The 72,089-nt window shown below is 45.9% G+C and overlaps 1 protein-coding gene across 1 annotated transcript; it reads right to left on the bottom strand.

Annotated features, from left to right (window-relative positions):
- Positions 1-40,310: 40,310 nt before the first annotated feature.
- Positions 40,311-52,154, bottom strand: LOC119396227 (elongation of very long chain fatty acids protein 4). Its single transcript, XM_037663349.2, has 2 exons — positions 51,949-52,154; positions 40,311-43,602 (listed from the first exon to the last, which is right to left on the bottom strand). The coding sequence occupies exon 2, from the start codon at positions 43,573-43,575 to the stop codon at positions 42,727-42,729; it is 849 nt and encodes a 282-aa protein (XP_037519277.1). The 5' UTR covers positions 43,576-43,602; positions 51,949-52,154; the 3' UTR covers positions 40,311-42,726.
- Positions 52,155-72,089: the final 19,935 nt, after the last annotated feature.

The raw sequence follows: 72,089 nt of genomic DNA, 5'->3' as shown, positions 1-72,089 counted from the left end.
AAATGCTGTCTTCAAATGTGCTTTTCAAACCTTTCAGGATAAGCGCTGTCAGATGACGTGCGCAGCTTTCGCCTGAATAACGCGAGCTGTGCCCGCGCATTACACGCGTACATTGTTCATTAATGTATGCGTGTTCATCAATGTGGCGTGAGCATTGAGATGCGCTGCTTCGAATGTGCTTCAAAACGCTCACGACGCGTATAGAGCTCGCGGCGGAATGGAACAAATTGTACGTCAGTGAGCTTGCAAAAAAAAATACATACGCTTTATTGTAGGCACGCTGAAATGCCTCTGTAACGCTGGCAGATTGGGTGGTCTTTGAACCGCACAGAACGCACGGCGTGTAGCGCGCGGTAGGAGTAAAGAGTGTTTCTCACCCCGTGCATTCACTACATACACATTAATGTATGCACGATGCTTGGTATCCGCGCTGAAGGTCATGTTATTTTCCTGCGGCAACTACGAGCGGAAGAATTCAGTCACAACCGAAATGTAGCAGCTTTCATGACGCTCTGCCGGCTCCGGAACTTATATATTCACCGAATGAAAATGGTAACACAACACGAATGCACAACAGCAGCGCCAAAAGGCAAAGCAAGGACCTCAGAGCGATTGGTAGATATATACCCCCGTGAAATTTCCACTCTAACGTGGTGGCGCTGTGGTGTAGTGGTTACCGTGTCCGCTTTCAATGCGTGCGTACCAGGTTCGAATCCGCTTGTGTGTATTCAAAGTGTGTTTGTGTCATGTATGTGTGTTAATGAATTATCAATTGTCTTCTAATACGTCACATTGATCCCTGGTTAAATTGCAGATCACGAAGCGTTAATATGGCCGAGTAATTTCATTTTTCTTCCGCGACCGCTTTTGGGCCGCATAACCACAGGCCGCCCATAGACAGGAAATACCGACTCCCGACGCCGCAACGTTGTCGTCACGCGTAAGTGTAGGCCGTACGTAGCCAGGAAAAATTTGACTTAAATTCCTGCCTATCTTGCGTCACGCCTATTCAGGGGGCCCCGTAGAAATGGGCCGCTTGCTCTTGGCGCCGCATATGGAGCCGCCTAACGAACGGTCTATCGGCGGCCAAAATTTGACTGGATTTCCTGCTTGCATGCGTGGAGTCTAGCCAGGATTTGATTTAGAGTGTATAACGAGTACTATCGACCTGAAGCGTACGGAAGTTGCAACCCTCGCTCGCGAGACCCAGAGATGGTGAGTTCGGCTCGCGCCGGTAGCGTATACGTTTCTTAAACTTTCTTTTCCCTTCATCAGACGTCTGAACGAAAACGCGTAACGTTATGACCAATCAACTCCAAAAGCGCGGCGAAGACGTCATTACCTGCACAGCAGCTGTGGTCGAACTGGACCACTCCCTCAAAGAACGCCCTCCCCTTGCTCAGGTGACGTCTCATGAGGAGCTTATTTCTTACACCCAAAACATGATGATGACGATGCTGATGATCGTTACCGGTATCCCCTTTGAAACGGGACGGCAACAAATATCCACCTCGCTTGTCTGCTACAAAATTATCTTGCTATCTCTCCCGTTAAACAATCTGCCCGCCGCGGTGGTATAGCGGTTACGGTGCTCGGCTGCTGACCCGAAAGCCTCGGGTTCGATCACGACCGCGGCGGTAGCATTTCGAGGGAGGTGAAATGCTAGAGTCCCGTGTACTGTGCGACGTCAGAGCACGGTAAAGAACACGAGATGGTCTAAATGTCCGGAGCCCTCCACTGCGGCGTGCCTCATAATCATATCGTGGATAACGCCACAAATGTATTATATCCCAGCACCTTTGAGAGATGGTCTCCTTCTACGGGTCTGCACTGTGAACATTCTGATGTTATATAGCAATTTTCTGAGAAAAGAACAGAAATCGAAAGCACCACCCGACGCCGTTTGCAAACGCGTTGACAGCTCAGACAAGTAGCTGCTTGTAACTAAATCTTATCTTTCACTGCGTACCCTCTTCTTGTATACTTTCCTCCAAATAAGTCAAGTCAGTTGCACTGGCCGTCTTTTACGCTCGTCTGGCTAGAGCACGCGGTGCGACTTTCCGGGTTCACTTACGTCCTCCGTGACAGACAAGCTCCTCGAGATGTACACGCGCTGCGCAGCGTTCCTCAACGTTTCAGGGATAAGCGTCGTTAGCACGACCAACTCAATGCCGTCAGCTCATCCCCTGAATCGGCACGTGGCTCAGGGTTCTAAAGGCCACTTATAAGGTCATATCGCGCATAATCAAGGACTGCATAACAAAGAGAAGTAAAGAGGAAGGCCGTCTTCTCCGTCACCGCAACCCAAGGCACTCTGCCGTAACTAAACCAACACCGCGGTGTCGCCTTCCGAAAGCCATAGCGATAACGTAAAGGAACTGCTGACCTAAAAGCGCGACTGCCGCTACGTATGCGCGTAAAGAAAGTTAACAAACGCTGAGGCATCCACACCAATCTTCAGCGTCAGGCGCTGCGCGGGTTTCGTGGTGTCAGCTTCGCTGGAACCGTTGTGCAAGAGGATAGTAACGCACAAGCATTGGCGCGACGAAAAAAAAAAATGAAAAACGTGAAAGAACTGGTAACCACTGTGCAGACGATGTCGTATACCTTCTTGGATCTTACTGTTTCTTTCGGCTACGGCGGGCGTGCCAAGTTCCTTGCGCCTTCCACTTTCTTATGCTTCTATAGTATTTACTTATCATAAACAAAAGTAGCAGCAGTTCGAAGCCGCGTCAGCGAGTGAGCGTCACGCTGTCCACAAAACACACTTTTCTAGTCAGGTTTTCCGTAGGCACTATCCGTGACGCAGCGAATAGAAAAGGCATATTTTTTTTCTTTTTTTGCCAGGCGTCCTTGCGTCTATACCCTTTGCCGCTCAGTTTAAGAATAACAATCTGCTTACGCAGCTCGGTTTTAAAGCTAGCAAAAGACTCATTTATAAAGCGAATACTGAAAAAAATAATTAAGAGGGTTTGTGTAGTGTGCACCATTAAAGGACCTCTGGCACCAAAATGGAATCTTTAAGATCCGGCCCGTAGCCAGGAATTTTCTTCGGGAGGGGCCCACTTGCTGAAAGCCTTGACTATTTGAGAAAAACGCCTATTTTTATCATTTATTTTCGATAAAACACCACGTGTCGTAAAAATTTCGGGGCCGGGCCTGTTCAAGGTATGTGTGCTGTTTGATTGTCCTGTATACGTGGACACTTCTGGCCGATTATCAGTGGCGAACGTTGCCTTTGAGTTATTTTAATTTAATTTTAAAGTAAGCGTGAGTCCTCATCTGAATTGGTCGCACCTCGCGACATCGCCACTGGTATGACGTAGCTCGGGGCCCCGCGCGACGTTCCACGAGTAAAGAAAGTATTGTCGACGTCAGAGAAGATTTACGGGGTGCACACAATACCACGACTGGCGCCCGACGAGGGCTCTTGTGGGAAAAAAAATAAGGACATTCTGCCGTAAAGGGCACAGAACGGAGCTGAAAACTTAAGGTTTTTTTTTTCTTCTGCAGTAAAATAGTTTTAATTGAAGTAAAGACACTAGGCCAACGCTAAAAAAAAAAGTAAAGGTTTTTTTTTTTTTTTTTTCGAGCCTGGTAGCACAATTGTCACCGCCCCGTTATAAAGGGGACGCTCATAGCATCCATCCATCCATGTTCCTCGCCCCTCTAACTCTGTTGTCGGGCTGCTCTCAAAGGTGGTTCTGGCTGCTCACTCAAGCAATGCTTCTTTTTTTTTTTCCTGAGGGGACACGCTCTCGACACTCTAGTGAAGGCTCAACAGGCTTAACTCATACCGAAGCACCCACAGCGTTTGATTCTCTACCGCACGAGGGGCCCCGATTTGAAAACTGCGCTTTCAACGTTACGAAACCTTGAGCGCACGTATTCTGACGCGTTCCCCCGCGGTGGGCCGCTAGTCTCTTATGATTTTAGGCGGACGTTTCGAAGTGACGCTAAAATTGGTCACAATTAACTGCGCTAGCATTAAATATACGACACGTTAGAACATTTATGATTCAATTTCGGTATTACCAGACGCAAAGTTACAAACTACAGTAAAAAAGTCACAAACAAAAAAAAATTGCTCTCTGGGGTACTTTAAAGTTATCCTAATTTCCTTGAGGCTTCCTTGAGAGCGGCTACAATACAAGTAAAAAAAAAATGGAGACGGCCCTTGTTCTTGACTTAGACATCTAGTAGGGGCACTCACACCTCGGCGTTCGTGTGCTCTGGTGTATTCCTTGGGTTAAATTTTTGTTTCGTTGCACTGCCGAAGCTGATCTCAGAGGCCACGTAGAGAGAAGCGCTTGGTTGAGATCCGTTTCGCCAGGTACCGGAACGATCACAGCCGCTCACAAGAAAACCGTCTTCTCTTTCATTGACTCATTCAATTAATTTTATTAGTTATCCTGAGAGTTATTTGGTCCCTATCTTAAGTAAACGTATGCTCCGATGTCATATGCATCCAATATAGCTCTTAACTTGAACTACAATCATCAATTTCGTACCAGTTTTTATTTTTTTAAACAGAATTTCTAGATATTTGAAAAACCGGAAGTAGGTGCTCGACCGGAAGTGCCTGGAAGAGAACAAGAGTGTCACTCGTTGTTCATGCCACTAAAATATAAAATATCGTTCGAATACGCAGTGATTGTGAAAAGGTCGTTAAAGGTGGAACGAAATTTTCGCCTGCATTACAAGCATACGAATTTTAGCGGCACCTAATAATGCATCCAAGGAGGTGAAAAATTGCTGTAATGTACACCCCCGCTCGTAAATATATCATCAGATAGCGAATATGAATTTAGCCAAGTGCTCGTCAACACGGCAAGACTACTACGTAGGTCGTAAGCCTGTACGCCAAGTTTCTCCGCTTTATGTTACAACACGTATACAGATTACTGAACTGCAACATCTGTTATTCGCGCAACGTTACGGATTTGGGAAGTTTCTTTAGCAGGATAGAAAGTGGAGCTGTTTTGTAAGGAAAATTTTTCATGAAAAAACAAAAAACAAAACAAAAACGAGAACAGTTCGGCTTAGAGACACGCAGCATGCGCAAGAAAGCGGAGAACTTAGACGCCATTTTTTTTTTCACTTGCGTCCTTTTCGGCACGCCGAATTTCCATTTTCTACGGTACAGTTCGTGAGTCAACTTCATTTTTTTTTTCGTTTATATTCACGATTAGCACGAAAGGAGGTTCTGTAGTTACAAAAGTGTCAGGTTGGCCTGCTATGAGTAATTAACAATGCACTAGTTAACAGACTATTGGCAACATAGAAGTGACGTCATAGAAGTGATTTGCATCAACGAACAAGATTGTAATATAGCAAATCATCGTAAACAAGAAGTTCTTACTAGGTACGAAGCACCAGTGGAATGCGAACAGGTGAAATGTAGGCTAATTAATAAAAATTAACATAGGGGGATAGAAAAAATGAAAGATAATGCAAATTAAGTGGTTGTAGAATAAGAAAGCGGGACATTAACAAATACTAAAACCATGAAAACTCTGTAATAAGTTGGACTATGTTACAAATGCGCTTCGAAACTCAACGTTTTGTATGGACTTTTGTATAGACTTTTCAGGCCCCTGATCGAAATCTTTGTTCTTGAAATCACCAGAACTTATACTGGCCTTTTATGTGCAACACATTCCTTTCACGTCGGTCCAACTACCGTCTCATTAAAGCATTCCTGCGTTTTACGTGGTTTCGAATAGGCCACGCCTATAGGAGTGGCCCAAGTCTGCTACTGCTTGTTTGTGGTAAAGAGAACAGTTACAGAACGGAATGCGCGAGAAATGGTAAAAGTAACGTAATTCTGGTAAAAGGGGAATTCCACCGAAATTGCCGGTAAACAGGTTACACCACTTGTGGTTACGTGCTGAGAATTTTTTTTTCTTTTGATAATTAAAGCGCCGTTTTTTTAAGCGCACCCAGCTGTCGATAAGCAGGACATTTGCGTAATTCCTACAGAGTAGTTAGATATTTTCGTCGCGACCTTGCGGCTGGCGCCATGCTCAACAATTTGATAGTTGCTATTGAGCAGACCTTGCAGTTTATGTTCTGTTATTTTTCGTGCGCAATCACTGAACGCAGTCGGTTTCGTTATACCAACTGAGGTTTTCCCAGTACATCCCGCAAAAACCCATTTGAACGCGTCGCTGCCGCACACCTCAAATGTTTTAAATGCATACATTTGACTGTCTCGGGGCTACTTTGTACTCTGAGTCTTCATTTACATCTTACTCTTTGCGATCAATCCAGTTGTCGCCTTGTTCAATATGTGCATGATCCATGTGTTGCATTAAGTTTATATTGCTTTAAGATGCGACAAAAAATATGCTTTTACAGCGAATCTGCATGTGGTTACATGCAAAAGCTAAATTCATCCGTCATATGCGCGCGAAAACTCTGTAGCGCTTATGTGCCACAAAAATGTGGGAAAAGCTGACCACTCACCACTGGTCCACTAGAAATGAAGTGGGAAACACACGGGCGGCAATCGCAAATTATTAGTATTATTGCGCTAGCAATTATATGGACACTGTCGGCGGGTTTTTGCCGTCGCCGCTGCCGTCATGTCCCGTATATGTATAGGTATGTATATATAAATAAAAGCCAAAAAGAAGACAAACCAGAAGAAAAAATTGCGACGCGCGCCAACGGGATTCGTACCTGAGACCCCTAGCTCCCCAGCGCGCTGCTTTAAAGAGCTTGGCCACGCGCCACCGGTTGTTTAAAATACTAACGGCGAGCTATTTATATGCATTATTTAACGCTGGCGGTACGCAGAGCTCGGAGGAGCTTCAGCGTATGTAGTATCAGGCGCGCGATTGCACGAAGGGCACGCTTTAAAGCACCGCTCCTAGATTTTGGTTCAATTTGAAAACTGCCATTGAGACGCGCACTAAAAAGTGGTCCATTTCTGTACCCACTCGCGATGTGGAACACCGGGTAAACAATGCGTCGAACGCCACCGCACGGCAGGAGACGCGGAGGGGTCATTCCACGCGCCGCAGTTTTCAAGAAATGAAAATACCTAAGAGCGTTGGGTTGTAGCGCGCTGGTCAAACACGAAGTAACAACTGCGGCAGTTGCTAGTTCGCGCTCGTCCTGTGTATACCTGTGCGTTCTTTTCGAGCGTCCTCGCTTGTGTTTGACCAGCGCGCTGCACGTGCCGAGCGGAGGCCTTTGTTAGTTCGCGGTTGTCCTGCGTGCATCCTTTTCATGAGTCCTTTGCGCTTGAGCGGCGCGCTGCAAGTATCGAGCTGCTTGCCGTTCTTCGTGTGACATTCTAATTTGTTGCTATCGCATTCATTGCTTCGCCCTTGCGGCGAAACTGTGACTTTTTCTGGACAGGCCTAAGCAATAATTGAGAAAGGCACTAATGAACCATCGGGATTAAACCAGTGATTAACACCGGGGCCGCGCGTTTCAGCTTTCCCGGTTAACCGCGTGTACGCAGTACTTGGACGGTTATATTTGTGTTTCTGTGCAATCTCACCCGCTTCGTATATAACAACGAGGTTTTTACCTAGAACAATATCACCGGGGTGACGCGCGCTGCTTACGATTACGGCCTTGTGGACTGAGGAAGCCGGCGATAACATATCGAATGATCGTTTAATAAGCATTCAAGAACGCCTTTATTATCGAGTTGGTCGAGAAATTCTGTGTCAAACTAGAGAACCCAATCGGACCCAAATTGTACCCAACACCCACACAGATAAAATGCAGTGAAGACTCAACACATGGTTACGCTTGCAAAAAAGGAAAATAAAGGGCGATTCATGCACGGAATGTTGACGAGACGATAACACGTAGATGTATAGACTTGTATATCGTCTTTAATCAAACTCTAATAACAACTCAAACTCCGCGCCGATCACCGCACATCACCACGCATATCTTGGAGAGTTCCCGTTTACTGAAGTTCCCCTTAATTTTCCATCGATCGATCATTCGGGACCGCTGACAAACGACTCACTATACTGCTCACGTCAAGCCGCGTTACGATACCGGGACTATTCACAAGCAACGACCGCAGCTGCATGCGAGCGATTGAACCACGACTCCTCTTGCCGTGAATGACAAGGGTTGCATCATTCGTGTCAATGCTGCTCCCGTCTCCTTACGCGCCGCTCATTCTGTGTCGGCGGCTATATTGTTACGAATGGGGTCCACACACCCTTCGTACGTTTCTTTCGTTCCTTTTTCTTTCTTGGCACGACGCCTGCGGAACATGGATACGACTCCGCGCCGTCTTACGCCACGCCGCTTACATTCGCAATTAGCTTTCGTCCGTCGTCTCGTTCCTTTCATCTCTTCGTGTCTCTTAAGAATCTACCAACCTTTTTGTCTTTTCTTGAGTTTCTATAGGCTCGCGATGAGCCGATCTCGTGCCGCCGCAGCAGCCGCGGGGTGTGACCGGCCTTAAAGATGTTCGCGCAAGAGTCATTCTGCTTTGACCCATTTTGTGAAAGCGGCGCAGTATATATCTGCCGCAGAAATAAGAGTTTGAAAAAAAAAAAAAAAGCATTCTCCGGCTCCCGTGAGAGATACATGTTCACAGTCATCCGAACGTCTCCGTTTCTTGATGTAGGTGTTTGATATACGGTGTCATGATCATCATCAATAAGATGATTTTTTCATCATACTCTAGATTTCATCCCTGAAAGGGGAAAAAATTGAAAAATTGAGTAAGTGAGATGAACGTACGGAAGAAACACGAGATGAGAAAAACAACGGAATCGAATTACAAGTGCATTTCACTCTCACAATACGCTCTTAACCAGGTCCCGCATAAAGCGCTAGATATAGCCAGGAAACCGGACATTTTTCGTCTGGTTTCCTGGATGTAGCCAGCATTTAACCAGCACCTGATTATAGAGTGTAGGTTGAAGTAGAGGAGCGATCGAGTGCCATATTTAGCGCTAAAATCTTGCATTGATACGAAGAGGTGGCACGTCTGAGTAAACATATGCGCGTCAGTGGACGATGAAATGTTTCACACAGATAACCACATCGGTAGGCTGTGACGAGACTGCAGGAGAAGATGGTGAATGTTAGGCTTAAAATACCCTAAACCAGTTTACGCGCCACTATAGAGGCGCCGTGTAGTCTTGGTCTGCGAATTAAATGCGACCACCTGCGGTACTCTTAGCGTCCATCCAATGGGTGGTGCAACATGATTGCTATTATCATTGCTATTTGTGTGCGCGTGTTTCTTTTCTTTTTTTTTTTCACTCTGCTAAACGACGGTCAGGAGCTGCGGTCAGGACTCCAGCCTGCGTTGTACACTGAGGAGCAGAGGTGAATGTCAAAAATAACGACAAAAAATGCAAGGGGTAAGAATGTAAGTTGGTTATTCCCAGCGAAGTTAACGTAAGGTAATTATTCTCACCGCAAAAGTCGGTATTTATGAGACTTGATACACCCCAAGATTAAAAAGCTGTGCCGCCATGGAGTCGTAGCTGTTCTCTTGGCATAGCTCCTTACCATGAATAAGTAGGCCGAGTCGGGCTATATGAGGCTGCGACAAAAAACAAGCCTACAGCCGCGATGATCAAACGGTGATAACGCGGCGATTAATTGAAACCAACACTTCGTACCGTCGCGTTCGTTTATCGACCATCTCGACAGCCACTACTCAGCGCTGACCTGTAACGCCTAAATTATACGCTTTGCAGTGCTGCGTTCACTTCTGCCGCAATTTCTTCACGCGTGAACTCATTACTTAGAAAGAATAGTAACGGCTAATGCGATACGCCAACAGGTGCGGAAAAGTCTGATGATTATCAGAAAATTGAAACGATGTATGGAACGTCAGTGACACAGTTGCTCGCGAAAGCCTTCGGTCGCTCTACCAGTGACCGTTCCGGAAAAGTGTTGGTCTTGGGTTAGAAACCCGAATCAGGACCTTCAACTATAGGACTATTTTCTTTCTGAGAAATCCGTGCGGATTTCCTCGTAGCTTTGTGGTACAAAGCGTGCGTTGATGACAATTTTTTTTCCTTTCGTGCTTTCTGCTATATACAGGAAATACAGATGTAAACTTTTCCTCGTAATGTCCCCGCCGATACATTGTGTCTCCAGCACGCAAATAGACCGGTAGTGCGAACATATTACAAGCACTCGTTCGCTCGCAGCTGTTCAATAAAAAAAAAGTAGGCAAATGAGAAAGGCTTTTACTTTGATCGAGTCTTCTCCGCGGCGGGGGGCCAAGGCGATAGCGAAGAGAACAGCGCGCCTTCTTACGCGTAACTTGTTTCACCGTACTCGGCGACATTCTCGTCGTGTATACCGCACTTGTACGAATGTAGCTTATCGCACTGTAAAAGTGAACCTTTTTTCAGGCCGTTCTTCACGTCGCTTGACTTTATCTTCTTGAGGGCGCAGTTGGAAGGGTGTTACCTTTAGGCGCATGCATGGTGAAAAATTAGAAACAGGCATTCGCCGTGAAATACGAGTGACAACAGCTTCGGCAAAGACATGTGGACGTTTGATAGTCGCTGTGGCACGTGGAAAGCCGTTTGTAGCTTGCTGTTCTATAATAGTGAATGATGCTGGCAACTTGCGCGCTAAAACTGTCTCTGTTAGTCACACCCCGACGTAGTTAAATGCATTAGGTAGCGCGCTTACCAAAGAGCTTTGTTGCATTGCTGTGGCTTTATTCTTAGCTGAGCGCTGCGAATTTTTTAAACACGCGTCGGAGCAGAGGACTGCATCTGAAAGGAACCATGTACATTTGTGGCGATAAAAAAAAAGAAAAAAAAAAGTAAGCTGTGCTTAAGGGCAATCGTCGAACAAAAAGCTGGCTATATTTGTGTCTCTCTTTACGGTCTCTACGGTCTTTATTAGTTGTCGTTCATGTCGTCTTAACGGCCCAACAAACAAAATGCCCGAAGAAAATGTCATATTCAATATACGTGAGGCATGGTATAACATGAGTACAGGGCTAATATGCGCTATTTCAACTTAATAATCCTGTAAGAATAGGTCTGTCATGATGATATATTTTAGATGTTATCTTTCCGTCCACGTTCATGTCTTTCTGTCTCATTGTTTCTAAGCTTGAAATAAACGCATCCATTAATTGTCCGTATGCTTCGTCTATGGCTTTGCTGTCTGTGTCTTATTCTTACGTGGTTGTAATTAAGATTGTCGGGCTATGCATAATTGTAAATACATAGTCACTAACGATTGACGAGAAGCCTTTCAAGACTGTATTTATCAAAGTAAACTATATTAACGGGAGACCCTGCTCATGAAACTGAAATTCAGCGAACAATAAAAATGGGCTAGAGCGCGTACGGCAGGCATTGCCAAGTCATGACCGGAAATGTACCGCTGTCCTTAAACCTAAAAGTGTACAATCATTGAATCCTGCCGGGGCTAATACATGGGGCAGAACCACGGAGGATAGGAAGGAAACATGAGATGTTGAGGGCTACGCGATGTGTGACAGAACGGAAAATGATAGGTGCAACATTCAAGAGACAGGAAAGCAGCATATCGGATTAGAGAGCAAGCAGGCATAGGCGATGTTCTAGTTGATATTAAGAGGGGGAAAATAGAGCTGGGCAGGCTACGTAGTGCGCAGGACTGATAATATAATATTAATGTAATTGTCGGCGTTTTACGTCCCTAAACAACGATATCATTATGAGAGACGCCGTTGTGGAGGGCTCCCGAACTTCCGACCACCCAGGGTTCTTTAACGGGCACCTCAATCTGAGCACACGAGCCTCTAGAATTTTGGCTCCATGGAAATGCGGCCGCCGCGGCCGGGATTCGATCTCGCGACCTTCGGATCAGCAGTAGGACAGATAGCCGGTGGCCTATTAAGGTGTCAATATGGGTACGAATGGAATGGAAGCGTACTCTGGTATTTATTTATTTATTTATTTATTTATTTATTTATTTATTTATTTTATTCATTTATTTGAATTACCCTCAGGGCCGGAGGCATTATGAAGACATTTACGTGGTATTATCAAATTAGGAAGTTTGCGGCCGTAAAATGACCTCACCACGCACGGGACAAAGGCGTACGCAGGTGATCGGGAGAGACCATCGTCCTGTAGTGAGTTCAAAATAGACTAATCATTATAATGATTACGATGATGATGATGTCATTACGTTTAATGGCTTAGTGTTATTACTGGCTCAGTGCAACATCCGCCGGGGCGGGTATGTAGGCGGCGAGTGACAACAACAACAAAAAAAGAGACGGCACTTTTCTCGCGTGGGTGGTAAAAGTCGACATGGCATACGTAAACGGCAGAAGAGGCGGCCTTGCCCGGAAACGCGTCGGAAATAAACGTTCCTCGACGCGGTTTTGCCGCCCTATACGGATGTAGATGCGGTAGCACATGCGCGGAATTTCCTCCTGAGACAGATTCACTTTGCGAGTGCACACGGACGCGTTCTGCCCCAGGGAAGACACCTTCCCCTCTCGGAGGAAGCATCCGTGGACGTTTTCTTTCTTTTTTTTGTGTGTGTATTTTTTTCCTTTTATTTCTTGCTCCTTTCTGCGAACCGCTATCACCTCCCTCCCAATTCGTTCCGAAGCCTCGGCATCTTCCAAGGATGCCCGTGGGTGCACAGCGTTAAACTGGAGCACATGGCAGGATCTGCGCGTTGGATCTGCGCATGCTTGCTTTTCGACATTGAAAAAACATTTATTTGGCGAGAGAGACGATTACAATACAAAAACACATCCATACGTGTGTTTTTTTGGGGGTATACGTTTTTCGATGTTTTTGGTAGGAGCATGCGCAGATCCAACGCGCGCGCTGGAATCTTAGTGAAGCGAACCGCTTCTAAAGTGGTTAATGAAATGCTATGCGCACAACTCTGTTCACTTTGGCCCTTTGCAGTTCCTATTATGCTTGCACGACATCGATTAGGAGCTATGAACAAACGTGAACAGAAAACCGAGTGTATGTGCGGTCTGAGACGTCCCCGTAGCGACTTCGCGCGGGCGAAGTTGTCGAGTGAACAGCGGCGTGAGAGAAGCGGTGTGTTAAGATAATTACAACACATACATAAGTAGTACATTTAGTGCTTCTGCACTCCTTATGTGAAAGTGACGCGTACGGTCATCAGCAATATGAGAGAGAACACCGTATTCGTGTTTAGGCAGGCAAAAAAAAAAGAAAAAGAAAGATTTTAATTAAAACCATTTCTGTCTTTATTCAAAAGTGTAGAGTATTTTCATTTATTGATTTATTTATTTAAATATCAGCCTGAAAAAAGACGATGATCCTAATTTTAGGCCCGGCGGCCCCACGCCGCCAATTTTCCACAGTGTGGGTGCCCTCCCAAGCGACTATGAACTTCGCTCTGCCGAGCACCAGGCCGGAAGTGCACTTGTCCCTATTTTACCGGTAGGTACCCAGCGGCAGCAATTCTCTGCCTCCCACAGCAGCGGCGGATGCTCGATTATTTCACCAGGGCTGTGGTGGGTTAAGGGGTCTTTGCAGAACCCTATGGGGCCACCTTTCGAGATGAGTACCCTTTAACAACCGAGCGCCAAGTAGGTGTACTTCTCTACCCCTTTGGAAAAAACCGGTGGGTTCCCGGTCGGCACTGGGAATCGAACCCGGTACCTCCCCCGCATTGGAAGCGGACGCTCAACCATGTAGCCATCGCTGCGGTGCACTGTGCGGTACACTGTGAGTAAACACCTTGAGAGCCAGAAACGGATATATAACTCGCTCCTTAGTTTTTACAGCACACTTTTCGTAGTTCGTTTTGCCTGTTTTTTTAAAACGTATATACATTACGTGTTTCTTTACTTTTTTTTAAAGAGGTAACGTCTTGCGACGTTGATGGTTACAAGAATGCGCGCGCACTTTGCTTTCACCCGAATACATAACGACAGCGGATTTTACAAAAACATCCTTTTTTTTTGTTCTTTCACTCACGCGTTCTTATCAAAACGAATTCGACTCGTACACAACTTGCATCACAGTCTCGCCGCCGCTTGCATACGCGGCGACGACTAATAATAATAATAATATCTGGGGTTTAACGTCCCAAAACCACGATATGATTATGAGAGACGCCGTAGTGGAGGGCTCCGGAAATTTCGACCACCTGGGGTTCTTTAACGTGCACCTAAATCTAAGTACACGGGCCTCAAACATTTTCGCCTCCATCGAAAATGCAGCCGCCGCGGCCGGGATTCGATCCCGCGACCTTCGGGTCAGCAGTCGAGCGCCATAACCACTAGACCACCGTGGCGGGGCTACGCGGCGACGACTGTATACACGTTTGCGGTGGTGACCTATAACAAACTATATCCTTAGCGTCCTTGCGTTGCCTTCAAGGCCGTATGTACAATTCCCATGGCTAGTTGCAGCGTGTTTACTTCACTGTACTAACTTTCTTTTTCTTTTTCAAAATGGCGGGATGCTGGGAGAGAAAAAAAGAAAGCTGCGACGTCGTTGTATGTGCGAGTACTCCGGCGTGTTGAAGGACAGAAACGAGTTATAAATCCAGTAGCCTTACCCCTAATACCCGTCGACTCGGTGGCCTTTGCATTGCTTGCTTTTTATCCTATCTTTCTTTTTTAAAGCTGCAGGCAGAACACTCTGACCTAGCGACTTTATTGAGGACAACCTAATTGTACGTCGCTGCGCGATTTTATCTAAGTTCATTGTTTTCCTCGAATGACCTCGTGCAGTGCACCGTGCACGTTTGTGTGGATTTCGATCATTGAGGCCAGTGGCAAAGGGACACTTCGTCGTGAACGTTGCAGTTGTAATATCACTGCAGGCAGCTGTGTGTACGCACGCGCGCGCGCGCGCGCGCGCGCGCGCGCGCGTGTGTGTGTGTGTGTGTGTGTGTGTGTGTGTGTGTGTGTGTGTGTGTGTGTGTGTGTGTGTGAGTATGCGTGTGAGTATGTGTGCGCGCGCGCGTGTGTGTGTGTGTGTGCGTTTGTGTGTGCGTGTGTGTGCGTGTGTGTCGCGTGCAACGACTGTAGTTTTTAACGAAAACGGCGAAAGCGATGTTCGACACGGCCTCTTGAATCAATGCTTCGTCGACTTAATGATGCTCGCAGCGACCTTAAAGCAACACTGCCGTAAACGACGCGTCATAAAAATGGAGGCGCGCGCTCATGTCGAATGATTCACTGCGATTGTTTGGGAAAAACAACAACAACAACAACAACAACAACAACAACGACAACAACAACAACAACAACAACAACAACAACAACGACGACGACGACGACGACGACGACGATGACACTATATGTAAAAGAAAGAGATAAGCAACATCTTTAACTATGAGAATGGCATGTTGTTGACTTCCAGTTGAGCGCACTTGCTAAAAATATATACGTAATGCTGTCAAGCGGCAGCTATCGAGGGCGGACATCGGTGATTTAGCGCATGCGCCGTCTGTTCGTTTAATTGGAAACAAGTTATGTTGTTGTTCACGAAGTTTTCCCTGGCTGGCTTTCAGAAACTAGCACTTAAGCACTCGTCTGCATTCTGTTGTGTAGCTTCTCTCGCGCTGTCGTATTTCATTGTGTCCACTAACGCCTTTAGCTAGCAAAACCAGTCTTAGCGAAGTGAGGGAACTTAACAAAGTGCGTCGTACGGAGGTCTCGGGTTTGGCTACCACTTAGCAGCGAATTCTCGTTTCCTCCGTCCTCATTTTCTTCAAGCGTTAGTTAACTACGTGAGTTTTACTGCACACTTTGACCGTTGTTCCCAATTGATCAGTTCAAAATAAAACACGAGGAAAAGAGAATGGAGTAAGAGTACACATCGACTCACGAACTGTTTATTGCGTTACGTCATATAATACTATATGTATATTTATATGCTTATGTATGTGTGTAGAGAACGAAACTGTTTCGTTGAATACACACACAGCTGCATAAGTAAGTTAGGCACAGCTAGATCATTTTCATGTATTTGCACTACACACTCTCCGTCAGTAGTAGCGTTAATTGGAATCGTGTTCGTCGTGGAGGAATAGGTGAAGAAAGAAATAAGTGAACTGCAGTTTTGCCCAAAGTGAGTGTGTCGTCTTAGTGGCAATGTATAGTATTACACGCAGTAAGACTGTAATAGTTTGATGTGATACTCTTTTGAATCCTTGTACACGACACTTTCTGCCTGCTAACGCTTATGGCTTATTGCACATCCACTCCACGGTTCTGCACCACCACGTGCTCTGAGAGATATTCTTCAGAGTATGCATTGTTGCCGAGCGCTGCGGAGGCCCATCTGTCTTGAGCATTACGCGTTCTTCGACTACCACCCATTTCGTTCTCAACATGGGCTTACTATCGAATACAACGTCAAAAAGACGATCTTGTCAGCTGTGATTGGGCAACAAAACTGCGACTCCGTCTGTAATGCGCTCACAACATAAAAAATTACTACTTGAAGGCAAAAACCTTCTAAGAACGGCGCTGTTTTTTTTTTTTACACGCGAGCGGCCTCGAGCTCACGCTTGTGTGTGTGTGTGTGTGTGTGTGTGTGTGTGTGTGTGTGTGTGTGTGTGTGTGTGTGTGTGTGTGTGTGTGTGTGTGTGTGTGTGTGTGTGTGTGTGTGTGTGTGAAAAGCAGTGTCTTGTGGAATCTCTTATCATGCATCCAGTGGTCATAGCCGGTCGTGTCGCTGTAGCGGAGACCGGTAGACGGAAGCGATCCGATTGTTACACCTGACATGTCCATAAAAGATGGTGTGCATGGAGTCGCCCACTGCGCGATAGGGTGCGTCCCGCAGTACCTCATTAAAGTTATTTCAATCAATCAATCAATCAATCAATCAATCAATCAATCAATCAATCAATCAATCAATCAATCAATCAATCAATCAATCAATCAATCAATCAATCAATCAATCAATCAATCAATCTGTTTGCATCAGTTCTTGGTTTGTGCTATTTGTTGTACCGTTTCGTGATCACGCCGAATTTTTCACCTTATTAGGCATATAAGGCCGACGCCTTAGTAATGCCTGATTTCGACAACATGGGACTGGTTTACCCAAAAGGGTTTGTCGTCGACTCTTCCTTTAGCCGTTGTCCTGTTTGCGCAGTTTAACACTTTTGGATCATGAACCAACATGCCTAAGTGTCGGCCATTCAGACAGGATCACCCCTTGAGCCGAGGCGATTCGCACCGATCCTACCTTGTCCTGGCAGGCCACATCATCGATATTTCGACCCCCATGCGCAACTACGCGTCCTCGACTTTGTCGGGTGCGTGTGTAATATATATATATATATATATATATATATATATATATATATATAGACGAAGCTAGTGTCCGCACGATAGACACATTCACGGGTCACTCGAATGACGCAAGCGATCCGCCAGCTACTAGGTCGATCCTTCCTGCCTATTACGGCTGTGCGCGACGAACGCTTACTAAATGCACAAACCCGGAGGTGGCACTTTTCCCGAGACCAGCTGGGGGGCGCTCCTCGCTCCGAACGCCCATAAGTGCAGGAAATGGCGTATACACACTGGGCGTCAACGTTTTCGCGGCGCAGCAAATCTTTCGCGATATGCGGAAGCTGGCAGATCAAGAGAGGACGCAGCTTTCCTCGCAGGAAAAACTAAAGCCCAGAGACATTTGAGCGAGTGATCATTAAACCGAACGCCCTGCCCGTTTAAAGAACAAACAAAAAAAGGAAAGTGTTTTTCTACGCACGAAACAACGATCGCTGACGTTTTTCTGGCATACGCTGAGCCGCTTCGGAGTTCGAATAATTTACTCGCGCGCAAACATTCCGAGGCTGAGGCGTGGGCCCTACGTCTACAGCTCCCGAAAAGATTATTCTTAGCCTATATTTATAAGAAAAAAAATGTCGAGGAAAAAGTGGACTGACGTGTGCCTTATGGGCATGCCTCTGGGTTATCCGGGGATTTTCGTCGATTCGCGGAAGACGCATGGAGGAAGGGATGGTATGCTCGTGACGCCTACAAAGTATACACGCGCGCGGTAATTATCCGGGCCGAATACGCCAACAGGAAGAGTTGATGTCATGATGACTTATATTGTTGTCGCGTTTTTATTGACATACCGATCTCGGCAAAACAGAAGTTGCGTACAGTTTTACTCGCTGACATAATGATATCGCAGCTGTCTTCATGACTTTGAATAATATCACCGCCATCGCCGTAATAACCTTGCCGTAATGATTATCGTCGACACACTGTTACGACCACAGGTCGGCAGAAAGTGTGGAGCTCACTCAGACTCACTCATGAAATGTATTTTACCCTTAGGGGTCACTGGGACCCAGACTCACCAAAACTCTCCTCAACCGGACTCACTCGGACTCAAATTCACCAAAATATTGCTCACTCGGACTCACTCTGACTCACTCTGACTCACTCTGACTCACACTCACGGCTCGATCTGAGTCTGAGTGAGCCTGAGGGAAGCCTATGGTTACGACGCAGACAAAATAAAATTAGACCAGACGGGAAATCGGAACGCACAAAAAAAGTAAAGCGACCTCAGTGCAAGTCTTAGGGATCTGAGAGTAACACTCGCACTGACTGTGTTGCTAAACTTGTGATTAGCTGTGAGCTGCCTTCCTTTTCTTCTCAGTCGACCTATTTATCCTTGCCCCCCTCCCCCCGAAAGCTTGCTGCACCTAAAGTAGTTTTGCATTGCCTCCGGGATCGGAAACACGGCAAGCTTTTGGCACCTCACCTCGTGTTGCATTGCTCCTGGGATCGGTACACTTTTGACCACGCGTTGATTTCGTGTGATGACGTCATTATTACGTCACTATGACGCCTCAATAACGTCACAGATTCTTGCTATATGTGACGTCATGGTGACATCACATGGCGACGTCATCAAGCAGTAATCTCTGAGCACGTGACTTTTTACAGCGTTCGTGTCGACGCCTACGTAGACGGACACTTTTCTCGTTGGATGAGGCACGCAAGGCTTTTGCCTTAGAATGTAGGAAGCCAAAGAGCCGTAAAAAGCCAAAAGCCTTGCCTTAGTAAGGCTTTTGGCTTCACTTGCAGCACAACCATCAATTTCGTACCAGTTTGCCGAAGTGTTTATACTTATTGCTGTTTATACTAATTTTTCACTAAATATATTTTATATTTTATTTTTATAATTTCATTTTTATGACGTACCTTAATTGTCACTTTTTCATATACAAGCCTTTGCTTAAACTATTCCATCTCTTTTATATTCCCACTAGTAATATTTTTTTTTTCATTCTTATTTTTACAGTTTTAATTTTATGACATACCTTAATGTCCACTCTATCATGCACAACCCTTAGCTCAATGCATTGCACTCCTTTTATGCATATATTTATTTTTCTCAAGGTTTTCGGACAACTCGCACCGGCGCTTGACAGGGTGGTCTGGAAACATAGCAAAGAATATCATTCGGTACTCACGTCACCGATAAGAAAGTACGCCCGATCCTACTCGCTTGTTCAAAACCTGCAACAATGGCTGAAGCGTTCTAATTAAATGGTACATATGCAGCACACATGTGAAGCATGTAGTTTTATCCATTTTTTTAGGTTCTTGTCTCCTCGTGAAAGTTTTGCTTGAGTCGGCTTCGCCGTAACGCACACGTAAGTGCTAGTTTTTTTATATAATTCTTGGGGTTTAACGTTTCAAAACCGCGACATGATTATGAGGGACGCCGTAGTGGAGGGCTCCGGAAATTTCGACCACCTGGAGTGCACCGATATCTAAGAACACGGGTCTCAAGCTTTTCCGCCTCCATCGAAAATGTGGCCGCCGCTGCCGGGATTCGATCCCGAAACCTTCGAGTGCTAGTTTTATTGCATGGCGAATACGTCGCCGCGCGATAGCCGTATACCACAAGACGCAAGTTACACACACAAGCACTGGCCACACTGTATCTTGGTTCCTGGACGCAGCGCACGCTGTTTGGCGAGAAACTGGCCGATCAATTGCACCAATCCCATGAGCGTCGGAGAAAGAAAGCTACACTTTAAGAAAGCGCTTGAAGACATATGTTTGTTGCAGTAAATATATTGGGGGGGGGGGGGGGTTCATACGCCTCCATCTTTTTCAATTTTTCCTGTGTATGTATACACGCTAGTGATGCAGAACTATCGGTAAATTGACTATCGATAGCATCGATAGTTTCTTTGAAACTATCGATAGTGTAAACAAACTATCGATAGTACTACTATCGACAAACTATCGATAGTCGAATCGGTACCATCGATAATATTACTAGCGATATTACTGCCACGCGTGTTTATTGCTTTGTTTTGATGTATTCGGGTTTCACCCACAGACTGTTAGCAGCGTTTGACGCAGACCGCGCCGCAATGTTTGAGAAGCTTTGCGATTGTTCGCGATCATTTTGTTAAGATTACGCGCCGGAAGCGAATATTCAGGTTTATTCGAGAGCTTACTCGAGCACCAGCGATAACCCTGGAAGGTTTGATGGCTGATGTATAAAAGACGAAGTGTTCCACCGATTATCAGATTACTCGACGGCCGGCTACTGTTCTCGCCGCTATCAATGCGCAGCGTGCATCGCTTGTATTTTGAGTTTTGATTTTCTGGGCGCAAGTTCGACCAAATAAAGAGCTTCGTATTTCCCAGTCTTGCTGCGGCATTCTTCACTGTCACAACCACGTGACAAACTTTCCATAGTGGTGCTAATAACGATGCTGTTGCTGGCAGGCCAAATTGCCAAAATATTCGCGATAGCCTACTATCAGCTTCGCTTAATTTATGAGCAAATTTTTGGCCAGAGAAACTATTTGCGCAGTGAAAATGGCGGCATATGCCCATCAATAAATTCATATTTAAAAGCAACCAGTTACATCTTACAATTAACAAACTTAGTTCTTGGTAATATTTTTATTTTGAAATCATAAAATGCAATATAAATCTGAAGCCGCACAGTTCCACCCCATGTAAGGGCTTCCTTTCTGCTACAGCTGAATAGTTTGACTTTATGATCATGTGTCAGCGAACCACTCTGGTGAAGAACACAAGCGTGTCAACTTTCTTGCCCTATGTACCACGCGCGCGGGGAACCAAGTTTATTCTGCAATGAGTTCGCGCTGTTGATTTTATACTATCGATAGTACTTACTATCGATAGCGCTATCGATAGCATATTTCACCATCGATAGTTCGATAGTGACTCAGCTATCGATAGTATCGATAGTACCATCGATAGTTCTGCATCACTAATACACGCACACATACAGAAGCACCCACGATGATAGGTCAGCTAACTCACTCATGAGTCGACTCACTCAGGTTCACCCAGACTCAGATCTAGCAGTGAGTCTGAGTGAGTCCGAGTGAGTAATATTTTGATGAGCTTGAGCCCGAGTGAGTACGGTTGAGGAAAACTTTGGTGAGTCTGAGTCCGAGTGAGCCCTAGGCGCAAAATATATTTCTTGAGTGAGTTTGAGCGAGCTCCACGCCTTTTCGCCGACCTATCGTTCTATCTACACCACTTCAGCATTACTGTCTGCCTTATGTCGGCTCACGTTTATACTCCCGTCGACTCACAAGTACTTCAATGTCCCAGAGTTGATGCGCCAGCTCAGTATTTATTGATCAGAGGCGTGAGTTACAGGGGGGGGGGTGCCGTGACTTGCCCCACAAACTCTTTCACAGGAAGTTCATGATAAAAATATCTCATGTGAGTCATCTCTTTCAATAAAAATGTCCTTATAGGATTTCAACCACTGATAACTCATATTTGAAGGTACCAGATCAAAAGGCGCAGTGTTGACCACCAATTATGCAAGATATTGGTGTTAAGGAGCATTGACATCATGGTTGGAAAAGCCAATTATACGCTGACAGACTCATGAGTCGACTCACTCAGACTCACTCGACTCAGATAGAGCTGTGAGTCTCAGTTAGTCCGAGTGAGTAATAATTTGGTAAGTTTGAGTCCGAGTAAGTCCGCTGCGAAAAATTTCAGTGAGTCTGAGTCCGAGTGAGTCCGGTTGAGGAAAATTTTCGTGAGTGTGAGTCCGAGTGAGCTCTAAGGGCGAAATATATTTCATGTGTGAGTCTGAGTGAGCTCTCCATTTTTTGTTGACCTATGCCCACGAACAAACAAAGAATATGGCGATACTCCCTTCCACCCCCCCACCCCCCGCCCCCGAAAAAAAATTTCTGGCTACGACCCTGTTCGGCACTATGAGTTATTTAATCTGCTTTACTTCCGCAGAGTACGCAGCCGGCCTACCGCAAATATTGCAGGGGTACACGCGAAAGATAATAAGGTGGACCCATTTGCCATAATTGTACTGCCTTGCGTTGAGCTATTCCCAAACGACGGTCACTGACGTTCGCAAAGGCTAGCAAAGAAATCGTCACATAGAAAGTGCCCAATTCGCTCTGAAAATTTGATCTCTGTTTCTGAGGGCTGAAGCTCCGCTGATGATGAGGTATTAGGGACAAAGGTTTTTCTACTAATTTTTCTAGGGGAAAACTTTGTTGTGAAATATTTTAGTTATACCCATGTCTAGTGCATGAATACCGCGTTTAGCGCATAGTTGTAACTCTGCTGACCGCTTGGTCTACTTTTAAAGGGACAACGAAATTACACACAACGATAATGCGACATTAAAGTGACAATAATTGCACATTACAAGTAAGAAATTCTGAAAGCGGTTATTTCTTTACAGGGGGAAGAACGGGAAAAAATTAATGTTCTGGACCAAAAGAACACGTTTTTTTCGCGAGAAGAGCTCAAGGCTACGGCAGCAATTTCTGTCTTATTTTTAGGGACATGCTATTCACTGGCACCGAGATGCTTGAAGTGAGACACAAAGAGACAAAGGTTGACGCCCTCTTGACTTTGCGATGTAATTAGGCAAAGAGAACTGAATTGGAAAGCCAACAACTGCTAACACATGGGCGTGTCTGCCAGGAAAGCAGAAATATTCGCTATTGGCTGGCGTTGAATCTAACGACGCGTGCAGTTGACGTGGCCGATGACGCTCGTGAAACGGTGGTGCCTTTTCGAAGAAATTAGCCGGCCCTGTTGTTGTTTTTCAGTACACACAATTACCTGCAGTGGGAGGTGGTTTTCGCGGGTGCTAACTCATATCTCGATTTTCTCAACAACTGCGGCATCCTCTCGTTTGTACCCTCCGGATTGTTTACGCCCCGGCGGAGGAACAGAAAGTTTGGGTCTTTTTTGAGAGGACGAATACGTCATTATTAGGTTTAACGATCTCTTTCATGGCTGTTCGGGTGAATTGACGCTGTAAGAACGGAACTTGCAGCTAAACTGCGCCCCCGGAGCTTTTATTTTTACATGCAGTGAACTGAAGTCAACAGGATGCATGCGGGCGCGGTTGTTTGCGAGCAAGTGCGGTTGCCCTACACAGGCTTTTAGCTCATGAAAGTTGTTAGTGATACACTCTAATGACACTCCTTTAGCGTTTATTTTTGTGAAATAGGTCTGCGTTGAACACACTGTGGCATTGACCTTTGCACTTATTCGTAAGTCTTCATGTTGTTCTCGAATATCTGTATACCTCTATGCGCGTCTACTCTGAGTCAACCTGCTCGTTTTAACGCGATAGCGTTAGAGAGCTCGTTTCGCGGAAATTCCGGTGTCGGTGTCGGTGTCGGCGTCGTTGGTTGTAAGCGAAAAATCATCATCTTGTCCGTGAACGACAAATGGAGAAAGCTGCAAATAAAATAAATAATAAAAATATTCGATTCGAGTGAGAATCGACCCCAGGACTTCTGCGTAGCAGGCAGGTGTTCTACCACAGAGCCACGCCATTGCATTCTTTTTATTTCATGGTATTTATTACAAATGTGTGTAATTAGCATACATAGCGAACAAAATACTCAATGCGGCCTCTACCAGCGTACAAGCGTTACACAGAAGTCCTAAAAGGGTATTAAAGCTATACATTTCATGAAGAGTGGATACCAGTCCGGTTGAAACTCTAATTGTTGATAAAAGTATTTTAGCTGAAGAGCCATTTGAATGAAATGCAACCGCGATGATACCATGGGTTCCGCATGCCTGTCTAACATGCGAGTTTTCCATAAACTGTGCATACCACAAGTTTAATTTCGTCTATACTTTAACACACCGTGAGGTGGCGGTTTAGCGCAAGCGTCGCTCATAGCATCCATCCATATCGACAAATAGCTCTCCGAAGCTCGCGTGGCTGTCGCACCGCGAGGTCTGCATGCAGGAAAACGGAGTCAGCGACGAGCTTACCAGTAGGAAGACGGAGCAGGACGATACGGTAGTCATCACTGCTTGTAGAAACCTGGGCAGTACCTCGGCTTGAAGTCGATTGATCCTTTGTAGCGGAGAACATCAAAAACACAACCGTTCCCCGGCCACGCCTCTGCTTGGGACTGCAATGAAAGTAACTTTCATGCTTCACAAACATACTCGTCTTGTATACAGGTGTCACGGTACGAGATGTAATATCGCAGTAATTATGCGTGGTACAAGCGTACGTTGTCATCGGGCGTCACACCATGTAGATATCATAACGACTTGGTGGTTTAAAGCTAGCCACCCATTACAGAAGGCACACACATTACTTCGCGTGTTCCCTTAAGACCACGTAGTGGGTGCATCTCAACTTCGAAAACGTTTCTGGCGCATAACTGCTTTACAGCACGCTACCCATTACACAAAGGCACATTCCTTAGTGCGCGCATTGTGTTACACCCAGTAGCGGTCGAAGTAAGCACTAGGGGCAGGTTATCCCTATCGCGGTCAACTCTTAAAGGCGAAGCTTAAACGTCCCCCAATTTTTTTAACTGGACACTCAAGTGAATCAATGAATTAGTTTAGCTTGACAAATTGTACTCTGAGAACTCTAATCACGTTTATTTCACCATCATAGGTTTATTAATAGAGGAGAAAATCCAAGGACGAAATATCATTTTTAAATTTCGCGACGAAATCTCCGCGCGTAACGTCACGGATTTCAAAGTGTATTTCCGTATTTTGGTGACATTGGCTCAACGAAATTTTCTGAAACTCGGTATGTTAAGTCTGTGGGCCCCTCAGAAGACGGTGCACTTCATTTTTACTGATTAGGAACGACGTAAGCCTTGATAGACGCGGTCAAAATCTATGACGTCATGGTGATTGGTCCGGGAATATCAAGATGGCATCGCCGCCCGCGCTTTCTTTTTGCGCGTTTTCTCGCTTACCAAGCGTCTTCTGGCGGCAAGCGTGGTGATTTTGGCATTGCGAAAGAGTAATTTACTAATACGAAAAAAAATCGTTTTTATCTATCTATCTATCTATCTATCTATCTATCTATCTATCTATCTATCTATCTATCTATCTATCTATCTATCTATCTATCTATCTATCTATCTATCTATCTATCTATCTATCTATCTATCTATCTATCTATCTATCTATCTATCTATCTATCTATCTGTCTGTCTGTCTGTCTGTCTGTCTGTCTGTCTGTCTGTCTGTCTGTCTATCTATCTATCTATCTATCTATCTATCTATCTATCTATCTATCTATCTATCTATCTATCTATCTATCTATCTATCTATCTATCTATCTATCTATCTATCTATCTATCTATCTATCTATCTATCTATCTAGCCGCCTAAGACTTGTAATCTCGTGACCGTTTCGTTAATGTCATGTATACGAAAATTGGTGTGGCACGACATGACTGTATGACGAACATAAATGACATATCATAACATCAAAATCATGACATGGATGTCATGAACGGTATGGCTTACATGTCATCGTCTTGGTGCTGTTGCGGTCGTTTCGTTAATTTGATATATACCAAAATTGGTATATCGTGACATATCGTGACGAACATAAATTGACCGGTCGTAACTTGCAAATCATGATATGAATGTCATGTACGGCATGATTTACATGACAAGGTCTTGGGGCTGATGTTTCGGCACGTTCAGGCCGCATGTGACTGATGTTTCGGCACGTTCAGGCCGCATGTGCAAGATCTGCGCTAGGTTTGCGTAAACTCACACTAAACACACTTGCGCAATCGTCTTCAAGTGCTGAGAGTTCGAGGGCTTATAAGGGGCTCCGCGAATATTTTATAAGTACCAGCTTCTAACGCGATAGCGTTAATGAGGCCGTGTCACAAAAAAATTGGTTGTGAGCGAAAAAATCGGCGTTGTCCGTGATCGAAGAATCACGATGGATGCGAAGTGTATAATAAATATTTTTGCTCGAGCCGGGATCGAACCCAGGTCTACTGCGTGGCAGTCGAGTGTTCTAACACAGATCCATGCTAGTAATTAAATCTGCTTCGGAAAAAGACCCTATGCGGTCGTCATGTCAGCTGTGGAGTCACGTTAACCGCTGTAATATTGAGTGGCAGAAGCGTGTAATTGCACCGGGCGTCGCTCCTGTGAATTGCGCAACGATTCGGTGGTTAAAAGCTGCCTACACACTACAAAGCTGTTGAACATATAATTCACCATCATCAGTCACAGCATCAATAAAATGTGCAACTACGTAGGTGCGCGTAGTGCCTTAGAGACGCGTAGTTGGTACTTTGCAACTGCAATTGCAGTAGGCGCCCTAGGAGGGCTTAAAATGGCCAGTGACAGAGGTTCCATCTCTCGCAGCATGGTTGAGGTGTCCACCATGACGCGAAGCATGCATGGCAAGCGAGAGGGTAGGCTGTGCGAATGGGGCCTGATAAGGCTATCGCGTTGCACTCTTAATGGCGAAGCTTAAGCGTTCTCCAAGTTTCGAACTTCTTCACAGCCGTTATATACGAAGCGCGTGTCTTGCCTATCTCCATCCCAGATAACAGCGCAGAAAACGACAATAATAATATCTGGGGTTTAACGTCCCAAAACCACAATATGACTATGAGGGACGCCGTAGTGGGGGGCTCCGGAAATCGCGACCACCTGGGGTTCTTTAACGTGCACCTAAATCTAAGAACACGGCTCTCAAGCATTTCCGCCTCCGTTGAAAATGCAGCCGCCGCGGCCGGGATTCGATCTCGCAACCTTCGGGTCAGCAGTCGAGCGCCATAACCACTGGACCACCGTGGCGGGGCAGCGCAGAAAACGAGACGAGGCACATAGAAAGAAGTGACAAGAACAATCGCTACCTCTTCCGGCATGTTCGCAAAAAACATCTTGCGCTGTAGAATTGTTTGTACAAGGAAATTCCAGCCAATCGCGTTGCTAGACATACCATAGCGAAGACCGGTGACGATTAAAATAGTACATTGGAACAAAATATATTGTGGATTCCGCCAATGGTGTCCTCATGCGATTTTCCATGCAATCTATCGCGGCGAATGAACTTCCATTTTCTTACGTCACTGTACGCGTTATTATAGCTTTATCATTACAGCTCTTTATTACAGCTCTATGAACGCGTTTCCCCGTGGGCGTTGAACAGTTTACACCCTGAAGACGAGCGTGAAATTGCCGAAAAACTCCGTCATATCCTTGAATCGTCTTGATCATAAACACGTCGATTCAGTTGTTTCACATCGCGAGAAACTGTTTCGCGCCTCACTGGGCTTTGCGTCACTGGCTGCGGATGGATGCGGATGTACTCAGCGTACCATTCCAGAACGCGTTTATGCTTAGTTGCATTTTAATATTCCGAGCAGGTCTTCCGCCATGACACCGCCAAAATCCTGGCATTGTTTCTCCAGCATCAGTATTTGGTCGTCATTTGTGTGAGATAATTATAGCAAGGGTTCCGCCAGTGTCTGCTGGATTGGCGCGCTCGGGTGCATTGTCAGATGACGGCTGACGTAGGACTTATATTAGTTCGTAATTTTGCCATTATTTGCCACTTGTATGCGCTCGACATTCCCAATGAAGTTATTAGGAGATGCAGGTAACCAATTGACGCTAAGAAAAATACCGAATAAAATTTCTTGCTGGGACCTTTCGCGCACTTACTTAAATCTACATAAAAGCTTCTTCTTCTTCTTTTTTTCGTTGGTGCTTGGAGTCGCACGCTTATGCTTGAATGCTTCCAACCCATTACAAATGACTGTGACATAATTCTTTATCGTCATCAGCCACAGCATCAACAAAGTGCACATAATGCCTTACAGGTGTTTAGCGGGTACCACGGTTCTCCGCAGATTGACAAAAAATTGCATCCCTACTTCCCTACTTCACAAAAATTATTATTTATAGCGTAGTGGGTTCCTCGCAAGCGCACTTCTATTGGTTGCCAAGGAAGCCCATAAGGCTCCCATGATCCATTTCCTCAGGGTCTCAATAAAATTAATTCCCCGTCTCTCTCTTTCTCACGTTAATGTATGTTGTAAAGCGTGGTGGGAGAGTTAAATAACGACCGGCCGTCACACAATGCGAATTACGTAACTAGTGGGTCGTTTAAGGCTTCCAACCCATTAAAAAGGGCTCAGCCATAATTCTTCATCGTCATCAACCGTCGCATCAACAAAGTGCACATAATGCCTTACAGATGGTACCTCGCTTCTCCGCAGATTGACGTATAATGTCGTGGTGGGTGCTTCCCAACTTCACAAAAATTATGATTTGTGGCATAGTGGGTACGTTGCTAGTGTACTTGTATTAGTAGCCACAAGAGAGTTTACAGCGGGCTCTAGAAATGCCGCTCTGTGACTGTGCTGCGCTTTCCGTGCAGGCTTGGCGTTTCTTTTTGTGAAGAAGGAAAGCACCATATAAGGCATTTTTGTAAGGGCCACTACTACATTGTTCGTCAGTCTGCGTATAAGCGAGGTACCCGCTACACATCTGTAAGGTATTATGTGCACTTTGTTGATGTTGTGGCTGACGACGAAGAAGAATTATGGCTGAACACTTTGCAGTGGGTGGGAAGCTTTAAACCGCACAGTCGTAGCGCAAGGAGCATTGCGTGATGCCTGGTTGTTATTTTACTCTTCTGTCAGCTATATTATATAAATTAACGCGATTCCTTGCCTGACATGACGCCTGTGTGGGGTCTTTTTGCAAATGAGTTTCAAGCACCAGCCTGTCTCTGCCAATCGCAGTGATTGGCAGAGCCACGCTGGTGCTTGAAACGACGGCAGATGTGTGCGTGCTTGTAATTACCGGTAATTATAAAAAAAAGAAACCAGCGTGGCTCTGTGGTAAAATACTCGACTGGAGGGCCTGGTTTCAAATCCCATTCTATCACGGGTATTTCTTTTTTCTCATTTTATTTTTTTCATGTCTATCAGTTATATCGTCGCCAACGGCGACGCCGCTCAACGCAGAAACGGGCGCCAAACAGCTGCGCTCTAAGACGCAACAACAATAACAATACCATGTGCAGCACATCAGTTAAACCGAGTTTCCGCACCACACGGACGCATTTTGATGGCTTCTGTAGGATGTCGCCACAAAATGCTATATTGAAGATGACGCTCGATAGATATATAAAAAATTTAGCTTACCGGTTAAAGTGATCCTTAAAAAACAAACAAAGAAACAAAGCAACAAACCCATATCAGACCAGCCGAATATTTAAAAAGACAAAGGGGCTTGAAGTATCCTCCTACACTATGGAATGCGCATACCGCGACAAATTTTCGTGGTCTCGCGCCGTCTTCGCTTTTACCGCACGCACAATGGGAACACCCACGCATCAAAGGTGTTCCGATGGCTATCTTATCGTCATAGCGACCGCAAAATTCCTCGCTGCAACAGACGCGTGATGTATTTATATATGCACCGGAGTGTGTCCAGATAAGGTCGTCATTCGAAGAAAAAGAAAGCGAAAGCGTCCTCCATTTCGCGGTACAGAGGCGCGCCGTGCAATCCAATACGGTTTCCGGGAGAGCGGAAATGAGTCAAGGCAAAGGGGTCGCCGATCGGCTTTGTCGCTGCCCGCGGCCCTGCGGAGATATGAACGCCTGATAAGCGTAATTGATAGGCGACGTGCAAGGCGCCCGGACGATCCGTTTGTTATTCAACGTAGTGAGGAGAGTAGTACAGAACTTGTGGAGAGGGAGAGGTTAGGGTGAATTTTCACCTTCAAATTTCGAGATAGAGAACGTGTGTGTGTGTGTATGTGTGTGTATGTGTGTATGTATGTGTGTGTGCGTATGTCGTGCGTGTGCGTGCGTGTGTATGTGTGTGTGAGCGAGAGAGAGAAAAAAAAGAAATAACAAGGCATATGCAAGGCGTTTCGCCGATTGTTTCAAGCAAAGGTCCACGGGTTCGAAGCGGCTCCTGATTTCTGGTGCGCTCCTATATTTACCGCGATTGCTCCGTTTTGCCGGGGAAAGTTTCAGCTCCGAAGAAGTAGAAAAGAAAAAAAAAAGGGGGGGGGTCATGCACAGGGTCGACCACATTTAAGGTGAACACCCCATTAGTATTCAAACCAAACGTCGTAAAACTAGAGCGTCGATTCTATACTTCACGAGGAAAATGTCCGCTACATGACGTCTAATCGTGGTGCCGATAAACAGAAGTTTTCGAAAATATGTATTAAACATCAGCTTCTGTGAGGTCTTGAATACTAATTAGGTGTTGACGACCCTGTACAATCACAGCTCACGTGAAAACAAGCACGTGCTTGAAGAACGGCATGAAGCACGGGATTGTGCAAGAGAACGAGCGTATACCTGCGCGAGATGAGTGAAATATCAGGACATATCTATGACCGTATCTCGCACAACTTTCTCTCTCTCTCTCTCTTTATCTTTCTTTACTTTATATACGCGTAATCTAGGGCAGAGATAAGGGCGGAGACACGTTGACGACTTGGGGCGCTCTGTGAAGGTCGCTTTGGATAGCTGAAAGAAATGTGGCACGCGTTTGGAAGGACGACTGGTTGTTTGAATGCGCCGATGTAATATGGGGTCTTCTAATAACGCAGCAACGCTTTGTTCAAAGTGACGAAACCTTGCCGTTTGTTCTGACTGTTATATTCTGAGCCTCCGCAATAAATTGAACCGTTTACGAAGTAATAAATAGTAGTGATGCGTTTCCTCTAAGACTGAGTTGCCGAAATTGCGCAGAGCCAGATCGTTTTGTGGTATGTCGCTGTCACTCGCCGCACATTCGCTGAACCAACCAAAACCAACGTGGTGGAAGGAACTGCGTACCCTCTGCGAGCGTCTTTTCGGATGTCCAACGTAGCTATCGCGTTAACTAAGAGGAACTAACTAACAGGAAACTCGTCACTAACGCGAGACATCTTGCGTAATGTTACGTCACGGCGAAGGGGGAATCATTACCACAGGTGATCGACCGAGCTTATCACAGTTCAAATATCAGTCACTGCTCGCGAACCCCCAGTGATTCGATGAACGTCATTGTGATCAAAAGTCGCAACTGCATAAATAGCAGCCAATGCTGATTGAGTACGGTAGTCATTGACTGAATGAGCATTGGTAGTGTACGTACCATGCGTTGGAGGTACACCTGCGAGCAAAAGTATACGGGTCATTGCCGTCCGTATACCTTTGCCGTCTGCGCCGTCCAGTGGCGAGCCGTCTGCTGTCGAGAGCATTTCTCTGACAAATTCCGCCGGAGTAATACTCTCGACAGCTATTCCGTCAAAGCGATGTTCTCGACAGCAGACGGCTTGCGACTAGACGGCGTAGATTGCGATTTCGGCTTGCGCTTCCGCGGTCCGTATACTTTTGCTCACGGGTGCACATGCTTTCTATGTCACCGTATGGGCGCGAGGAGTAACGCTCAAGCATCTTCAGAGTGTTTTGCTTCGCCAGTACGTGTCAGAGCTGTCAGGATGGGTGCAACGGTTGTTTTCCCCAACGTTTAGATGTCGCGTGAACGTTGACTGAATCCTTCCTGCTGAGCACAGTAGCTTCTTCTAGTTCCAGCGCAACGTTCGTACATACGTATACTGTGACGTGCGGGCCGTAAACAAATGTTGCGTGCAGTTACGATACTCCAAAAGCGGCACCGTGTCACAACGATCACCTTTCCTCTATAGCTATTGCGTTGTTCGAAACGTCCAACTGTCTCTCAAACGGGACGGGGGTGTCGTAAGAAGATACGCGAGTGTTTACAGCCTTACTCGCGGCAAGAACAGCGCGGTGTTCTTGTGATGACGTTAGAAGTGACCGGTGACCACCACCCGTCGTGCCTGTTTACTTGTAGGCAAATGTAACCGACGACAACTCGCAAGGAAAGGCTCCGCGATGGTCATCCATAGGTGGATAGTCATTCGCTGCCGTCACCATATAGCGTGTGATATAAATTAAAGAAGGTGTCCCATCTCTGTGATCAAACTGAAGCCACTGACGTTTCAAGGTTTTTTAATGCCTCCCCCCTCTCCTGCTTTACTTATGCCCGCGCAAAATAAAGATAAACTTCCTATGTGTCGAGTTTTGTACACTTCAAGCTGAATTAGTGCACAGAATGAAAGAACGGAATTTTAACGGCTCGTTTCCGTGTTTAACGCAACCTTAATGAAAACCAGCAGATAATGAAGCCAAGGCTTCATTATCTGCTGGTTTTCACTAGTGCACGGCGAACGTCGACAAAAGAAGGACGACACGACACACGATGAGCAATCTAATTCTTTCCCTGAACGCAATGCTGCACGCTCGCGCAAACTTATCAGATATGCGCAATATGAGGACTTCGTAAGGGAAACAGGTTTCTTATCAGAAAGGTTCACAAATGTGGGGCTTATGCACTCAGAGGCCATAATCTCGAAATATTTTCAGCCTCAGGGCTTCTCTTGAAAGTTTGTCAAGCACGATACTGTATAAGTGCGTGCACCGAAGAATGCCTAACACCCTAATGATTTACATTGAACGGGAAGCCGCCCACCACGTACGTCTTAAACATTTCTTTAGCTTTTTTTTGTTCTCAATCACTGAGGCATCTACCTGTCTGTCCGATAAACTTCTTATCGCAAGCGAGGCAGTTCCTGTAAACGACATTGCGATAGTTCGGAGAACAAATGCGGTTTTGCATGGTTTCCTCACGCTCCTTTGGCCTCTTGTCACCGTATAGTCACGATGACAGAGGCCAAATCGTTTCCAAGGCGCTGCTGCTACTGCTAGAAAAAAAAAGAACAACACTAATTCTTTTGATCGTTTTGCCTTTTTTTTACATTGTGAGATGTCCCGTAGTAATACGGCGTAACCGCTACGTGCCTTGGCGGTTTCTCCGATGTATGCTAGATGGCTTTCGCGTCACGCAATTTTTTTACAGCAAAAGCTGCTGTGAGATCACAACAACAGCCGTTTTTGGCGCTGTAGTTGGCCGCCGCCACCGGTGTCCGTAGCCGCTATCGCACGAAATAAGAAAAAAAAACTTGGAGGACGCTTGAGCTTCGCCTTCAAGAGTAGAACACGATAGCGTAATCACGGCCCGTTCGCATCGCTTTCTCAATCGCGAGCCTAGCTTCGCTTCTCGATGGATACCGCAACCGTGCCGTGAGAAAATGAATGACTGTTCGTGTAACATTGACCGTTTCAGACTATCTTAGAATGCCTACTGCAGTTACAGTTGTTAAGTGCCCACTGCGGCATAATTATTCATTTTGCGAATCAGCGAAGGGCCCACTACGCGTTCGTAAGGCAACAAGCGAACCTACGCAGATGCTCACTTTGTTGGTGCTTTTGCAGCTGATGATGATTAGATATGTCTGAGCGCTTTGTAATGGGTGGGCCTCTAAAACACCCACTCGTTGCGCAATTCGCATGTTTTGACATACGGCGCGATTCTACGCTTCTGCCGCGCAATATTAGAGCGTTAAGGAGACTCCTTCCACTACATGACATTCATATAGTGTTTCTTTCCGACGCAGTTTCAAGGTATATCATAGCGCTTTGGTGAAACACCTGCTTGCCACGCAGACGGCCTGGGCTCGATTCTCACTCGAATTAAAGTGGAGCGGTCTTCATGGAGGCCGCTGCAAAGTCTCTTCAGGCGCCTACTGCAAGTACAATTGCGAGGTACCCACTACGCAATAAATACCGACATTCTGCGAAGTAGCGAAGCACCCACTACGCTTTTCTAAGGCAATACGCGCACCTACCTACCAGTAAACTTCGTCATTGCTGTGGTGAATTATGACGAGGATGATGAAGAATTGCGGCCGAGCCCTTTGCAGAGTGTCGGAACGGAACGAAAACCGAAAACGAAAAACGAAAAAAAAACGATATTTTTGACCGGAACGAAAACGTAACCGAAACTTTATTTATTATTTCGTTCCGGAGTGAAACCGAAATTTTTTCAATCGTTTTTCGGTTCACGAGAAAATTTCGCAATCCGGAACTGAGCTCATGCAATGTAAGCATATCTCAGGGCATAGTATTAGCGCGTACCTCAGACAGGAATTCCAGAACAAAGATATGTTGAAATTGTGCGAAAAACGAGAACAGTGGCAACCAGAGATGTTCATATTAACGCAAGTGGACTTTTGCGCGCCTGTCAAGCAGGCCAAAGCGGAGAGGGCATTGTCGGCGCTGAAGTTAGTTACAGCGAAAGCTGTTATGAGATCACAACAGCCGATTTTGGCTCCATAGGTGTCCGCAGCCGCCGGTGTACGTGACCGCTATCGCGTGATATAAGAAAAAATTAAATGAGAAACAAATTTCTAGGATCCGCGCCCTCTGCATGGTAGTCGGGTCTTCCACCACAGTGTCATGCTGGTGCTTATAACTCCATCGCAGAAATACTCTATACAGGCGTCATGTAGGGCAAGGAATCGCGTTATTATATGTAATATAGCGTGGCAGAAGAGTAAAATAACAACCAGTCGTCACACAATGCTAATAGCGCAAAAAGTGTGTGGTTTAATGCTTCCCACCAGTGTTGCGGAGTTGCCACTCCTGAATTGGAATGACTCCGGAATGATTCCACATTTTCGCGACCCCGGAATGGAATGGGAATGGAATTAAGCGCCTTTTTCGGAAAATAGAGGACGTTTTCGTCTACGTGCTGTTTTTCAAACTTCAAACGTTAGTAAGTCATAGCCTCGCAAATTAACACTAAAGCAGTATTTTTAAAATGGCTTGGCTGATTACAAGCACGGTACATTTATAAGCAACGCACCTACTACAAACAGAGGCATAAGTTAGTGTACAAACAAATGCATTATCCCAGCAGATACTGAAGGGAGAAACAAATTACCCCTGCGCGTTGGTTCCCATTGATACCCCCACCCGAAAGTGGCGAATACTCTATGCACAGCCTGGTCTTTATCTCACGAGCAGTTTAGTACCAGACACACGTAAATAACCTTTGCGACAAGGAAGGCATTGCATACCTGCGCACAGGCGAACACAGAAAGTTCTCCTCACTCCATCCGTGCTTGCGAGGCGCGCTTGACAAGCGTGAGTGCTGACGGGCAGTGCGGCCCAGTGTTCCGTATGCGATGCAAAGGTGCTTTTGTCAGCATAAAAATACCCTATGTCGTCATCTTAGCATAACAGATTTAAGCTTAAACAATACTGAAACACCGCCATTCGTTCAAACATGTTGACCACGCAAATACTATAGGTAGCGGGAGAACTGCCCCTATGGGAATTAGTAGGGTGGTTGTACTTCACGAGATATGTCATCAAGCTACTATTCGTCGACCTTGGTAACCTGTTTTGCGTACTTTTGCAGTTCTTAATGCATCTGATGACATCAGCTTTATGGGGCGTTCATTCTTAACTTGATAAAGCTATCAAGATGCCTCCTACGTTGAGGAATTACAGGAATGGAATCGGACTGGCAGGCCATTCCCTGAGTGCCAATGGTCTAAATTTTTTTCATTCGGAGGAATTGAAAGGAATGGAATTGCGGCAAGTTCTAATTCACCGGAATGGAATTGGAATGGAATGGAGGCGCCCATTTTGCTACACTCCTTCCCACCCACTGCAAAGCGCTCAGCCATAATTCTTCATTATCAGCCACAGCACAAAGTGCAGATAATGCCTTACAGATATGTAGCGGGTACCGCGATTCTCCGAAGAATGACGAAAAATGGCATAGTGGGAACTTCGCTACTTCAGAAAAATTACGACGATTTATGACGTAGTGGGTACCTTGCAAGTTTACTTCTATTAGTTGCCCCAAGAGATAACAACGGGCCCTACAAAGTCCGCTCTTCTAGCTTTTGCTCTGACTGCTCTTTTAGATGCGAAGCAGCTTTTGCGCTGGGCTTTGTACGTAGTTCCATTGGCGACCGTCCGCTTTCTAAAACCTATCATAGCCATCTGTAACATATTGAGCGTGCGCTCGCGCCAAGGAGAAGTCTTTTTCGTCTTGTTTTTTGACCGCCTTGATGATGATACGTGCATAGCACTTTAGGGGCCCTGGCTGCCGTATGCTGTCCTAGCTTGGCGTAACGCAGACAAAACCACGTGTGCTGGCACGCGCTAGCGCGTTTGGGCCTGTGTAAGGGGTTGGGTAAGACGGTGTGGCCTCTCCCCCTTACACTATCTCAGCAATCACGTGATGACGTCGGGGAACGAGATTCTGCAAGACGCGCGATGAACCCGCGTGGCGTGCTCCAACAAGAGTTCGGGACGAGTAACAGCAACTACAGTGAATTCATGGCGTGCTCCACATGCAAGGACGCGTTAACATCGGGCAAGGTGCCCGTGATGAACGGAACTTTTAAGTCGACCCATGCGCTCCTTCGCATCCCCACATGGTTCCCTTTAGTGGGAGATGGTGAAATTTTTTTTATCAGAACAGCGGTCTAGCACATCATAGAGTACACTCAATGACGTGCTGCTTCTGAGATCGTGCTCACTTCCTTGACACAAAGCATTAAGCCAACTAAAAAAAATTCGTATTTGTCTTGTGAGAAAATAAATACTATGACTTTGAAATGAATATTCGTTTGTGCTAGTTGGTAGGAATACGTGGTACAGTTACTTCCGCTCCTATGAAGAACGTGTTTTACCCTTGTCCCACTTTCTTAAGAGGAGGGTAAGTAACTACATCACAAATCCAAAGTTTTTTATGATTGCCTTACCTTTTTGATACTTTTTTTTCATACAAAAGAAAAAAACCGTTACGAACCGTTACGGAACGTTTTTTTTTTTCGTTCCGGAACAGAAACGAAACGGAACTTTTTGTGGTGGAACGAAACTAAAACCGAAATGAAAAACATTTCGTTCCGACACCCTGGCCCTTTGTAATAAACGGGACGCTTTAAATCACTCACTCGTTGCGCGATTCGCCTGGTGCGACGCCTGGCGCGATTCCACTCTGGTGCCACGCCATTTTGCATTTGTTCCGACACCCTGGCCCTTTGTAATAAACGGGACGCTTTAAATCACTCACTCGTTGCGCGATTCGCCTGGTGCGACGCCTGGCGCGATTCCACTCTGGTGCCACGCCATTTTGCATTTGTTAACGCGTTTCTACGTCATACATGACGCTTGTATAGTTTCTTTCTCCGAAAAAGGTTCGAGCATTACACGAGTGCTTTTTTGTATTTTTTTTTGTTTCTGTATGTCCCTGACGTGAAATAGAAAACTATAGGAAACAAAAGAAAAAAACTGGCGTGGCTCTGTGGTAGACCACTTTCTTGTAACGCAAAAGGCCTGGGTTCGAGACCTTTTTTTTCTCTCTCTCTCTCTCACTGTGCGCGATAGTTTTGCTGTAAATGTCACTGAGATACATGTAGCATTCTGACCCTTAAACACATAACCAGAGCTGTGACCGCGAGACCAACGCACAGTGCACGACTCTGGCCGGGTGGTGGTTTCAAATTGGTTCATTGGAAACGGTTCGCCAGAGGGTATGTGATCCAAGCATACCCATTGGCCTTTGCGTACTCCAGGTTGGGATCTGCTAGCCGATGGGATGACGATGTGTAGCCTAGGTGACACACACGTGACCGAAACACATTGTCTCGGGTTAGAATTGCTAGACAGCTTCGCTCGCTTCCAACCTCACTCAAGTAATCGACCAAAGGTCGTTTGTCCATGGTGAAGAATTCAGAGGGGGTTGGTGTCCCATTGACATTTTCGTTGTTACGGTGAACAAGCCTTAAAGGGCCCTAATAAACGCGCAAATTGACCGTCGATGTACCTCGGCGTCGGAAAAAGTATGGCCTCGCCTTCGAGTCGTCTTTAGTGAATGCAAGAATGTGGTAGACTTTCTTTAGTTTACATTGATTTATTAGACAAATCAATCATTACGTATTGTTCAAATCTGCAGGCTACAATAGAGCCTATATTTCGCAATGGTTACATCTGTCTTTTGCGCAGCCGCTCACCTCGTACACCATTTTGCTGATGTATACTACTTCAAAGTGACACTAACGTGAAACAACGAATCGGTTTAGGTTCGTATTTCTTACTCTGAGAACTCTAATGTAGCGAATTTGACGACAATAGGTTTATTATTTTAGGAGAAAAGGAAGGTGAAAATTTCACTTTAAAATTTCGCGTTGAAATGCCTGTGCAGGTTGTCAGGTATTTCAAAGCGAACTTTTTCCATTTTGGCTACATTGACTCGAAGAATTTTCCTGAAACACGGTATGTTCGTCTCTGGTCACCTCAGAGGACAATGTGCTCATTTTTTGCTGATTACGAAATAGGTAGAACGAAACAGGTAGAAAAAGCGGCGCCGGACAACTAAGCCACCAAAATTGACCGTTGTTATCAGTGCATAACACCTTACGCTGTCATGGTAATCGTAGAAAGCGAACAAACATTTTTTATTTGGGGATCGGCACTCCAGAGAGGCGTTCTTTTTTACTAAATATTTCTGTCAAAAAGAAGAACGCTAGGGTCGTGGAATAAAAACATACGTAGTTTAGTTCCTGCTGTAATATTTACTAGTGACCAATAGCTGCATTAGGCGCCACTCTCTAATGCTTTTAGAACGTTTTCTTTTTCCTGTTACATATTTTGCTATACTTTTGCAGCTCCGTCATTTTTGTTCACCAGCATGGTTTGCCTCACGCCGACAACACTGCATATAAACTGTTTTCTGTTTCATTTTAACGCGACAGCGCTAAAGAGGTCGTTTCCCAGCAAGTCCGGTGTAGGCGTCGGCGGCGGCGTCGTTGATTGTGAGCGAAAAATTGGCGCTTTCCGTGAGCAAAAATTCGAGGTAGACGCAAATAATAAAAATGTTCGGTTCGAGTGAGAATAGAACACATACCTTCTGCGTGGCGAGCAGGTGTTCTACCACCGAGCCGTGCCATTGCTGGAAATGGTCACGAAGGAAACCCCATACCAATGCTGTGTTGCGCGAGGAGCGCCTCTAACTCGTGTAACGTTGCGTGGTAGACGCGTACAATCGCACCGGGCTTGAAAAACACGTGAATTGCGCAACGAGTGGGTGGCTTAAAGGCCCATCCATTACAAAGTACTCAGGCGTGTTTAATCATCGTCATCAGCAGCAGCCACAGCATCAACAGTGTGCAACTACGTAGCAAAAGGAAAACCATAAAGCGTAAACATCAGCGAAAGCATAAACGAAGTGAGCAGTTGCGTTGCCTTACGGACGCCTAGTGGGTACTACGCCAATTCGCAAAAAGGAAGAATTATGGCGTAGTGGGCACTTCGCAAATGTACTTGCAGTAGGTATTCTAGGATTGTTTTAAACGGCCAATGTAACTAGCACAGACGTTCCATTCCTTTGCGGTGCGGTTGAGGTGTCCATCGGGAAACGAAATCAGGCTAGCGATTTAGAAGGCGATCGCGTTCTACTTTTGAGGCGAAGCTCAAGCGTCCTCAATTTTTTTTCTTTTCAGGAATTAGGCTGGAGCCACATAAGTAAAATGCTATTTCGCACATACTCTCGCGCCATAGCATTAAGGTGCATAATACAACTGCGGAAAGGACGAAAATAAAAGATAATAAAAGAACAGTGCATCACTTAGACGTACCTGTCAAAATAAAAACAATGTAACGAAACGTTCGGGCAGACTTATAATGTGAGCATGAAAACGTGCACATAGGTCCGGTGATCGTCGAAAGCGAAAAAAAAATGGTTATAAAAAAATAAGATAATCAACCGATTACAAAATATTAGTCAATTAAAAAATACTGACAAATACAGCTTGAATTTGACGCAGTGTTATTTGAGACGTTATTCCTCTCAAGCAATGAAATCATAATTACGCGAAAGCTATTTGTACGAAGTTTGGATCCATCCTTGTTGGAGCGGATCATTCTGGGAGAAAGCGGTCTGATGACGTCATAATATTAGGAAAATGAATCCACGTAACCCTGCTTCTACGGGAGTAGAAACAAAAAAAAAAAGGAAAGCTAGATAAAATATTTTATTTTATGTTGTTAATGCATCGATTACTCGCAGCAGAAGGATGTGTACCGTAAGTTCGCATGTCTTAAGCGCAGTAATTAAACGGGCAAAAGCAAGAGGCGTGGTATTTATGAAAAATCTGTATTTATTCAGGAAGTTTTGCTTTGTTCAATTGCACAAACAACACGGCGGAGGTCTCTATCAATAACAGGCGTTCTCTAACATAATGATAGTTCAAGCTCTTACATCAGACGTGAACGTCCTGATGATATGAACAGATCAATGGGGCTTAAACAACATTACTATTAGACATAACCAGCTTTCAAATTATCATCACGAAATGTTTCTAGAAAGTATGGCAAAAAAGAGAGGAAGAAACGAAAACTTCAAGATCTTACACATTTGACTCAACATCACTAACTTGTACCTGAGTTAAAGCTATCTACCCTACTCTATTCTACGGGTTTAAAAATTCCAAGTTTGTGAAAGAAAGAATGGCATAAAATCAAACCCACATTTAAAAGCACGAGGCCTTCTGATACAATACAAATCCATAAGAACAAATTGATCAAGCCAACACCCCAATTCTCAACACGCAGTTGACTTACAGAAGGAAATTTAAGAACATGTAGAAGATATTTTGCACTTTTATTACGTCCCGAAATAGGCAAACGTTCACTTTACTCTGACGAGGTGTAGTTGACGTTATCAGTCGACTGCTCATTAGGATCAACCGGTTAGTCGCACAACTCTGGTTAGCAGTCGATCGCCTTGAAACTTTAAGTTTCTGCAACATATACTTCAAATTTGAGATATGTGATCCGGGTCGTTCTTAACAGAACATGTAAAACTTTATTTATCAGTATCAATATGAATACCGTGTCTTTACAAATGGCTCTCATCAACGTTAATACGGGTCTCGGGTGAGTGCAGTGCGAGAATTTATTCGCTGCGTCATTTAGGAAACGCCAGAAGCTTTAGAGATGAATGCCGTGGCATCGCTCTAAGCTACGCGAGTAGCGGCACACTGGAATTAAAATTCTCACAACATACGCATTCAACCATAGCGGACATAAACCGTGATCACATACATTTAACAAGTATACTTTATCGAGATACGTAATGTTATACAGAGTCTATGTATGTACACAGGTGGAACATTCGACTTTTTTAATGTACCTGGCAAATCCGTTGATCCATCGGAACAGCTTCAGCGGACTTAAGGCTCACTTAAACCTTAAAAAAAAAAGAGTAAACACCTTCATTCGCCAAGCGGCCATGACTACAGACACGACGCCTTTCATGTGACGCGGCTCACTGCGCTCAGTTCAGTCAACGCGCACGCTATAAACTAGCACATATCTTGGACTTAATACACGAATTATTTCAATCGGAAACAATCTTTGCCAATGGCTGCCCTGCTTCGTTAATTTTATGTGCTATGAATTATCATTGGCTAGAATTTTCTCGCGCGAACAATTACTGGACGGGAGTTTTTTTTTTTTTTCTTAACGGGAAATAACAGTGGGAGATGCCAGTGGGAACAAAGGCCGATGGGAAAGAGCACTTGAGAACAACAGGCTTTGTGATTTCGGCCCTAGGTACATAACTGCGAGGTAGAAAACACACTTCTACAGTAAAACTAGCCCATACATCCCGGTCATCAGAATACTTCGCGCACCTTCGCTTGTCATGCGGTCATATTACTGCGTACTCGATGCATATGTGATACGGCTCACGCACTCAGTTCTTCTACTCTAGAAATATTTGCGCCTCGTACCAGTTAAGACTATTTCGAGAAGGAACAAAGCAATCAGAAGCTGATTGTATGTTTTCCGTCTCAACTGTTGTTCTATTCCCAAAGAAAAAAAATAAGGTAAAGGCGAACGCTGCGAAAATGTGAGACAAACTTCCGCGAAACTGCAGCAAGGTCCTAATTATTGAAAACGCCTTACGCTGGTATCGAAAATTTTAGCCTGTCTTGATGGCTGACGTATATTTAGCAAAACTAGCGAGACAATGGCAAACATCGCTTACGAAAGAAAACCCGTATCAATTTTGCTTTAGGTTAACATTTTAAATTCAAGTAGCTGAATGTCTCAGATATTCGCGTAAGGTGGTGCATGGTCGGGTTGGCACCGTTTGCAACGATGGTTTATAAACACTGTGGGTAAATTTGTGTGATCTTTAGGGGGGAAATAGACTTGCACACCAACATACGCAATGTGCTAATGCAACCGACATATATCCCAAGTAAAACTCTCACTCTCAATCAGTAACGTGAACGTAAACCAAGTGAACAGTGCCGTACGTAATCCCGCAAAATTGCGAAATATTCCGCAATATTTCTCTCCGGCAAGTGTTCAGTCTTCGGACGATTACAATGCGTCCGCCGGCAGCAGCGGCCACATACACGAGAACAGGCGCGAAAAATCTTGCACACAAACAGACGGCTCGTAGTTTTGACGCACAACACCTCTGCGGCTTCGAGTGTCCGAGCGCGCGAGGAACAAAAAAAGGTTAAATACAGTTTCAGGGGACACGCATCACTATTGGCCCTTAAGTTTCGCACTGGAGTCGGCTTTCATCGGGGATCCGTAGTGCTTCACGTAGAAGTCGCTGAAGAGGTAGAAGAAGAGCGCCGCCTCCAGGGCCATGAAGACCGCGAAGGCCCGCGGAAAGTCGCAGTCCTTGAAGACCGGCACCAGGCTGTGCACCGTGAGCACGAAGAACTGCGCGATCTGGAATATGGTCACATAGCGCTTCCACCACAGGTTTGGCCTGAGCGACGGCGGCAGCGCGGCCAGCGCGTAGTACGAGTACATGACCACGTGCACCGAGCAGTTGAGCAGCGGGAAGAGGGCCACCTGTCCCATGATGGCCAGGTTCACGTCCAGCCACACGGTGATGAGGGCCAGCGTGTGGTGCAGAACGTGCAGAAAGCTGATGTGGTCGTTCTTCTTGCGCAGCACGAAGAACACCGTGTCCAGGAGCTCGCCCACCTTGAGCATCACGTACCACCAGCCGTAGTAGAAGATCACCTCGCGGAACGGGTTCGTCTTGGAGTCGTTGGCCTGGCAGACCAGGCTGTAGCCGCTCTTGAAGTACGCCAGAGTCACGGTCAGGTAGGCGAAGAACACGCTGAGTGCCACCATGGCGACGTTGTACGCGATCATTATGGGCCGCATGGAGAAGGCCTTGCAGTCCCTCATGAGCCGCGGCCCCACGACGACGCAGCCCATCAGGTACAGGGCCAGGACGCTGGTCACGGCCGCGGGGCTGCCCATGAGCGGCCACTCCCGGATCCGCTCGTCGGGCTTGAACCAGGAGAGTGCCGAGTAATCGCTCACGGCCTCCGTCCCGTTGACACCCTGCCACATGTCCTGCTGTTGCCGCATGTCGTCCAGTGCTGCTTCGGCTGCTGTCTGAAACGTCACCGAGAGAAGAAGACGCGATATATAGGCGGCACCACCAAGCTTAGCAGCGCGAGCGCCGCGTCTCGTCAATTTCGTACATCCGACACCCCCACACCCTCCGCCCCCGCCGCGGCTTTTCGTCTGCGTGGCACCTTCCCTCTCTCCCAGCCTACGTCTAAAGAAGGGTGTGAGCGCTAAGGCAATACCGACGTCGTCGACGTCGCACGGTGGGTTATGACAGGCAAGGCTGTTTGGTTTTTCTGATGGCGATGGCTCCTGCCGCGTAACGCAGAGTGTACGCGCTTCTTCGCGCGTGCGACAGGTGCGTACTGGAGGCTTCGAGATTCAGCATCGACCTTGCGCGTTATTCAACTAGCTAGAGAAAAAAGAGGATAAAGAAATGAGGACTCTTCTGGAGGTTTGCCAGATGCTGCGTGACACGAGAGTTTTATTCCAAACTGGGCATCCGCATTTTCGCTCTTTTCGTGAATTCAGGACGTAATTTATAATGGGGAAAATACATTCGTTTTTTACCCTATCACTTGACTCACTGTCATTCCTTCTGAGCACTTTTTTAGATTTCCTTTTGGCTGTAGCAGCACGAAATTTATACGCAGTTGTAAGCACTTGTATTGTGAGCAACGCAGAAGTTTTTTTTTTACATTGTGAGTTATATGAGGATATGTTTCGTAAAATGCCTCGTTATTATTCCTTAGTCCTCGTTTTTTTCGCGCTGTTTCCGCGTAAATTATGTCTCGACTAGTGCAAACTTCTACTTTGTGCAAACTTCTGCTAAAAACGACGCCTCTTGGTTTACTCAGCAGCAGACATCTGAGACGAATATTTTCCTTCCATTTGTTCCCTCTCCGCACTTTTGGAATGGTTTAATGTTACTGTGAATTTATAAAAGCGTAGTAGTATCTTGCCGAGATATAAGGCTGCTAGGGCTGACGCTCACGTTACATGGACGAGAAGGCCTGCATTATCCCGTGAATGACGTTACTCTGACGAGGTGAGCTCACCAAAAAATTTCGCAATTTCACTTATGTCTCCTGCGATGCCAGATCACTAGGTAAGCCGGCAAGGCTTCTTTCTTTCGTTGCTCTGACACGTCCATAAAGAGAAATGCCGTGATGATGATAAGCCGAGCAGTTTTCTTCATCTGTACTTCGAATTAGTCTACGAGCATCTCCGCGTATAATGCATATGCTAATCAGTGCTCTTTACTAAGAGTTTGGCTCATTGCTAGAGTAGTGGTAGAACTGAAATCCGGTCATAAGTATTGCAACCGAAACTGCAAACCTTATCACTAATAAACACACTTCTATAACTACTCGAGTATACTCCAAATCTCGGGTGATGACTGTAGTATATACAACGATCACATAAACGCTCACATAATGCGTACGACCTTCATGCAAACCAACAGACAATGAAACGAAGGACATTATACCTTCCTTCGGCTCATTGTCTCTTGGTTTTCATTAGGGTTCTGTCTAACAAAGAAAAACGAGCCCTTAGAGTCCTCTTATTTCGTTCAAATAACACGTTGTCACATACAGATATACACATGCGCAAAAGGGTCATCAATGAATGTAGATGTATTTATGTGCAGAGAAATTGCATGCATATATATATATATATATATATGCATGCAATTTCTCTGCACATAAATACATCTACATTCATTGATGACCCTTTTGCGCATGTGTATATCTGTATGTGACAACGTGTTATTTGAACGAAATAAGAGGACTCTAAGGGCTCGTTTTTCTTTGATATTAGTGCTATATATATATATATAGCACTAATATCTGATCTAGTAAACAAAGCTGGCCCTTCGTTGCACTTGTTGTACCCTGCGGTTATATTCATTGCTTCTGTAGCCTGGAAGAGGCCCCCTAGCCCCGTGAAGCCGTGTGCTTCCAGCTTTCTTGCCACTGTGGCCTTCAACGCCGTAATCTGCGCGTTGTCAATAAATCTTGAATGTGACAACGCGTAAGCCGTGTATGCCTGCCCTTAAGCGCGATCACGCTGCCATTGATCAGGCGAGCAAGAAGCGCTGCTGTGCCCTCGGCGCTGCGTTGTCGTCTCCGCTAATCTGCTTTGCTGCAGCGAAATCAGAGACGAGAGATCACAGGCCAGGGGCAGGCGGCTGTCTTTGAACATGCATACATATAAAGTCCGCCGTTTTGAGGCCATAAAGGAAAAACACTGTCACTGAAAGCCGCGCTCCCGATTTTCTCTTCTCCGCATCGAGACAGCCCGGAGCGCGCAATCTTGCTACGGAGCGCTGCCTTTGTTCTAAGCGTTCGGAACACAAAAGCGGTGTGCGATCGTTTCCTGTAACGACCTTTTCTTGAGCACCGCTCGTCTGAATCGTTAGCGCGAGGCCTTCATCTGCGTAGGATTGATGCATGCTCCCGCTCGCAGCCTCTGTGCGTGTATAAAATAAATTTAACATTACTTGTGAACTGAATAAGATAAAGCCCGACGACGCAAGTACGCGCGAATACGCGAGCAATGCTATTTGACAAATCACTGTATATATAGAGCTCGTCGCTTTCGTGGTAGCTGGACAGTCGTATCGCTAGATTTATTCTTCTGAAAATTGTAGTCCTAATTTAAGAAACTACTCTCTCTAAGTACTTTTGGTAACCGGCCTGCGGGCTTCGCTAATGATATGTCCTGCACCAGGATTGGTTGAAATATTCTCTTACGCTAAAGATATTCGCAAGAGAACCTTTCAGCTAATCGTGCTGCTGGGCATGAACTCAAAAACAATAAAGGTGTACTTGGGGCATATTCTTGCCACACAGCGATAATCGTCATCTATATATCTCCACTGCTTTTCTTGCGGTATCGCTGCGCGCCCTGTACTTCCCGATGGCGAACGGCGTGCGGCAATCAGCGTAACACAGCACTTCTGATAGGAAAGCAGCGAGTGCAAAGTTTTCGAGAAAGGAAACTTATGGCAAGCAAGACTTATGGCGATTATTCTTGTGTGGCAGAAAGACGCCTCAAACACTCCCGTTTACCTTAGAGTGTATACGCTACCAAGGAATCTCGCTGGCCAATCACAAAGTTCACTTACGAACTAAATGCGCAACGAATTTGGTCGGTGAATAGGAAATTCTACGGGGAGCATTTCCGTCAACGCGACCGATACGAATCAGTTCCCGCCAATTGGCTCACGAGAAGCGGCCACGGTCAATCGGCGCGGCTTCGCACATGTTCCCTCCCTACACTGCACGCGTCGACCTAGGCACGCGTGTCTTGCGGCGAAGACGCCCAAGGGCGCAATGCATGCTCCGAAGCGATGTGCGCCGCGCACTGCAATCGCGTAAGTGAATTGTTGTGCGCGTGCCCGCATTCACGTTTGGTGCAACTCCCACGGCCTCTCCGCAAATGTAAATGTTTCGTAATGTCGACCTCTTTGAGCCTCTATGTTCATGCATGGCTTCGTAGTCTGTTGTGGAATTATGAACGAGCATATCGCATCCTATTCTGAATTATGAAATCGCTGAACAATCCTGCGCGTGTTTCCGTAGTAGTAGTAGTAGTAGTAGTAGTAGTAGTAGTAGTAGTAGTAGTAGTAGTAGTAGTAGTAGTAGTAGCAGCAGCAGCAGAACCGGCAGCAGTAGTTGTAGTCGTAGTAGTAGTAGCAGCAGTGGCAGCAGCAGCAGCAGCAGTAGTAGTAGTAGTAGTAGTAGTAGTAGTAGTAGTAGTAGCACCAGCGGCAGCAGTAATTGTAGCAGTAGTAGTAGTAGTGGTAGTAGTAGAAGTAGTAGTAGCAGTAGGAGTGTAGCAGCAGTTGTTGCTTGTGATGTAGTGAAAAAGTTAAAGTAAGATTGAAACCTAAGCGTCTTACCAGTGCATCTTGCCTTTGTCCGTACGAAGGGAATCTAGAGAGACAGGGACGGTGTGCAACTATCTGCGAACTGACTTTGCGGCAGGCGGTAGCCGAGACGTTTGTGCATGTATATGTATTTGTGAGTGTGCGTGCGTCCACGCAAGCGTAAGTGTTTTTCGTGTCCGAGGGTCGGCCGCCAAGTGTAGGCCCTCTGGCAACAACACGCCTAGCCATCCATTCTTACATCGTACAGCTCCCACTCACGCATGTGTTAGTTTGCGTCACTTGAAGCTGCCGTTTCACATTTGGCAATGTTTGCGAGTGAACAAGTTTGCGCCTGTGTTTATGTCGACGTTATAGCGCATGCTACCGAGCATCGGAGGAAGGCGGGAGAGCCGTCAAGTCGTCGATACGATGAGACAGAGAGCAAAAAGGTCGTGCGGAGAGTAGCTCGATCTAACGGGTTTTCTAGGAACAAAAATATAAAAAACAGGAAAGATTGGAGCGGGGCGCTTTCTTTGTACGCGCTCTCAAGGCCTTCGCGCGCCTCGTTTTTTGCTGCGCGTGTATATACGAGCGATGGATACCACAGTCATCACCCGGGGCACCTTGTTTACCGCTGTCGGTGCATCTGGGTCAGACCTGCCAGGTTTGTTCGTTACTTATTGCTTTTTGTTTTCCGAAACGAATCGTGCACGCCGCGCCGCCGCTGCCTAAGGGCCATGACCGCCGGAATCTTCGAGATGACGAAGTTTCTCTCCTTTCGCGCGCTCTGTAGGGCGCATGCGCGGCCTTGTGTCACCGCGCTAATGACGCCAATCCCCGGCGTTCACCTTCAGATGTTACTTCACGCGCCGAAATACGTCGCCAACGGGTGAAGGTGCGAGGAACGCGAACGCAAAGGTATAAATTTGCGCATTTCCGGCGAAATATCGGTGACGCCGTTGACGAGTAGAACAATAGCGACCAAAAAAAAAAAAGAAGAAAGAGAAAACGAAATAAAAGCGTTTGCAACAGAAACGACTTTTCGAGGCACCGCCTCTCTGGAGTCTAATCACTTTGTATAGACTTTGCGTCGCGCTTCGTGAAGCTGCAGTGCGCGAACAGCCTTGAATCGTATGCGCGTACGTATTTTACATGTTTGTCAAAAGTTGTGCTGACGTGCGTTGAAGAAACGATTGGAAGTCTGGGAAACGACGGGAGCTTGAGCGACGGCTACGTCATTAAGTCGACCGAAGGTACGTGACAATGTGTGCACAGCTGCGTGTGTGGCTTCGAAGTTATCCTTTGCTTTTTTAACTTCTACAATGTAGGTCGGGGTCGCGAGTATACTAGGATGCCTCGTCCTTGCTTGTGAGTGCTATTCAACATATGTGGTGTAAAGGTATGTGCTGCGTGTTAGCGAAGTTTTTAACTAACCACGCTCGTATACATCCAAAAGTCTTCACGCATTAAAAGGTACTAGCTTGTTTTCATGGCTTTCACCTCTGCGCTTAAGCCTATAAAAATGTTTCGTTGTAATCGGTATTGAGCTCGTACTGCGAATGCGATAAGGGATGCCGTAGTTGAGTGCTGCGTAATATTACTGACCACATGCACCCTAAGAAAAAAGAAGAAAAAAAAAGAGCTTGTGTGACTCTTTCTGCTGCGTCCTGACTTGCTACGTCTATGACTCTCTTTAAGGAGTCACTTTAACTCTCTCTTGGGCCCCACAACTCTCCGAAGAGAGTTAACGTGTCTCTTTAAAGAGAGTCATATACGTGACAAGCCAGAAGTCACAAAAAAAGAATCAAAGGACTCTTTTTTCTTTTTCTTCAGAGTGTGGGACAGTGTATGCAAAAAACTGTTACGCTATAATAGTTCGTGAGAGAAAATTCTAGCCAGTCATGATGCCGGAAATATCAATGAAGATGGCCAGCCAATGAAAAAGATCAACTACGAGTAAAAAGCTTTGCGAATTATGCCCTTGCTGCCAACGACATTTCTGACTCGAGTGTGATAACAGTGGCATCTATCAAAGATAATTTCATGCAGTTTTTCTCGCCTGTCGTTGCTGTCATCATCTTCATTCGATTGACAACGTCGCCAAGGAAGAACGATTCACTTGCCCCCATCAGCGATACTAACTTTCATCTTAAGGCTGAGGGTGTTAGCCACGAGACAAGGCAAGAACCGTTGAAATACCCAATTGTAGTGTATATACATGAATGCATCCTTCATAGACGTAGTGAAATGTTTTGTGTGGTACGCGCGGCACATTACTAGCGCCAGTTTGATATGCACGGTGTGATCTGGAAAGGTTGGAACTGTGTACGTGAGCCTGCGCGCAAAGCAACAGCTGAGCCTGAATACACAGCGCACGGACTCGTGGTGACATGGAGCGTGTGCTAGCTACCCGCCACATTCTGTATTTGGGCGCCGGCGCTTGCGTTAGCATAAGTGCACGAACCACATTTGAATCCGGATGCATCGTTTGGAAACTTGAGAAGCGCCATTAACTGTGCTTTATACAGCAAAATAAATCTATACCTTCTTTTGATGTTGTACTTTGTTCATATGAACGTAGGCAGTGTTATTCACTACAAGTTTTCACTTGCATATGTATAGCGAGGGTCTGCAAAGGAAAGAAGAATAGTCTTGGGCTACCTTAAGTGGAAAATTCAAAGAGCAGTAAACACATTAGATACCGTATGCAATTCAATGTGTCCGCTACAGGCTATTGATTTGGCAAGTAAAAATGTGAAATGCATGCACAGACGTTGTCTCCAATTTTTGGTTTCCTAGCTTCGGACAACCTTCGATGTGTTTTTGAAATAAAAGTTATTGCTGCTGTCGCAAATTTATCACGCGTGTAACAAGTTTTCTTGCATAACTTACGATTACTAACATTAGGCTGTTTTCCAAAAGTAGCGAAGATGTTTAGAATATTACGATGACTTTCCTGTTTATGGATGCTACTGTCTACGCAGGATGTCGTTATGACGACACACGTAATCTAACGTATCGAGCTTTCTTAAGGAAACGCATGCAAGGTCACCCCGCCGTATTACTCCAGTGCGTCGAAGGTAAATAAAAGTAATTACGGGATTTCCCAACGACTCCATGGCACTGATTCATAAGAGTCATGTGCCACACTTCAGCACATGCACAATCGAGTTGTGTCGGAGTGCACCGTCAGAGTTGTTCCTTTCCGTCGAATGTGCACTTCCACAATGTGCACTTCACCACGGAATACTCACTAGCCCGGTATAATGTACCACGCTTCTCTGCAGTGCTCATTCATGCAGGTCCCACAGGGGCTCTATCTGAAGGTCTCTGTCAACGATCATGCCTCTCCTCCCTTTCCTGTTTCTTCATTTCTTCCTGCGGTGACTAGGTTAGTCAACAGTTCAAATGTCAGCACTCTGACATGTTTTTGCGGCGTCCGTTACCGACGTTAAGTGACGCGGTTCCAAGAGCTCTTACACTCGCCGCGGTGGCTTAGCGGTTACTGGCGTTGCGCCACTAAGCACTAGATAGCGGTTACGATTTCTGGCCGCGGTTGCCGCATTTCGCAGAGGAGGTGGGTGATACGCGCAAAAACGATTATGTGCTCATATTCAGGCTTACGTTACAGAACCGCGTGGGACCAAAGTTAATCCGGAGTAACCACCAGCACCGCGTCGCGCAATTAGATCCTGACTTTCTCACGTGAAAGCTCTGAAGTGAGGTGAAATAGCTCATACACTTCGCAAGGGCTGTAAAATGTATTGGAGGACGACGGCTAATGCTTTCGATGTAGAGAGATTTTAAGAACAAACAAAAATGCTCGCTCTAGAGGGAGGAGACTGCACGAAATGGGCAATTATCTTAAACAAGCGCACGGAAACGTCCTTAATAATAATAACTGCTGGGGTTTAACGTCCCAAAACCACGATATGATTATGAGAGACGCCGTATAGTGTAGGGCTCCGGAAATTTCGATCGCCTGGTGTTCTTTAACGTGCACCTAAATCTAAGTACACGGGCCTCGAACATTTTCGCCTCCGTCGAAAATGCGGCCGCCGTGGCCGGGATTCGATCCCAGCGACCTTCGGGTCAGCAGTCGAGCTCCATAACCACTAGACCACCGTGGCGGGGGAAAACGTCTATAGCTTATTGCTTTCGTTTTTCACAGATATTTTCCAAGTATTAAATTCGCGCGGGCAGGCAACTTTGACATGATTATATATTTGTAATTCTGAAACGAATAAACTTTTTTGCCTTTCGTATCAACAGGGAATCCAAAAGAAAAGCAGTTGACATCGAGCTGGTGTGGTATCGGTTTCTTGTTGCCTTGGCAACAACATATACAGTTCAGATAATGCAGTTATTGGCATATAGTTCTTGCAGGGAATCCAAGTTCATAACATCGCAATAAGTTCGCGCATGTCAGCACACTGTGAGACGAAAGCGCAAAACTAGCGAAGTGCCAGCGATTCGCGGTGATCAGAAAGTTCAAGAAGTCAAAAGTTTTTTTTTACCTTCAGCTGTTGGTCAAAGGTACCGAGTACCGCCGAGCGTACGATCCGATCTCTTCGGAAGCAACGGCAGGATAGGCTCTCTTACGGAAACAGCTGGCGCACTCAGGGACCAGGAGGAGGACGTCACGTGGCACACGTCACGTCTCGCAGCCTCTCCAAAAGGTTTGGCTCTGCACGCGCATTGAACGACGTGGCAAGGCCTAATGGCGATCGAGTCGTTTTTATTCTCAACGTAAACAGGCTTATAGGAAAGCAGCTACTTTCCTCGCCTTGGCCGGAGCAGGGAGAAATGCCAATGTGGCACGTGCGTATAATAAAGAGGTCGTGAAAAATATATGTGTACACCGCCGACTAGAGGAGGGACTCGGGTATCCTTATTGGTTTGAATGAATGCGTCACTTGGGCTAAGAAAAGAAAAAAAAATAAGATGTGGTGCAACTTCCAGGAAATGCGTGGTCGCAAAGATGGAGAGCAATCGAGGGCTGCAGCTAGGCCTGACGTTGTCGATGGTCAACGTTGAGAAAATTCATTCCTACGGGCTTGTTTGCTTGGTCTGTTGCGAAGCGTGAACCATAGAAGACGCCTTACTCAAGTCTAGGTTCTTGCCTTAACAGGTGGAGAGGGCACACAACAAGGAAGGGGTATCGACAAATACTTACACTAGCGTAATAAAACTAACGCTTATAACATTGCGCTCATCGTTGGATCTGGACTTGGATCTTCCAAAGCAGATAGGATGAGAGAGAGAGAGCGGGGAAAAGGAAAGGAAAGTCAGGGAGGTTAACGGGATTGAAGTTGGTTTGCAAGACTAGAGTGGTGGTAGGGACGAAAGAATTGAAGGAAAAAATTACAGCATATCCACGGGTGAATGATGAAGAGCTTGGGCGAAGCTCCTGAAGCAATCATGGTCTCGGGATTCGCTTCTCGTTGAGCCCGTTTCGCAGCGGCGTCCTTGGCGCGCACCGTCTCGGGATCCGCCTGGCTGCCGCCAAGCGAGCGCCCGCCGCTGCGCATCGTCCATGCTCCGCCAACGATCCGACACGTACGGCAACGATCCAGGAGAATTAGAGAGGCGCTCGCTCCCCGCGAATCCCCGCGCAGCCCGCGCAGCAGCCAATCGGAGAGCAGCGGCACTTCTAGCGCCATCTAGTGTCGATTCACACAAGCGCCATATTGCACACAATTCTATTGGACCAACGCCATCTAGGAAATGAGACGAGAAATGTGTGATGACGACACAGATTGTGTACAGCACCATCTAGAATATCGTCCCTGAACTTCTATGAGAACTCATACTTCTATGAGACAGCGCCATCTATTGCATCATACGGGAGATCCGTTTACGCCGGACAACGGAGACGTGACAAGGTTAGACTAAGAGGAGCTACGCCCCTAAAACAAGGGATATGCGCGCACGTGTAACGGCGTTCGTACCGCAGCCACAGAAAGTCGCAGAGCTGAGTCCTCTTCAAAATGTGCAGCCGTTCTCTACGCCCCGGAGTACAGACGACGAAAGAGACGGTGGTCCCAGTACTTTTTTTTTGCCTTCATTGAACGCCCTGTTGTCATGTCGGATTAAAGCGGTGTGTCGTTTGTTCTTGAAAGAAAGATAGCGTATATATACGTGTTACATTGTATCGTCGCATTTACGAAAGGTATGTGCATATGCTACGCATACCAGAGATCATAAGGAAGAAATCAAGGGGCTCGAAGGACAAGTCGGACAAACGTACTCCAATGAACCGAGAAGTGTCCGGCGCGAATTATGGAAATGCTGCGTGTGCGGAGCTTTGTGACTGACCACAGCCGATTGACAAGCATTGCGCCTCATCGCTTGTCTAGTGTGAGGTACTCGTGTTTTTTTGGAAAGCGGCACATGCCGCAGGAGTTAACTCTTTTCTACAAGGCAATGCAAGCTTTGGCACGGTGTGGCTGTTATTTTTATCGCTTGTATTTTTATCCTTGGGTTCTCATCTCGCATGAAGTTCTGGAAAGTTTAGTTGTCGGTATATACACGTCATTGCTTTCCAAATAAACGTTCAGTTGGTAGTATCTATCTATCTATCTATCTATCTATCTATCTATCTATCTATCTATCTATCTATCTATCTATCTATCTATCTATCTATCTATCTATCTATCTATCTATCTATCAAGGTTTGAATGTGATGCATATAATGATGAACTTGCATATTCTACGTTCACTTTTCACGCTTCAAGCAAACATAGAGAGAGAGAGAGAGAGAGAGAGATGAAAGGAAAGAGAAGTTAGGGAGGTTAGCCAGAACAAAAACTCGATTTGCTACCCTACACTGAGGAATGGGGGATGGGATTAAGAAATACAAGGAGGAAATAGAGAGCAGCTGCGCATGCGTGATTATTGCTGTTCATAGCGCAGTAGAAAGCTTATCAATAAAATAGCTGGGGCAATGTACGTTACTACTGATACAACGCGAAAAAAAGACGTTTACTCAAGTAAGCGGTTGTTCAGCTGAAAACACACTTCACGACAACTAATATGTGCATCCACTTGTCGTGAACGACATAATTTTTTGGGGAAGGAGGGGGAGGAGGGAGGGACGCATTGGTGAAAGCACAGGGACAGAGATACACATTAGGCGCAACGGGTGCTGACTTATGCAACTCATCTTTACTGCCATTATCTATGCGGATATGTGTGGCACAATCGCTCAAACGTAGACACCATCTTCTTTGACAAAGCGAGCTCAAACAGTTATGACAAGCCATATAATAAAAAAAAACAACTGTTAAAGGATCTCGCACAACAGACGCTTCATTTGTAGCATGCGTGAAGGGGAGGAAGAAAACCAGCAGCGAACATAAACAAACTAAAGCGTGCCAACTGAGTCTGACCGCGAACCAACTCGCCTAAACCAAAGTTCTGGTTGAGATAAATTCTTCCTCCTGTCTTGACTCCTTGCCGTTTCCTCTTGACGCCAGCGCAACTTACGAAAATTTCGACAGAAAGTTTCTTTACGCTTGTTAACAACAACTTAGGCGATCTTTTAAGCGATCCATATTCGTGTACGCACAAATACGGATACGAATATTGTGCAATTGTACTTAAATCGAGCGTGTCTCGAGTGAATCTAGATACACTCGTGGGCTAGAAAAGCACTCCCTCGTCCTTGCGGCGCTGCAGCCACCGACGGCAAAATATCAATAATACTTGTACCAACTTTCCTTAATGACTGTTATCGCCGCCCTCTGACGTGCGTGCTTTCTTCACACGAGGCCGTCGCCTCGTAAACTAACTTCTTCGGCTAATTTCGCGCCAGCTGCACAGCGAGGATGTCACGAACCTACGTAAGCAGCGGCGAGTTCAGTATGACGGCCTTACGCGCCGGCTCACCCTGAAAGACCGATGAACGGCCGAATGGGCAGTTGGCCAATGGGTGATCGCGGAAATTCGGAGGAATAAAAACAAGACCACTTCCTCCCGCCGGTTACGTCCCGGCGTCATCTGCAAGTTTGTTTCCCCACTCGCGCCTGTGTACGCGCGTATTCGAGTTGCGTGCCGGCCAACACACGTGCCAACCTTCCCAAATCGGCTGCTCGAAGTACGTAACAGAAGCAATATCATCGCGGGCCACCGGGAGGCAGGAAATCTAAATGTCGACTCCCACTTCTCGCCGTGAGGGTGGTTGGCCAGTGCGAGGACGAAGTGACGTATACCCTTGAACGGTTGACCGATGAGATGATTGATAGCGATGCAGTTAACTGCGCTGTAATATCGTGTTAACGCTGCTCCTTGGGAGTTTTGACTACATGCGTGAATTCTCGTAGTGCTATCATTATAGGCGCGCGCAGGGTTCTCCATTAGAGTGGGGCAAAGTTTTACCGCAGACCTCCCCTCCCCCCCCCCCCTCCCGCACCACCGGCTGGTCGAGTCTGAAGGAAAACTAGCTTCGCAATTCGCATTGGATGCAAAAGTGAAAATGAAGTATTGGCGTGCTTCTCAAAGTGGCTTGCCACTGGTCCCCGGCCTTCCAGGGGTAAAAGTGCGCAGCAAACGGTTCTTGAAATCCAACATCTGTGGCCCTCGGCCGCCATAATTGTTAAAGGGACACTAAAGAGAAACAATGAATCAGATTAGATTGATAAATTGTACTTTGAGAATTATAATCTCGTTAATTTCACCATCCTGGGTGTATTAATAAAGGAGAAAATGAAGTTCAAAGTCTGATTTTTAAATTTCGCGCCAAATTCTCCACGCGTGACGTCACGGATTTCAAAGTGTCTTTTCTCGTATTTTGGCGCCATTGGCTCAACAAGATTTCCTCAAACTTGGTACGTTGACTCTATGGCCCTCTCAGAGGACAGTGTACTTCATTTTAAATGCGAATGCATTTCTTAGTCGGGCTATGTAAGGCATCCGGCGTTGTCCGCGCGCCTCTCCGCTCTCACTCCCTCTCCCATAGCAACAGCTGCGGGCAGGCGCGGTTATCCACGCCCCTAGCAACCGGAGCAGGTGGTGCGGGCGGAGTAGCGGAGAGTAAGTGGAGAGGAGGAGCGCGCCCTGGCGTGTGAGGGCGCTAGCATCGTGGGAGCTCGGCGGAGCTCCCGCGTGTGTGGAGAGAGTGTAGGAGAGGGTAGGTGCAGTGCTTCGCCGATCCTTCTCTCGCCGTTCGCTCTCTCTCCTCCCTGCGCCACCGCCTCAATGCAGTGCGTTTGAAACGCGTTTGTAGCGTTTGTGCTGTCTTATCACAGCCTGAAAACAGCGCGTTCTAAACGCGTTTGTGCTGCAACATCCCTGAGGTGATTACGAACGCACGTAGGAAGCGTTCGTTGAAAGAGGCGCCCAAAAGGGAGACACTTGAGCGCGTCGATGTGTCCAGCTTTACACCATTAAAATTACTACGCCGTGTACTCTCGGCGCAAAAAATGCATTCGCATTTCCTCACGATTCCCTTAGGGTAGGTGGGGGCATTTTTTTTACCGTTAAGGAACTACGTAGGCCCTAGGATTCGCCGTCAAAATATGTGACTTCACGGCGATTGGTGCGGAAACTCCAAGCTGGCGTCGCCACCCACAGTTTCTTTTTGCGTGATTTCTCGCTTACTGAGCGTCTTCTCGCAGCAAGCGTCGTGTTTTTGGTATCGTGAAAGAGTAGTTTACTAATACGAGAAAAATCGTTTTGCTCTTTAGTGTCCCTTTAAGAAACTGCATGGCCATAACCCTGCACACATTAAACAATGTCACCGCAGGTCCGCTGAGTACAAATACGGGGCAGACTTGGCGCCCCCTTCAGATGATTAGCCCCCCTCTCCTCTCTGCACGCCCTGTGCGTACGCCTATGCGCTGATGTACCTACTACTTCTTGAATAGCGTATTTTAGTGCAGAAAGGTATACCGCACTGCATATTCTGTGGAATAAGTGATGTGTGCGTTCGTGCTGTAATTTTTATATCGAATAATTACCTAACATGGCAGAAGCTGAGGAGAAAATGTAGGCTTGAAGATATGAAAAATTCACCGACGATTACGATACTGCCTAATGCGAATTCTGAGCGCAGCTTGGTGTTGGGGCAACGCCAACTGTGTTTGAAGTTTTGGCTATCCGCAGTTGTAGCAGTGTAATATCCGTCACATATTACCACAGAAACTGCCAGCGCTCGAGTGCTATACGCACATCACTCTGTGCATTGCAAGCGTCGCGAACCAAGCGAAACGCCGACAGCTCTGTTACAACAAGCGAAGCCAGCCGCAGTGCACGTGCCAGCCCTGCATGCGCACGAGCTCCGACCGAGGGGCCAGCGCGCGTGACGAAGGAAGAAAGTGAGGTTAGAGGTCAGTGGCTCGTGATAACGACAGACTCCGTTCGCTCTATCGCTTACGCCGCCGAAGCCAATGGCGGCACCCCTCAGCGCAGGAACGGGCGCCTAAGAGCTGCGCTCTAAAATTCTTGAACCGGGCGTGTCGCTGGAGCCAACGTTTCGCCAACTGTTCTTTTCTTCAAGGCAGCTGTCTCGAAGAAGACAAGACCGCGTGTAGAGACGTTGGCTCCAGCGACAACCCCGGTTCAAGAATATTCTTCTCGTACGCCTAACATGTTACTCCAAATGAGCGCAACGAGGAATGAAGTGATGTATGCATGACGTTCTGAGTGTTTAGCGCAACTCAAACAGAGTAAAAGGAAACAAAGGTAGAACAAGACGACAGCGTGAGCGCTAACTGCCAACTGGTTTTCCGCTTGGAGTCATATGGAAGCAGTTTTCCAGTCGATTAATAATAATATCTGGGGTTTTACGTGCCAAAACGTAACGTCTACTATTAGGCGTCACGGGCGTCTACTACTTCGCCTCCACCGAAACGCAACAGGCGCGGGTGGGATCGAACCCGCCACCTTCGGGTCAGCAGCCGAGCACCGTAACCACTGATCCACCGCCACGACATGATTGTCGTGTCGTAAACACTGAACCACGATATGATTATGAGAGACGCCGTAGTGGAGGACTCCGGAAATTTCGAACCCCTGGGGTTCTTTAACGTGCACCTAAATGTGAGTACACGGGCCTCAAACACTTTCGCCTCCATCGAAAATGCAGCCGCCGCGGACAGTTTTCCAGTTAAAGCCGATTGGAAGTTAGCGCTCCCGCTGTCGTCTTGTCCTTTCTTCTACCCCTACCTCTGTTACCTTTTACTCTGTTTGAGTTGCGCTAAATACTCAGAACGTCATGGGATACCAATTCGCCCTAACTGCGAGAGAGAGAGAGAGAGAGAGAGAGAGAGAAAGACTCTTTATTAGAAAAACAGATTTTTGCCGGCGTCAGTACACCGCTGGCATGCTACTCTGTGTAGGGATGGGGAATGGGATTGACAGACTAAAGAAGAGAGGGAAGGAAATAATAATAAAAAGAAAGAATATAAAAAAATGAAACGCGCAAGTGAGCCTGATAGAAGTATTTACAACGATGATGTCAGGTAAGTTAAGGCTTTGATATGTGAAATAGCCAACCATTAAAGCTTTCCGACTAAGCCAATTTTTGACAGGTAATTAAACAGTGACTGTAAAACCCGTACGCTGCTTTGAAGGGCCGGGCACTGGGCCTAATATGTTGTGTAATGTTAACTGATCGTGGCAGATCATGTTCATTTGTCGCTCAAACAAGTGTCTCTCATCGCGGTACGCGGAACATTTCAGCTGCTACTCTTGTAATGTACGTAGTACGCAACCTGTACAGTACAGAAGTTTCAAATGCGCTGTACTACTACAGGATCGCCATAATGCGTGGAAACGAAAAAGGAAGGTACGACAGGAAAGAGCGTATCTTTCTTTTTTTCGTTTCCACACATCTGTTGCGCAGAGCATTTAAGGTTTCAGTATGAACCGACTAGCTCGCAAGAAAAGTACTTATTGTACAGTACAGTCATTGTTTAAGTTGCCTGGTCATCAAGCAGAGATGCGTGTCCCCTGTTCGCCACACATATTACTAAATGACCCACGCGTAGAAAAACGCGCAAACACGACTAAAACAAAGCAGTGTGCACAATAGTATCAAAGATAAAGAATTTTACATGTTTCCCCGCTAATTCGACTGCAACTTCCGCAGGATTATCTGGATTACCTTTCTTTCTCAATTTTTAAGATATGACCGAATTCCTTTAAGATAAGCTTTCTTAACGGTAAATTTTAGATAAGTTACATGGCTCCAGGAACCTTTTTTTCAATAGATACAACGCACTTTTGTTTACACTGTACTAATAAGATCAGTGAAGTCCAGGGTTCGACGGAAACCCGTCTGGTCGGGAAAATTCATGGTGGGAATGGCAAGCACCGACCAATCGTTGAAACAAACACAAAAATTGACGTTTCGGCCCCGCTACGGGGGCCTTGTTCACAAGGAATGAAAGATTTTAGGGCATGGGTTATTCCCACCTTATAAGATCAGGGGATTTAAACGCCATAATTGTCATCGATGTCATCATCAGCTAAGCGGCGAATGCTTCTTTCAGAGATCTCAGATGGTATCCGTGGGCTCCGTAATTCGCACGCGTACCAACGCATAGAAATGAATTTTCTTATCACTCCATCAAGCTTTGAGCTTATTTGTTTATTTACTTAATTGTTTATACACATGCCTCACGGATTCCGGTGTCCGGAACGTTGCCCAAGGAGGGGGGTGGGTGGGTGGGGAGATGTAGGAAGAGTTAAAGAAATAACGGGCACATGTAAATGGTACAAGGCGTAGTAGAATTCATCGCTTTTGAATTTAATAGGAACCATATAAGTTTAGCTTGAAATGTGTGTGTGTGTGTGTGTGTGTGTGTGTGCGTGTGCGTGTGCGTGTGCGTGTGTGTGTGTGTGTGTGTGTGTGTGTGTGTGTGTGTGTGTGTGTGTGTGTGTGTGTGTGTGTGTGTGTGTGTGTGTGTGTGTGTGTGTGTGGAAAGGACTTCGCCGTTAACTGTTTCTGGCACGCTTCCCCTTTGCGCTTCTTCGACGATAAATTATCATAGTCTGGCAACGAAATATCTTTTTTTTTTCCTTCTCGCAGACTCCACGGCGACACCAACTTGCGTAACCGGATGCGAGAAGGTTAGTCCTGAGGCGTGGTTTTATAAAATAAATTAAGGACTTTACGCGCTGTGCGCAGCTGTACAGACTTTTCCGTCTCTCTGAGCATGTTTTGTTTTGTATGCTTAATTTATGAACGGCCGCTTATCAATATTCCACTAAATGTCCACAAGAAATTGAATACTTTATAAATTACAAGTTACGGGCCACTTTTATGCGGGGGCTGCGTTATCGAGGCTTATCTCTGGCTTGTTTTTTTTTTATTTTGCCATCGGCTGGCCACGTTCACTAATATGTCCAGCGTCAGGAAAGGTAGAATTTCTTTTTTTTTTTTAACGAATCAAGTTTTAACGTAAGAGTTCTTGCGAATGCGCGCCCTGGTGGTTTTATTTTTCGAACACAGCAGCAGTCCCGTATGCTGAAAATTGGCAAGCCGCCAATGTTTAACAATGCGGAAGCTTAAAATGGCTTTATCGACTGCTTTATCAACAGGGACCGAATTCCAAAATATTGCTGGGTGTAAGCGTTCTTAACATTTGGCCAATTGGCTTCGCTAATGATCCATCGTCCCTTTCGAGAAGTTAGTCGAGTTTGATTTCCTACAGAAACACTCGAGGCGCGTCAGAGAAGGGCGCTTCATCACCGTACCGATATAACTTCAGTAAAATTCGCAAAAGCGCCATTCAGTGATAATTGTTGGAGTTTTACGTCCCAAACCCTCGATATGATTATGAGGGACGCCGTAGTGGAGGGCTCCGGAAATTTCGACCACCTGGGACTCTTTAACGGGCACGTAAATCTATGTACGTGGGCCTCAAGTATTTTCGCTTCCATCGAAAATGCGGCTGCCGTGGCCGGGATTCGATCCCGCGACATTCGGGTCAGCGGTCGAGCAAGACATAACCACTAGACCACCGTGGCGGGTCCGAGCGCCCTTCGATCCGCTAATATGGAAACAAATGAAAAAAGATGTGTTGCCCCGCACGCGTCGACAAGAATAACGAAAAGAACTTCTGACTGTCAATAAGCTTTCATAAATTAATGGGCCAGTTCTCCGCCAATCGTAGACTTGAAGAATTCTCGCTCATTCTATGAAACGGAGACGTACCACGTTGCCCACATTCTAAGGAAACAGCGCGTAAAAAGGGTGTCATTTTTGTCGCACAACAAATAATTGTCATCTGGCTCGCTTGCGCTTCCGTTCGAAAAAAGCTCGGTGCTCGCCACTTTCCCATCAAGAATTATATTTGACGCCGATAACGCGCATGTCGTTCGTGATGGGAAGAGCCGGGCGCGCGGCGATAGCGCAAGGAAAGGCACGCGAGATAGATCAACGTTACTACATTAGCTTGAGACAGATGACGATTATTGCTGTAAAACAAAAAAGACACCCTTTTTACTCCCTATTTATTTTTAAGAGTGCTACGAGTGCCAATGAAAACGTCGGGCTGAAATTAAGCTTTCATGCAGAGGTGTTTGCGGATTAACACGTAGATACGGCTGTCGCAAAAAAAAAAAAAGAAAAGAATGCTCGCAGATTCTTCGAAGTGATTCGATTGCCTCTCTCGCACACACGAATGACAGTAAGAATGATGAGAGAGTCACACAGTGACACTTTAGAGGCTGTTTTGGACTATAACGTATGCAGATATATATGCTTACTTTTCGGGTGTTCTCAAAAGCGCACGCCGCCGCCCTTTGACTTCTGCTGCGAAGATCCGTCTTCGCGGGTCAACTGCGACACCAATGGAGCGGCACTGGTAGGCATCTGTAGAAATGCGTCGAACTTTATTACGCCCGAAAAATAATTGGGCAACGGAAGAATATAAGAGATAGAGAGAGAGAAAGAAAGTGAGCGGTGCTAACACAAACACCGCAGCCGATCAAAGCAGGTCCCTCGAGGGAGTGAGGCAATCGGGTGCTGAAATTTACGACCGACCATTTTTTGTTCGTTATTTTTACCGTTGTGCGGGCGTCTCGTCTAGTAGTGACGCACTAGTTCTTTTTTTAACTACATAGAAACTAGCTTCTCGCGCAACAGCGCGAACTGGTTAGGAATGACCACGTTAGACGTAACGGTGTTGAGACACTTCGTGTGGTCGTCGAACGAGTAGCGCTAGGAAGAATGCGAAAAGTGTTGTCCGATAGACTTTCAGAAAAACGTCGTCTTTTTTTTTTTTTCTGAGCCGCCCGCAGTTGCGCGTTTTACAGTAAATGCTACACTATCCAATGTCCACCATCGCGTTTGACTAAGCGACCATGCGGGGAAGAAAATATTCCATTGCGGTTTGCTTGCTCGTCCATTCCAGAGATCGCTCTTTTCTTTTCTGCCAGAGTTAGTGCACTAAATAGGAGACGATCATTCACTGACAAGAATGCCTTTTCCGAAACATTACAGCCAGATGACCCTGTTTAAACGTTATCTAAGAAAACGTTCTTCGAACAATTACGTATATTAGGTGAAAGAAGAACAGCAAAAAAAAAAATGGGGGGGGGGGGGGCGCTAGTAATATATTCGGAATTCCCAGATGTAAAAAAACCACTGTCATGTAAATGCGGTCTTGTGCAAGCCAGAATTATTTTCATAAGAGATCAAGGTTAAAAAGGAACACATGTAACACTAGCGCGAACAAGTTATCAGATTCTACGTGGTAAACAATAATAATATTCTACTGCTCACAATCAATTTTCCTTGCTACTACGTTCAAGAAGATTCCGTAAGCCTTAGAGAGAACTTCTTTTCTGGGTCCGAGTACTTTTTTTAACAGAACAAAGAGACGTCTGTCACAAGCTTTGACAGAACGCGAAGGAGCGTCTCTCGGAGTTCACTATATCCTTGGTCTTCAGTGAAACAGCGTACCTTTAAATATGCGCAAAAGTCTGTTTCTGTGGGCTGCTTGGTGCATTTATAGTCGCGGTTCCTCTGGACTGACATCTTTTGGCAAACACAGAAAAAAAAACGTATTAGCGTACTTTATCCTTCAGAAACGCAGAGTCCTCACTTTTGTGCTCGTCTCTTTCATTTTACGAGTACTACGGCCGGGCAGCGACGACCAACACATCGAGCGATCACACAAAAGGCAGCTGCGAACAAAATATTCTTGAACACGGGTTGTTTTTCTTGAACACGGAAGTTCTTTTTCGTAAATGCGTTTTCACATTGGTCAGCCGGCTTCGCTAATCATATGCCCCACATCGTGATTGGCTGAAATATTCTCCTAATAAAATTTTTAGCGTAAGACGTTTTTGTGAATGCGGGCCCTGAACTTCTCACTTATCTGCGAACAAAGTTACCCTCTTCATAAAACTAGGCTATGTTTTGCAAATCACCACGTCTAGTAGAAGTACGGAGGCATATGCGTCGCGGATTGTTGAAGACATCTAAAGTTTGAGGAAAAGAATATCTTGCCTTTTTTTTAGACAGACCGATGCCTTTAATCGCATTAAGTGCCACACGACATTGAGGAGGAAAACGGCGGGCGTTTGCAACTAGATCATAGCAGACAAGGTTATAGTATATCTGTTTGTTGCACGGTATTTGACGCTAAACAAACCTGACGCAAGCTGCGGACACGCGGAAAGTATCAGCATCTATCGCCAGGACGTCTAATGCACGCACCCAAATTTTCCCGAGGCTTGAGCAAACGCTGCTTCTCGAAGAAATAACGCACCCCTTCCTGGAACAGATGGGTTGCGAAACGTTGTTTTCTCTGAGGAAGCCATCACGGCCCGCAAAGAAAGATGCCAGAGAAGCGAAAGAAAGCGTCACACTTTGCTCGAAGACGGACGTCTAAGCAAATTTCTTCGGGAAAACAAGCCGAGAAGGGCGGCAGCCACTCCTACGGGACGACCGCCTTTCGTTCGAGGCGATTCATAACGCCCATTCTACACATCATTTTCCTTAGCATAAATCATGGCGTCGACGGCAACAGTGTCCATTATCTGATCGAAAAGTGTCTTCTTTAAGATTGCGCACCGACCATTCGAACGGACTCGGTTGCAACTATCCGGCCTGTCGCGTAAGCGACAGCGCTGAGTTGTTCTACGTATACTTGGTGGTGTCGTGATAGACGGCTTCGGTCATGCGGGGCGCTGATTTGAGCCCGATTCGCGTGTCAACAGGCGCTTGCCAGAAAGAGGGAATTTCTTACCGGAAAAATCGACGATGTAGCGCATACTCTGTGCACATTGCTAGTCCGCGCATAGAAGAGGAAGCGGTAAGGGAAGTCAGAATTGAGAGACGGTTTGGCTCCGCCATGCAACGTAGTGTTGGAGTTCGGGAGCCGCGTTAGGCGATGCTGGGGTTTTCCTTTCGTTTAACCGAGGCTTATCAGCGGTCAATTTGGGCCGAGGTCATTGCAAGGTCAAGTTTTCCGGCGGGCCCTAGAAGTAAAAAGGGTACTGAAAAAAATGGCCGAAGCTTGCACTAAGCCGCGCAAGGCTTTAAACAGCAGAACTGGACGATTCTAAAGACTAATTTTGTCGCTTCTAGGTTGTTTCTAGGCCTTAGCTAGGTGACGCTAGGTTATTTCTACGTTGCTTCTAGGTCGTTGCTAGGCTTTAGCTAGGTGATGCTAGGTTGTTTCTTCGTTGATTCTCAGCGCCTAGAGGTTCGAGTTAAAACACAGACAGTCACAGGCACGACACGTATGTCCAAACTCCAGAGACAGAACCTCGCGCTGAAACCAAGCGTTCGTACCTCTCATAGATATACGGGTACGTGGTCGTTGGCGTAGGCCTTCCATCGCTTCGGGGTCTTCTCACAGCCACCGTTGCCGTCACCGTTCCTTAGTATTCTCTCGTTGTACGTACTCGGGGTCTTCAGCTCGCCGCCGTTTGTTGTTGGGCTAACTGTTGCCTGCTTCATTTTTAGCGGACCAGTCGTGAGTAGTGAGATTTACCCGATTTCTATGGCACATACCCATTTATGATGACGATAGTTTTCTTCTTCATATTTAGTGGACCAGTGGTGAGTAGTGGGATTTAATCAATTTCTGTGGCACGTACCTGTTCATGATGATGATGATGATAGTTTTCTGATAGGCCGCACATTGGGGCACATACCCGTTTGATGACGACAGCTTTCTTCTTCATTTTTAGTGGACCAGTGGTGAGTGGTGGGATTTAACCAATTTCTGTGCCACATACCCGTTTATGATGATGATGATGATGATAGTTTTTTGATAGGCCGCACAGTGGGGCACATACCCGTTTGATGACGATAGTTTTCTTTTTCATATTTAGTGGACCAGTGGTGAGTAGTGGGATTTAACCAATTTCTGTGGCACGTACCTGTTCATGATGATGATGATGATAGTTTTCTGATAGGCCGCACATTGGGGCACATACCCGTTTGATGACGACAGCTTTCTTCTTCATTTTTAGTGGACCAGTGGTGAGTGGTGGGATTTAACCAATTTCTGTGCCACATACCCGTTTATGATGATGATGATGATGATAGTTTTTTGATAGGCCGCACAGTGGGGCACATACCCGTTTGATGACGATAGTTTTCTTTTTCATATTTAGTGGACCAGTGGTGAGTAGTGGGATTTAACCAATTTCTGTGGCACGTACCTGTTTATGATGATGATGATGATAGTTTTCTGATAGGCCGCACAGTGGGGCACATACCCGTTTGATGACGATAGCTTTCTTAATTTTTAGTGGACCAGTGGTGGGTAGTGGGATTTACCCCATTTCTTTGGCACATACCCGTTTATGATGATTGTGAAAGTATCAGGATGCGATATACAAGGAGCGATTTGCTAAACAGCATCGCTTTTAAAAACGAGGACACAAGAGAGACGAAAGCTACACCAAGAGCGCTCATGTTGTCGCCTTTGGTTAGAGGAGCGTGCGTATTCACGGATTTCGAAGCCACTTGGACAATCCTGAACTTTTTTTTAAAACGGGAATACCTAAAACATGCGAACGCCCCTCTAAACCGAGGTCCGCATTGGTGCTCTGCGGTTTGTCCTTGTACACAGTAATCTAATTAGTCCGATTCGATTTGTGTATTTTCACGAATTCTATGTATATGGAGTATTGGACGTCAGGACTACGCAAACATTTAAATTCGTGTGTCACGCCGGCAGCTGTGTTCTTTTTTAAGAGTTGACACGAATCTATACCTAACGCGGATGGATGTGCATGGCCAAGTGCTTCAGTGTTTTATGCCATTTAAAATTTTCGTAGATTTACTACGTTTGTATGTTTGTGTCATGTCTTTATGTACTTATGGGGAAATGATGCTCACAATTTCTCAGTAGTGGGGTGGGACAGCTGGGCCTATTGCAGCCTACTTTGCCATCTTCATTAAGATATTAAACATAAAAAAATCACAGCATATCGACGGGGTGAATGATGATGAGTGGGGCGAAGCTCCGGATGGAATCATCGGTAAACCGTGAAACTCTTCCATGAAATTCGCCCAGTACATCATATAAAGAGTGTGAAACACCGTGTATATATTAAACATCAAACTTTTATTGCACTGTTGGTTTACGTGGTCCCTTCATTATCACCGCTTTGTGATCGGTGAAATGCAGGGAAAGTGTCCACTCCCGAGCGAAAGACAAAGCGCGCCAAGAGCGACCGCGTTCCCCGCTCGCCCTGTGAGAATTTACGGCAAGGCTAGAGGGAAGACACGACGCGCGTAGCATTCCTCTTCGCGTTCCACGACGCGAGGTCGGTAGCATGCCCAATGAAAGCCAACGGAATGCGATCGTGCAAGTGCTCCGGCTTCGCATCGCCTCATGGTCCCATTTAGCCAAACACCTTGCTCAAGGTATGCTTTGGGTTTTTCGTAGAAATAATTTCTTTATCATGTACATTAAGACGAAAAGTTGAAAGCTCACTAGAGTATATCTCCCGCAAAGTATGTCTTTTAGTGTGATTAAATCAAAGAACGCTACGATGTCTTGTAAATTATGATATCTAGTGAATTGCTCATCTAGTGAGCAATTCATTAAACTAGAGCTGGCTACATACTACTACTACTACTAGTACTACTACTACTACTACTACTACAGAGGAGGGAATGACCCACACCCTAAGGAGCTTCGCCCCTAAAACACGACAGCCGTTCTTGTGTAAAAGAAAATTGTCACGTTTCCGCGTGTTTTGCTGATTACAGCGTAAGCGTGGTGGTGCTATATTTGAACACGGTATAATTTTATTGGCTACCGTGTAGCAATGTCATGGTAGGCTTTATTAGGCACAGCAGCTGATCACGATTGCCAGACTGACAACGTTCTTAATGTACGACTCTTTCAATAAGAAAAAAAAAATTGTAGGAGCCCACAATCCGTGACGTATAGGTGTCTGGTAGTGGCTCTCGTACGTCAGAGTTCGTGCGCCCTGGTGTATTCCTTGGGTTAATTTTGTGTTTCGTCGCGCTGCCGGAGCGGATCCCAGAGGCCACATAGAAAGAAGCGCGTATTTGAGGTCTGCTCCGCCAGGTGTCGCAACAATTCCGGCTGCTCACAAGAAAATTGTCTGCTCTGTTCATGAACTCACTCAATTAATTTTCATCAATTGTCCTGACAAAAAAATGTCTCTTATCTCGAGTAACCTCGTACCACTTTTATATTTAGATGATTTTTCCCGAATATCCGGAAGTAAGTGCTCAACCGGAAGTGCTTGGATCATATGCGTTTCCTTTTTTTTTCTTTTACAGGAACGCCAGAACGGCTCACGTAACTGGTTCCCGAAGTTTCCGCGAATCCCTTTTTCTGCATGGTTTGGTGGAAACAGCGATGAGCAGGCAAGAAAGAAAAAAAAGCCCGTACACTAATAAATTAATGTCGTCGGACTGTCTTCACCTCATCACAAAAACTTGATTGCACAGGCCTGCGTAAAAAGTATCCTTCTCCCGAAAAAAAAGGAAGTAACCTGGAAGTATAGTCCTTCTCTCGAAACAATCATGGAAACCGTCATTTGAAAGTACTGGCCGTAGCGTTTCACTCGACGTCCTCTTGATTTTGCAGGTTCCTTTTGATTTTTCGAGAACAGTGAGAAAGTCGAAAAAGTGCATGGTCGGAGAGCAAGACTGGAAAAGACGGAATCGAAAGAGCCTCACCCAACAGATGCGTTACCTCGGTGCAGTTTCCTGGTAACATTTCTGACAGAGTAATCCTGGTAAGGCCAGAATTACTCCGTCGCAATCATGCTTAAGAATTTTGAGGATACCCGCTGTATAGTCAAATTATATTTATAGCTCGGCAATCAAACCATTTTTGCCGTTATAACCCGCTGATCAACTGCTCTATAGAAGTTAACCAAAGATCTCTGTCATTAGGATGGTTTTCAATTCCAGTCGCAATGTTGCGGCGTTTCAAAGCAACGTGGCTAAGTCTTCGGAGATGTTTGGTCTTCCATGAAGTACAGGGTTGTAAAAAAAAATAAAACTATCGTCTTTTTTACGACCATATATTAACCTTCAGACGCGGTTCGGATCTTTCCGAAGTGCTCCGGGTTGCCTAGCATTGCACAGAATTCTGTGCAGCATATCTGACCGATTCGCTCTGGTATATTGTATGACTTAAAATAGCGACGAGGCAGAGACGTCAGTACTCAATGCAACTGCTTCCGTACAGCCGCAGACGCAGTGAATACAGCGCCAACTGTTGAACACGTCATGGACCCTTCCCCCGCATCCTACAGTGTGGCCGTATTGCGCGTTGTAGCTTTTGGTAAGGTACTATAAATAGGTCAAATATTTTTCGCGCGGGCCATGCGTTTGCGTTTGCTTAAACAAGGACGGCTTGAGCCATGTTTAACTGAATACTCGTATTTCCATCGTTTTAATAGAACACAAATATTCGTAAACTCGTGAGGATGGTACTGAAGTATTCAATTCTATTAAGCTCGCTTTACTCAACGGCTCGAAGAAGTTTGCGCCCCCAGTGGCGTACAGCAGGTTTACGACATTGAGGTGCACCTCAGTTTACAACTTACGCAAGCTTGTCAAGTAACGCAAGCCCTTCGCAAAGTATAGCAATGTATATGTATATGTATAGCAAGCTAGAAGTTACAAGCTAATAAGAATGTATGTATTTCAGGAGTAAATGTATACGTGTGCATGTATGTATGTATTTATATGATCGTTTTTGTTTTCTTTCCTCTTAGGTGACCCGTACATTCTTTGTTGCACATTGTACTGGACCGGCCACAAGCCACTTTAGGCTATCGGTCCAAATAATCGCTGTATATGCAGTGTTCTGTTCTTGAAAATACAGTTCCTATGATTGATTGATTGATTGATTGATTGATTGATTGATTGATTGATTGATTGATTGATTGATTCATTGATTGATTGATTGATTGATTGATTCATTGATTGATTGATTGATTGATTGATTGATTGATTGATTGATTGATTGATTGATTGATTGATTGATTGATAATTACCAGACATAATTTTCCTTGAACTCTGTTCCAGTCTGTTTTGATCCTGGACGTAATATTCGTGAAGGTGTCCGGGTAATGGAAAACAGAGCTTACGAAAGAAAAGCCTCGTACGTTCGGCCGGGCTGGTTGATGTGAAGATTGTTGTAGCTGATCACTAAGAATGTCGCTGAATGACAGCACGCCTTTTATTGCGCAATTTTCTTCCTCCACGTAGTCGTGCTTTGCAGGTTACCGCCCGAATCGGCATCGGACGTCGATTAAATAAACATGTTTACACTTTCGTGTATACCTCGCCTGGCTGCGTCATAAGTGTAAAAAACCAGTTTCGAGTACCTAGTTGTCACGTAGCTACAATGACCCATTGCGCCATGTGTCGCGTCGCCCTCGGTCGTCCACATTAGGTAAGTAAGGGCAGCGCCTTACATCAAGGTACTTCAGGCGATAATTGTATGTAACTCTCGTCCCGCTCTCCTCGCTAACATTTACTCGTGTCAAGCAGAATGTGGCCGCGGACCGCTCATTGGCACCCGGTGCGGCGCTTGTTGTCCAAGTTGTTGTCTACAAGTCGAAGAAACACGAATCTTCACCAAAGAGAGAGCGCTTAAGCTTTGCAGGGGCGGTGAGAAGAGGGACTCCAAGCTGACAGATAAAAAAAAAAGTGTTTCCGTGTAGTTAAGTCTTCTTCCACATTCGCTTGAGGCATCAATGTTCTTGCCCTTGCAGCTGTTTCCGCTTTCTCTAAATTTCTTCTATGTCATGCGGGTTGTTCTCCCTTTGTTGTTTTTTTGTGACGCAAGTTCCCGGTTGTGAGAAATGACGGAGTCGCTTTTTACCTCTATTTCTCTGAACTCATAACTTGCACACATTCCTGATCGCCACAGTTGGCTCTTATAGTGGACTTGTGCATATTGGTCTGACCGCACCTAACCGCAGATTCTTGCGCTGGCTCGCTTTATAGCGACGTTGTTATCGCGGTTTGGTGAGATAATATCCACTCCAACACTAATAAAGAAAAGTATACAGAGAACCATTAGAGGTACAAATATTGATTGAAGGGGATGTAGCAAGTCTATGCAGTGGGTAGCCGACGTCAGAGAAAGAGGAAACGAGAGATCAAAGGCATGAAGGTTAACCACATGAGCAATACGGGCGGCTGCTATGAACATTGGTCAGCCCAATCGGGAAACAGTTTCTATGAGGCAGGGCGGAAAGAGGAAAAGTGGCGCAAACATTGTTAAAGGATTTCGTGCGCGCCCAATATGACGTGTGGGCAAAATTACGAGTAATTGAGCCTAATTGGGTGTTTCGTGTCGAATTGGCGATGTTTTGTTGACTGCACCTTGGAGTTTGTCAAGCCCGTCTCGTGGCAGAGTAATCATCGGCGCCTAAGACTCGGACGGCGCACGTCACATCACTTAGGCTCTAAACGACAGGAATTGAACTAGCACTCCACTCTCGCATACGTCACACGTGACCTCTGTCATAGTATCTCACTCTTCCACACTAGGAACGTGTACGTCAGGAATCAATACGCAATTTCCGTCGCCCCAGCTTAAGTTTACGTATTTATAACGATAAAAAAGCGATCGCACAACAGTGGGAAGCACTTCGTCGTTACATCGATTATATTTAGGTGTCCCAACACTGCCTGGAACGCGATTTGATGGCCACCGTTTTCAGACACTGGTGAGTGAAATCATAGGCGTGCGCAGGGTTCCCCATTAGGGGGTAGGGAGTGCGACGCTTCATCGCAGCCCCCCCCCCCCCCCCCCCCTGTTAATAAAAATGAAGCGATGACGTACTTCTCAAAATGGCCTGCCTTTGGTCCCTGGCTCTTTCCGGGCGTAATGATGGGAAGTAAGCAGTTCCTGGAATGCAACATCAGAGGCCTTCGGCCGTCATTATCGCCACAAACCTGTCTGGCGATAACCTTGCTCTTTAAACAATGACGCGACAGGTCCCACTGAGCAAACGTATAGGGCAGACTTTGCGTACCCCCCTCCCCCTAGGTGACTAGAAAAGGCGCTCCCCTCTCCCCTCCCTACCCGCGCGCATATGAGTGCAATGCTAACCTGCTTGCATTCCCACGCGGTGCTTTGAAATCCTCGCTAATGGTGCCGCAACATTCAAAATTGAGAGTAATTGAACATTCGCATTTGGAAACGACGTGTATGAGTCCCATACTGTTGTA

This window comes from Rhipicephalus sanguineus, chromosome 6 (genome assembly GCF_013339695.2).
Source record: "Rhipicephalus sanguineus isolate Rsan-2018 chromosome 6, BIME_Rsan_1.4, whole genome shotgun sequence".
NCBI lineage: Eukaryota > Metazoa > Arthropoda > Arachnida > Ixodida > Ixodidae > Rhipicephalus > Rhipicephalus sanguineus.
This window is presented reverse-complemented; position numbering and strand designations above follow the sequence as displayed.

Coding starts and splice junctions, on each gene's coding strand:
- LOC119396227 (XM_037663349.2), bottom strand. CDS start 43,575: ATGCGGCAACAGCAGGACATGTGGCAGGGTGTCAACGGGACGGAGGCC.